Genomic DNA, 54,056 nt, shown 5'->3' with positions numbered 1-54,056 from the left:
TCAAAACGAATGAATCAATTTTGGTAAGATTTCAAATCTGAAAACCAATTTGAAATCGAACTGAACTATTTTAAAATAATATATTAAAAATGATATATATATGTACGTTATATTTTGAAATACATTGTTTCAAATCATAGAAATTTAGAAAATATGAAAAGGCATATTTTTTTTTCTTTTAAAACAAGCAAAATCATGAAATTGGTCTAAACCATGGGGTTTGATTTCTAGTACTTGATTATTTGATTCTCTCGATTGAATACATTTATCCACTTGATTTAAAGAAGCGAAATGCATGATGTTCTTGCAGTTAAAGTGTTGGAAGGATGTTTGATCTTCAAAGAAAAGTAGTCTTCCAGTGTGATCAACTTTAGGAGTTTGGGAGCACTACAAGAAGTAGGGGCTCTGCTGACGCATGTATGCATTGACAAAAATCACAAAACGTGTAAGGAATGTATATGCCGACGTAGAAATCCACATCGGCGAGCGTGTCATGAATACTGTGTTGTGATAGGAAAAATCAATGAGCAAACCAAAAGACATCGACAAAGGATTTTGCCTGAAGCATGCTTCGCTGACTTGTCCAACACATCAACAATAGGGTAATACTGACATTTGGTCAAAGTGTCGACAATAAGGTATTGCAAACGTCATCGTGTACAGTGGCTTAAATGAATGACCAATGTGACATTGACATATCTTAGACTGACATTGCGTCAAAAGAGGTGTTCATGCTTGATGCGTTTTGTGCGTCAGAAAAGTCTTTTTATAATATTATTTATTTATCTATTTGCTATTGGGATCGAATTTGATTTAAATATAACCAAATTCTAAAAATATTTAATGTAAATTTAATAAACTATCAAATCAAATTTATATTAAAATTAATTCAAATATTAAAAAAGTACACGTTTCTAGTTTGGAAAGTACATGAGTAATGAAAACTAAAAACTAAAAACTAAAAACATATATCTAAGCGTTGCGAATGCCAGTTATCCCATGCCCTCATACCTATAATGACACGAGATTAAGTCTAAATATATATTGCCAATAAGAAATTAAAGAACGTAAAAGTTGAAAATTACGTACCTCAATGAAATCAAGGTCCTCTCATTGTCCGAGTGAGTTCTTCAATCTGCTTCCTCGTTTCTTCCATCTGTCGAGCACGTTTTCGTGCTTTCGATTACTTTCTTCTACTACTTCCTAAAGATGAGCTTTTATTTCCATAATGTTTCTAGCGTGCATCTTTCGCTCCTGTGATGTAGATGAATAACTACCAACAACATATTGGGACTTTAGCTTCGGACCCTAACCAAGAACATTTGAGTAGCTTGGTCGTCTACCCAAGACAGTCTCACATATCTCGTCCCCAGAGAGTGGTTGGAGAACCCTCTATCGTGGGCTAGGACTAATGTTCCAACATTTGATTCTGCAATAAAAAATTTGTTAATTAAGTAAAACGTGTAAATTAAAATGTACGTACAAAATAAGACAACTATCACACAAACTTACATGGGCACCCACAACCGCCAGGAAAACATTCTGACTAGCCTGAGCGTGTGCTTCTTTGAACAATTCCACATGGTCGACTAAATGACCATGTTTAGAGAGCTCGTGTAGTTGTTGTTGAAATGACTTGGAACCTCTACTATAGTTGTAAGATTGCTTTGCTCCAGCAGCCCTGTTCATCGTTGATTGCTTCTACGTGCAAACAATCAAAATGTTACATACAAAAAACAAAAATAAACTACCGTTTGAGAACATTAAAAGTTTCAAATCACCTGAAACTGTCGAGTAAGGTCGTGGTCGCAAAGGAAGTGCCAATCTTGCACACAATTCTTCAATCTAGGGGGTAGGTTGGCACGTGCCTATTCAGAACCACTGAACTTCTTAAAATGACGGTGGTTCTGCCCCTTGAATTCAATACTTGATGCTCAACAAATCAAGTAAGTGTTGGATCTATGAAATCCAACACAAACCATTGCTACAAAAAAAAAAAAAAAAAGTACACACTGATTAGGATTCTATATTAAATTGCTCTTCATAAGCTCGATGTACACTGATGTAACATAAGTCCACTTAAGAAAGTAATAATGTATGGAAATGATCGTTACTATAATCCTTTTTATTAGAATAATGAGGTTAAAATGCATAATGGGTGCTCAGAATGCATAACTTATGTTGTAAAGGCATAAATACTTAGAAATATGGCTTACATAAATGTCCTTCCTATTTTACACGGCTATCATGCTTAAATATAATGCAGGACAAGTAGGAAAGAAAAGAAAGGAGCAGTTCACACATGACATCTTGCGTAAAAACAATGTGATGGATCATGTCTGGTGATTAACAACTCAAAGCGTTAAACTTAAACATCACGCGAGGAGAGCTCGCAAGAAGACAAGAATGGTAGTTGAAATAATGTAACTTCACAGATTGTTGGACCACACTAATGAGATTACAGAGGTAATACATGAACAAAAATATAACTAAATTACAATTTTTAAAAAAATGAAGCAGACTTAACGTCGTTTTTTAAATGCCCTAGTTAAACAAGTATTATTCTTGATGTTTTTCAAATGTCATAATCAAGTATATTCTTGACATGTTTTAAATGTTATAAACAAGTATATTATTGACGTTTTTAAATGTCGTTAACAACAACATACTTTGACTATTTTTACATCTTATGAACATTTGTATACTTGACGTTTATAAACTGTCAACGTTTATTATTCTTGACATTTATTAACTGTCATGAACTTCGACTTTCTTGACGCTAGCTTCAATGATAGTTTTAAAACTATCAAGAGTATAATAGCTCTTAACTCTTAAAAAACGTTAAGAGAGTCCATTTTGTAATTGTGGTAGCTCAATTAATGCTCATGGTCTTAAGCTCGACTTTAGTGTAAGCCCAATCAGAATCTTAGGGTAAAAGAAAAAAGAAAAAAAATTAGCCCACACCCATGTAACGTTCATGGTAAAACTCTATTAATAAAGTTCTTAACCCTTTTTTATTTGATCACGAAGTGGGAAGAATTCAAGACAAAGTGCTAACCCCTCAAAACTTAAGATTTCTTGATTTGCAGTTGTAAAGTTTTCAACACTTTTTGAAGCTTTAACCGATCTTAAGATTACAACTCTTTCAAAACTAAAGACTCGGAAGACTGATACTTCCTTAAATTTAAAAATGGAAAAGTTTTGATCTCAACCTTATGATCACGACATCTTAGAGATTAAGGACTTGGGAGTTTAAACTTCATTCATCCATTCGAAAATAAAAAAAAAAAAGATGGAAATGTTTTGATCTCAACCTCATGATCACAACACATCTTAGAGATTGCGGACTTAGGAGTTTAAACTTCATTCATCCATTCGAAAAAAAATGTATCAAAAGAACGTGTACTAAAAATCACACCTACTATACTTAAATCAATATAAATACAACTTTTTAGTGTATGAATTTAACTCATTGTTTTACAAAAGTTAGATCATAGATTCGTAACAATTTATAGTTTTAGGATTATTCACATAAAAAACTAATTAATTATAAAAGCTCCTATAAAAAGCAAATTAATTCATAAATATTTTTTCAATTTAATTATTCCATGTGACACGAAAAACAGTTTTCAATCTCCTAGACTTGAATTTATTAGAAATCTTAATGAAGTTTGTTATAAAATCAACACTCTAGAATGTCTTTTACCATCACTCTCAACTTTTGTTTGTCATATTTTACTTTGCTTTAACAATTTGATCAACATTCAAATTTGTTTTCTTAGATAAAGTCATTGGTTCTAAACTAGGAATATTTTAAAAAATATAGTGTATTTGAAAAATAATGACAAAAATAGGGTAGTATATGAAGAAATGATAGAAATGAAATAAATGGACAAACTATTGACAAAAATATGATAGTTTCTTGAAATGGAGGAAGTCATGTATCGTACACAACTTCCATTAATCCATATCAAACTATTTTGACCAGTTTAATCTATGTGGAACGTGATTGTATAAGGAAGTCGTGTACTCATTAGAAAAAAAAAAAAGGAAGAATTATGTTTAATTTTTTAAAGATGTAATTAATCAAATATATATAATTAAAAAAACCTTTAACATTGAAGCCCTTATTATGACTATATGGGTCTAATTTCTTAGAAAAAAAACTACCATATTTTTTGAAAACTTACACATTTAATTAATTTAATCTATCAAGCCCTTATTGTCATTATCATGGTTTAATTTATTAAAAAACTTAATTAATCAATCTCTTATTTTTGTCCTAATCCAACCCAAAATTATTATGATTATAATGATAATGTAGGAGGAATTTCAATTTCTATGTTTAAGTGCATTAGAAATTTCTCCACACATTTTTCCTTTTTAATGCAAACATTTAAAATTTCATCTCCACCTATTTAAAGTAATTAAGTGAATTATATGAGATTTGTTATAAATTTTTTAAGTTAAAAAATATTGTATATTTTTAGGTAAGTTTTTGTGGCTTTAAGCTTTTAATTATTTTTTACCTTGAGTTTGTAGTATAACCATAGTTTTAGTGCAAATAAATGCATTTTCATACCATTCTATATTTAAAATTGAAATTTATAAGAATTAAAAATTTGATTTACAAACTAAACATTTTCTTGATTTCCACCTACAATACCATCGCTTTGCCGTCGTCCTCTAGGTTGTCGAATGTGTCTTCGATCTGTGTCGGCAACATTGAACACATATTGTCTTCGATCTGTGTTTGCATAATAATTTGTTCTATATCTTCCAAGGTTTGAACACATATTGAGTTCAACTCCTGTAAATTGTTTTCTATGCAGTAGACATGTACGTTTTGAACAAAATTAGTCTGAACCATTACAAATAATATAATTAAATAAAGGGCATTTGCAAAAATATATAAAAAAAACTATGATAATAGGGTCATGTCACTACATTTTCTAAATTGCAAAAGTAGCAAATTTAAAAGTCGATAGCCTTCTGATATGTTAATTACTTGTCATATTTGTCATATTTGCAATATGCAAAAAAGAGGTGTTATGGGCTATTTGTTAAAAACTTTTTTATCATCTCATGCAATTTTCCATTAAATAATGTGCATCCTTGTATTAAATTTATAAAACAAATCATATTAAAAATTCTACCATGCGATAATAGTAAGTGTCATAAGGTATGATAAAGCATCTAGTAATTGACGAGTACTAGGAAAATAGTTGTATGATACTATTGGCTTGTGTGTTGCTACTTCTTCTACACGAAAATTATTTTGCGATTGTCAAATTGCAATATGCGCTCTACATGAATCCTACACCAATCTTGATTGTGCTTGCCTCTTAAATCAATTTCGTGCAGGGTTGGATCTGTGAAGCTAAATGTTGGTGACATTTGTAGCATACTGAACTGTCGCAACACATGATTTGGCTTATGCTTCTCAACGATATGAAAGGAAATCATTTGACCCACATAAGTCCACACCACTTGACTATTATGATATTTATGACATCGATCAGAAAGGAATGTCATAATGTCAGACGTGCAGTGTTCAATTATTCTGTTAAAAAAAACAAACATAAGTAGACAACAAAATAACATAGCGAGACAACAATCATATAATATTTTTACTACCTAAGAGTCGTTGGTCAAACATCATTTGGTACGTCAACAACATATTTGCTTATTGTTTTGATAAAGGTAGAACACTGTTCCATCTAATGTGTGAAAGAAATTAACAATAAGTTATATATAATATAAATTTTATTTAAAAAACAATATATATATAAAATAATACCGAAAACTCAAAAGCCGACCAACTAGAGTCTATAGTGCTACTTGTATGCCACAATAGGAAATATGTCATATACTCATATTTGTAGCAACATTAATGGGCCAACAATTTCTAAAGGCTGTGCATTATTGGCTCAACATAATTGCCTATACAACCATGCAAGACAAGCAACACCCCAAACATACATACCAACCTAGTCAAAATCGCTTAAAAGTGGAAGAAACATATAGTGGACTAGAGTATTTAATTTGTCAGCAAACAGAAAGCCTCCAATGAGATGCATAATGTATGCACGAGTTTATCTCTAAACGTTCACAACATCAGCATCTGGTGGCAATTTTATGAATTGTTTTGTCAACCATAGAAGACTCAACCATTGACCTTTCATGTCAGGTGGTAAAGCTCCTAAGAAATCTTCATAAACTTGCTTCCAGTTATACGTTAACAATTCTACAACAGGCTCACCATCCACTGATAACCTCAACTACTGGATCACAACATCCTATAATGTAATCGTGCATTCCCCACAAGACAAATGAAATGTGTTGGTCTCTGGTCTCCAATGCTCGACCAAAGAAGTAATCAAGTGCCAATCCAACTACACGAATCCTATATGGAAAACTCCAAAAAGTTCAGCAGCCTCTAAGTATGACACAATACGCTGATTATTGAAGGGGATCGTGCACTGAGACGTTGTCTTTCTCTTTCGAAAACTCAAAACCACTGTCAAAGAGATATCACATACATACAATGAGGGATGAGGGACTATAGACATAGCTGGGTAGATCAACAGGACCAGGTTTCATGATGCAAACTATTATAAAAAATTATTGAAGTTAATAACATACTGATGAATTCAAAATATTACATGTCCACCTTGATAAACAAAATTCAAAAGCATAAAATTAAATAATTATGCAATACAATAGTATGGATTTAAGTCTAATCCTCAAAATTCAAAGTATCTAAAATAAAACATTTTCAAATAACATACCTAAAATCAAATAATTACTTTTAAACTTCCTAAAATCAAAATTCAAATAACTCAATTGAAAGTACCTAAATTAAAACATTTTCAAATAACATACCTAAAAATCAAATAATTACGCTTTAAACTCCCCAAATTATTATTTCCCTAAAATAAAAATTCAAATAACATAGCCAAAATAAAAATTCTCCCTCAATCAAATAATTTTCCTAAAATAAAATAATTTTACCAAATAAAATAAACTAACTAAAATTTTCCTAAAATCAAATAATTTCACAAAAATTAATAAAATCCCTAGGACCAAATGATTTTTCTAAAACCAAATAATTTTTCTAAATTCAAATAACAAACCTAAAATCAAATAATAGGCTTCAAATTAAATAATTTTCCAAGATCAAATAATTTCAAATATCACTCACCAATATAACTAAAGTCAAATAACAAACCTAAATTCAAATACTTTTTACAACAAAGTAAGTAATTTTCATCCTAAAATCAAATAATATAACTCAAATCAACTAACAAATCTAAATTCAAATAATTTTTATAATTAAATCAAGTAAATTTTAGAGAAATTGCATTAGATGACAAAAAAATTTAGAAAAAAACAACTCATAATACATTTTTTTTTTTCATATTGCAAATTTGGTGAATATGACAGTAATCAAACGATAACCTCTGCTTTTAAATTTGCTATTTTTGCAATTTTAAAAATGTAAGTGACATGAGCTCTATTATCATAAACTTTTTTGCTACTTTTGCAAACTTCTCTAATTTTTACCCCTAAAATCAAACAATATGACTAAAATCAAACAACAAACCTGAATAAAAATAATTTTTACAACAAAATTAAATAACATACCTAAATGAAATTATTTTTACAACAAAATTGTGTATCCGGTCTATGACTTAGTTAAATAATAATAAAAAGTAAACATACCTTTTGATGACAAAATCAGAATGCAAAACGAGAGGGAAGGATGACTTTTTTCATGAAGCCCAACTGTGAGAGAGGCTCTTGGTTGTTGATTTTTCGTGAAGGATGAAAAGATTGCTAAACTTTTATAAAGGGTTGAAGATTTTCGTGAAGATCGAAGAAAGAAGGAAAAATGAAAGGCAGAAGGCAAGATGGAAAGAAGAAGCTCAACGACTAGGTTTTGAATTAACGAAGTCGTGCACTCTGTATATGACTTCGTGCATGCCGAATAAGTGTAGCAGTAACACTACAGCCGACAAGTTGACTGCTACAAAGCATACACATGACTGAAGTCGTGTACCGGGTATACGACTCCAGTCACAAGTTGTGGACTGAATCCACAACTCCAATCAGATTTCGGCACGTAGACTGTCAGATTTTTTGCCCTTAATCTCAGTTAATTAATTTTAATTAATTAATTAATATTTTGATGACAACAAATCTATATTTTTGTTGAAAATTTTATTATTTTGAATAGTCCATAATGTAGAGCTTAGAACAATAAATCTGACGCCTCTTGAATCACCCAAATCAAAATTCAAACGAAGAAAATATTGCTAAAAGAAGCTTAACAGAAAAATACCCGAGATGGTGACATGATGGCGAAATAATCAATTTGAACCAATTAGAGAAAATCGCTTGAAAAAATGGAGAAGTAACATATATGACTTTTGCTTTTGTTCTATATTGACTTTTAAAAAGAAAATGAATTTAATATTATTATTTATCTTTGTATTTGACTGACTAGTTTTAAAAAAGAGCGAGGAAAGTTGTTTTATTTGAACTTTTAACAATTTAAATCTCAACCATTAAATTTTCTTTTAGTTATGTCCAATGACCCAAAACGATTTTAAATTTCAATATCATTCCTCTCTTTTTAAATAACTTCATTTTCTCCCTAATTTTTAATAACTTTATTCAACTTTACAATAGTAAAGAAAGTGCAAAAGTCACAATTGTTATTCTCTAAAGCTTTCAATTTTTATTCTTTTCATCTTGTCCTTCAGAAAATTATTATTGTATTGTGATCAGAATTAAATATTGAGAGTTTTAAATTATATACTCACTCTTTTATCTTTTATAGAGTTTTCTTTGGTGTAATTTAAACCCTCAACATATTGTAGCGGTTGGGTTCTAACCCGTGGAAATGATTCAGTTTATTTTTTAACATGAAAAAGGAGCAAGTAGCGATTCGGCTCTAATCCATGGAAAGAGTCCATAAGATTTTCAATCAAAATCTCAAAGAGGTGCTTGAAAAAGTGGATGTAGATCGAGTTTGACCGAATCACTATAAATTAAGTGTGTCTTCTTGTTTAACTCTTTTCTAATTACTTTTGTATTTAATTTTAGTTACATATTCTCGTTGGATAAGTTTGACTCCATATTCTTTTTTTTTTTTTATCAAACTTGTTATTTAACATAATTTAGCTAATGTTTTGTATGTAATTTAAAAGTTATCAAAATAGTTTAATTTAAGCTTATTTGGTAAAAGGTTTAATTAAACCTTATTCACTCACTCTCTCTAGAGTTGTCATATCAATCCAACTAGACATTTACTCAATCTACGATTTAACAAAACCATGTACTCTGTACAGAACTTCGCTACTCTATTTATTACATTAGTTTTTCGTCCACCTCATTTTTTTTCAATACTTTTTAATACATCATTAAAGAAAAAAACTCTAAACTAGTTAAACAAAAGAGAAATTGCATCAATTTTTTTTAGAAAAAAACAGTTCATGACATCTTTTTTTCTTTTTTCATATTGCGACGATGACAAAATTAGTAATATCAGAAAGTAGTCATAGGCCTATTTGAAGGATATCAAACGATAATCGTAGAGTTATCAATTTTTAAATTTGCTACTTTTACAACTTAGAAAGAAAATGGATTGACATGAATCTTATTATCATAAATAAAATTTATATTTTTGCGAGACCCCGTAACAAAACCCATATATTGATCATTGAGGATGATATTTTTGGCCTTTACAAGTTGTTTTACCATATTATAACTTGATGTGGTGGGCTCGGTTAGTTTAGGAAAGAGTTACAATTTTGAAAAAGGTTTTGGCTATTTGTATTAAGATTTTTTTTGGCGGTTGAAGGGGTGTTGACACATGAAATATAAGGTCTTTGTGCACTTTTTGAGCCACAAAATAAAGAAGAGAAAGTGAGACATTCATTTGGGGGTCGTTCAAAGTTTCGAGGTTCAATTCAAGGGGGTTTTGATGTGTTCCATCAACTGGATTTACAATGATTGCAAGTGTTTCCCTTTTCTTCTCTTTACTTTCTTTACTACTTCATGAGTCATGAGTACTAATAAAATGTATTACTTCATGAGTCATGAGTAATATAACAATGTATAAAACTATGTTTGTAAGGTAAGACTAAGTGGCTAATTAACCAAAAGGTATTAATGAACTTCTTTATGGATTATTTAAGTTAATGTTTACTAAATTCTATGGATTACGAATTTGAATGGTTTCTAATATTATTGTACTTATCACATTGATTGGTGTTGGTCATAAATTAAATATTCAAATAGAAAATTGTATGTTTAATTGAATCTATAAAGAAAATATAATATTATATAATTATCAAACCAGTCATGTCATTCACACAATAATTCATATAAATCATTGCATGGTTCAAAGTAAATTAAGAAAATCAAACATATCCTTGAAAACCTTTTATTTGTCACTTGAATTCCATACTACCTTTACTTTTCCCTTCTTTTCTTAATTTTAAAAATGAATTTTGCCTAAAACGTTTTTTCAACTTCGGGACAAAAGGCTAAAGTTTAGGTCTATTGAACCTCTAAACCCTAAACCATAAATTTTAATTTAAGATGTATTTTATTTTGATTCGATAATGATGCCAAAAACTTAATGCCAAAATATTTGAGTAAGCTTGAATGCAAGTGTCAAGTTATTGGATAGTAGAAAAATGAAGTGTATTATTTTTTAGAGATCAAATGCATGCCCACGTTATGATTAACTATTCTAGAAATTGTTTCAATTTTATATAAGATTGAAGACGTAAAAATTTTGGACTTTGCCAACATAAAAAATTGTTAGAAAAGATATATATTGTGCCAAGACATTTTTATTACGTGAACACATTCTCATTTCGGCCAACAAAATATTTATGTAGGCAAAAGATTGTGCGATCTTAATACAAAAGTTTTAGGTTGGTCTGTCGACGTTTATTTTATTTGTTTGTTCCCCTATCGTGTGTGGATAAATAGTTTATAATATTTGTCAACATCCTGGAGGTGACCTCATTTTTTAACTCCACATTTTACTTTTCTCCCCACTTTTATTCTTCATTACTTTTACCCGCACTTTCTAAAACTCATATTCATTATTCCCCAGATTTCTCTCTTGTATTTCCTCTGTGTTCTAAAAAGCCTTCCTTCACTCTATCTCTCCTCTCTCATCACTCCCACTCTCATGAACTCATCTCCTCCGTGGCCGTTCCCATGCCTCTCCCCTCGCCCACTATGCCTTCAACCGCCCCCGCAGCTTCAATCACCATTGTACCTCCGCGGTTTACTCATTCATCTCTTAGTTTGCTCTACACTACTGCAAGCTTTAAGCATCTCTTTTGTCACTCAAACGCAAAATTTTATGTCTTTTGTTTCGTCTTGATTTTGGTTGGATTTTACATTTTGAAAAGAACCAAAATCTTTAAGGTAAAATTTTGCAATTACCAATACTAATATAGGTATCTTATAGGGTTATTATTGTGGAAACTCAATCTATAAAATTGTTTCATTTTTAATTTTGCAATTATTATTGCTTACATCTTTATGTGTAGACGGAAACTCATCGGTGCTTCACAAGTAACCGGAAATTTTCTTTTTAAACACACATGTTATACATATTTTGATGTAAATTTTGATGTAAATTGATAGAGGTCAAACATATATCAACAGTAATTGAGATGTATCACCTCTTTTATTGTCGAGAAGAGTTAAAATCTTTATATTTAAAAATTCATACCATAAATATTATTGATGTTGACCTAAACCATAGATTTTTTTAAAATTTTAAAACTAAAATAAATTTACTTTAATCCTTCAAAATGAAATATTAATAGAATATATTTATATTTGTAAGCAATATAAATATACAAATAAAAGTAAAGCATGCATAAAGTAAGGGCTCCTCTTCCTATCCCTTATTTTTCCACTAAACAAATTCAAAAGCTATAAACCCAGCATTGAAATTAAAATGTTTAAACAATATGGATCAATTTATGGAATTACCATAGCCGGAGCCTCCAGCCAGTCCCCCACCGCGGGTGGTGGAGCTGCCGTAAACATCAGCAGGATCAATGACCGGTGACGAAGTTGAACCGCCATCTCCAAGATGCAAATTCGACATCATCGGAAACCCATCTCTAGCTTCTACTCCATGGTCGTACAAATAACCTTTAAAAACATGGCCGCCGATCTTAACGACGGCTTGATATGCATATTCATTCCCTCCGCCGCTAGTGCCACCCTCCACTGCTGTTACCCGCACGCATTTGAACACCGCAGGCGCTCGGATTTGTTCCGGCAGCTTTTTTGCCTTTTTACTACTCATATCAGCGGCTGCATTGTTGCTTAAAGTTAACACAAAACAACAAAAACAATATATATTTTCCATCCTCTTCTTCTTTAGCATAAATTGAAAGAATAAAAGTTTATTTATAAGTTTGGTTCTGCAAAGTTCTTCCTAATCATTTTATATTAAAAAAAATTACAAAATTTTATGAATGTTTAGATTTTTTTAAAAACAAATTGACTGTTTTAAAATCTAAAATTAAATTCATTAAATATAAAATTCAAAAATATATTTTGTTATGCTTTTTTTTTACTACATATAATAGTGGTGGGAATTGAACATTTCCCCCTCAGACGAAATTCGTCCTAAACTCTAAAACAATATCAAACTGATTATTTACATAATTTGAAAAACAAATATATGAATTAAAATCAAATAGAATATAGCTTAAGTATCATATATTTGTATCTATTATTCTTTTTAAGAAATACTTAAGGTATATGATAAGTTTTAAATATAATAATAAATAGCTAATTAGGTTGTTTTTGTTAGTATTATTTTGCCTCTTAATACTCATCCTATGCTTCACTTGGCAAATCTTGAAGCAATCAAAATATATCATTCATTTGTTGAAAGATAAAAGATAAAAAGTACCAAAAATATGTGTGCTAACCTTTTTTCCTTCTTTTTATGTAAGTTCAAATAACTAAACACTAAGATCAAAATGTAAACTCCATTTATTAACTATTTAAGCTTGAAATAATTTACTTTATTTTTGGAGAAAAAAAAACTAATAAATACCATTTCACATAGAAATTTGCTTACTTTATTATCCGCTATGTATAAAATTTCAAACAAAGTTCTAGTCTTCTACAAACTAAAAAAATACACTAAATCTTTTTAGACAATTTAGCCTATCTACATGTGACTTTATTTCAAATCAGGTGAATTTCATTCATTTTTGTGCTAACTCATTTTTTATTTGTCAATTTTTCTTTTATAAATAACATTTTTTAACTTTATAGATAGTGTAATTGAAGTAAAAAAAATGGATGCAACTCAAAATCCATGGTTCTTTTGGACTATTTTCAAAACAAAATATACCAAAATAATAGCAATTCAAATTATATTAATAACAATAGATATTGATAAACTTGTATCATTTCTTAGATTTTATAATTTATTTGTTAATATTTTAAACATCTTAAATAGTTTTTTTGTTTTTATTTTAGATGAAATATTAAAATAAAATAAGAGGGAAAGAGAGAGAGAGAAAAGAAGAAAATGACCTGAGGAAGCGTCAAAGCTTGGTGTTGGAGTATTTGAAGTGGAAGTATGAGAATTAGTAGTCGTCTGTGAAGCAATCAACCTCGGCTTCTTCCCGCCGGACGTAGACCCCGACGAGGTCCCACCGGCCGCTGCATCCGACGCTGCGCCCATCATCTGACGTTCTCTCCTTCGAGCTGCTGGCACCCACGTGCTTTTCACGTGAGTTGAACAATCAAACCCACGGCTTTTACAGCAGCTTCTGCACCGCCGGTGACTACAATCTTTCTTGGCTTGGTTCCCACAATCATGGCAAGTTCCGACCCCGGAATTCAAACTCGACCCACCTCCCAAAATCCCAAACCCATCTAAATTATTCCCATTGAATTGAATTCCGCCGCCACCGTCGTCGCCGCCACCACCACGGCTGATCATTAAATTAGCTTCTTCAATTCCTACACTTGACGGCGCGAGGCCTGAAAGCAGAGGCAAAACGCTAACGCCAACTCCGAAGCCTGAGGCCATGAGACCCACCATGTCCGGCGTCGGCGCCGGCGTGTGGTTATAACCGATGGTGAGGGGTCTGGATGAGGGCCACATCCGAGGTGGTGGAATGGTGGAGGCGGAATTGAAACCGAGGGAGAGTTCATCGGCGACGATGGCAGAGGGAGGAGCCACCCAGTCGGCGAAGGCACCGGAATCGGAAGGAAGACGGCGTGCGGCAGCCACAGCTGGTGAATCTCCGGCGGAGAGGAACAAAAACCCTAAATTAATTTTTCTATAAAAATAATCTAAATTTGATCTAAGGTTTACTGATGAAGCAACATGGATCTATGAAATGTTATTTATTTGGAAATTTGCAGAGAAGGAGAATTGAGAGAAAGGATGAATTTTGGTTTGTGAATGAATTTCAAGAAACACTAAAAAGTGGTTTTGTAGTTTTCAGAGTATCACCAGCAGCCATTAATGTCATCGCCAACTTTTTCTTTTTCTTTTCTTTCTATTCTTTTTTTATTACCTTTTTCTTTTTCTTTCTAAAAATCTTGTCACAATCTCACTTGTACATAATTGTACTCTTCTATACATTCGTATTATTATTTTTTTAAAAATATTTTTTGGACTCTCTAGTTTAAAATATCTAAGAAATGTTTGAGGTAATCAGATTATAGTCCTAGTAGATTGTTATAGTTGAGTTATAATAGCTTGTATTTAAAGTATAGATCATACTTTAGTTTTGATTATCATCGTATGTGAGTGATATGAATTATTTTAGTTTGAGAATAAAATAGTAAACTATGTAGCAAAGAATACAAAAATTATGAAGACGTGTAGCAAATAGTAAATATTGTAGCAAATGAATGGTTTTGAAATAATGTTTACTATAGCTCTTGAGAACTTTTAAACAATATTAATTGTAGCCAGAGATGATTATTATAATCTTGCATAACCCTCATCCCAAATGGCTCCTAAGTCTTAATATTATTAAAATGTTGATAAAATATGAGTGTTATTTATGAAAATAAGTTATAAAAATAAATTTGTATTAGTAAATAATATTTCATGAATTTTAAATTAAATTCAAATGTATATTATTTATATTCTATAGGAACATTTTGTTGTTTATTTTTTTATGTTTCATGGTTTTCTTCTTCGATATAATGGGTATATCAATTCATTCTTCATGTTGATATCTAGAATACGAAAGTAATACTATACTTTCAATAAATGTTAAATTTAGTTTAAGTGTTCATTTATTGTTGAATTAAAACAATTGGTATTGATTAAAATTTTTATTAAAATTTTTGAAAATATATTCATATATTTTATTTCGATTGCATCAATGTATTATTGTTATTATTTCACCAATTCTTTTTAAAAAAAATGGTGGACTAAATTTATACTTAAGATTTATTAAAAATAGAGAGATTTACATTGTACATACTTCAAAGTATAGATACCTCAAAGTCTGTTGATGATAAATTTTGGAATTTTTGTCACATAACAAAAAAACGAAAGCAAAGTTTATAGTAGAAATTATAAATTGGATGGAGTCGAGTAATTAAAATTTCTCAAGTTTGACCCAATTCCAGTTCACAATGGAATTTTGGGTCAAAGAAGATATGTTGAGTCAATCCCAATCCCAACAAGCAATTGAGTCCACGCGCATTTAAAGTCCATGAGAAACCTCTACAAATAGAGGTTTGACCCCTTCATCAAAGATTTGAAGAATATAATATAGTTCTTCTCAAATCGTGAAGACCGAAACTTTAAAGCCCTCTAAATATCTAAAGAAAGAAGGTTTGAAAGTCTAAAGAATATAACTTGTCTCATGTTTTGAAGATTGAAGGTTTAAAGCTTGGCTCTCGAGTTGTGAAAATTGACGGTCTAAAGTTGATTAGAAGATCAAAACACATACCAAAACTCTGAAGACTTAAGCTCTGATCCCATGGTCCAAATATTGAAACTCCCGCGTCTTGAAAACCAACACGTTGTGTCAGGCTCGTCGGATATTGGTTGAGGAATTTTCAACACTTTTCGAAGCGTCGGTGGAAGCCCAAACGTCACATCCAATTGTTCACCATTTCCCGATGTTGACACAGAGTAGTTGGGAATTGGGTTCGAAATTACTAATGCGTTTAGTGGCACGTCGGGCATTCCCCACAATGCCCGACGTGTACGTATGACGTCGATGGAAGCCCAAACGACACATTTAATTGTGCACCACTCTTCCAACATTGACACAAGGGCGTCGAAAATTCCCCAGGTTTGCCGACGTGCCTATCGACACACTGTGTTCCGACGTGTGCCACTGCGTCGGGAATTCCCAATTTCTTGTAGTGATATAATTTCAACATTAACAAAAAAAATTGAAGATAGATAACAAAAATAATAACATTATTCTAGATATTCTCAAAGTCAAAAGAAACACTTATTTGTTTCATCCGCAGTGCTAATTTTCTCTTTAGAAGTTTCAAATAAATCTATCACATCCAAATTAGTGAGGTTGGATGGATTAAATATATCATTATCTTGATAAGCACGATGAGCCTCTACATTTGAACCTTTATTTTGTGGAGTCTCCTCTTTATGATCATCGTCTGTGTGGCTCTTTTGAATTTTAGATGATTAAAACAACCACCATGAAAACAATTATTATTTCTTTCTCTGCCATGTCCACCTTGACCATAACCACGACCCCAACTATAATCAAAAATTAAAAAATTTGCTTTAGAAAATGAGTATTGAAGTTCCAGTTGGTCAAGATTCATGGTTTTTCATCAACAACTCGTTATTTTGTTCATCAACAAAAAAAGACATTAGATGAGTTCATAATTTTTTTAAAACTTTTCTCTCGATATTACTATTACAGGTGTGAGACCCATTCCTGAATAAAAGGTAATTTGGTTACACAATCGTATAAGAAAGTAAACGATCATGTAAGACAAGCTATATGATCGGATAAAAGATCAAACGATCATGTGGTTGGAGTCTAAATGGTCATACAAGAAAATTTAAGATCGTGTAAAAGGTTAAATGATCGTGTAGAAATCTAAACAATCGTGTAGGAAGGTTGAAGAAGTCCTTGGGGTTATGAATGTCAAATTATGGATTATAATTACTAAATCGGATGGGTGGTTTTCAGATGTCATGGCATGCGAAGGCTTAAAACTTAACTAAGCAGAAGCTGGAAAAATTATAAGAGTTTAAAGAATGACTAATCCAACTTAGGGTTAATATAAGTAAGGGAAGAAGACCAAAGGAGAGGATGATTACAAGATTTTAGAAAGAGAAATGCTAGAGGTTGATAATTGAGAAGAAGATCGAAGAAGAGTTCTGAACAAAGAAGAACTTAGTACTATGAGTGATTTTCCAAAATGTTTACAGATTTTCAAAGTTTTATTCTTTCTTATATTGATTTGTATTGATATTTCATACATGAATGTTCGCAAAGAGATTTTAAATGAAAGCTCATGTTATGTTTTATGTGTTTCAAATGAATGTGAAATTGTGTTCAAACCATTAGTCCTTTTTTCCATCAATGAGCTAGTTGTTATGTGCACATAATGAGTAAAGGCAACCATGGAGAGAAGGCCTGCATAGTGGAATGAGGTGGGACAATGCATAAAAGATGTGTTTTGCGCCAAGAAGCCTAAGCAACGAGGAATGAACCGAAAAGTCTCAATGATGTTGTTGATGAAAAGAACACGACAGTAGTTAATGCATAAGAACGGTTCGTGTCTATAAAAGGAATAAGTGAAAAAATAATGTGTATTTATGATTTAAAATGTGTTGCTGAATTTAGACAGTGAGCCTGTGTTTCAACGTTTATGAACTATATTCTCAAGGTTTTCAAAAGCATTACTCACTAAGTCTTTTGACTTACGTTTTAAGTTTTTCCTCCTCAGGTCGTATGAGGTAAGCGATCATTGAGGTAGTTAAGCGATCGTGTTTGAAAGAGTAAGCAATCAGGGCTAAGTGATCGGTCAAGGAGCTACGCGATCAGACTGGGAACCTAAACAATCGTTAGAGGCTAAAGACTTTGAAGACTTTCAACATTTCTTTGTTTAATTTGTGTTGAGAAAATTCGTATCATGTATTGTTCTGTTGTAAAAATGGTTGGGTTGGAATTAATAAGAGAAATTTACTGACACCAAGATCATATTCAAGATATAAAAAGTAGAAAATGTCTCCTCAATTATATATGCATCAGTATAATTTTGCCTCCACGTAACAACAATTTCGAACTAAATCTAAATAATAATTTAGAATTGTAATCACCTACTAATTTAAAATCTTATAGTTTCAAATGCATCCTTTTTAATTGTGAATCTTCAAGATTCATGGCGTCAAGATGCATCTCAGCATCAAGAATCGACCATGACAAATAATTTCTACTTTTAATGTTAAGAGCCATAAATTCTCTAGTTTTGCAATATTGTAAAAGCTATAGGTTGAATTGAAATCAAACATTAAACTTAAGAACAAGAAGTATAACACATTTTAAAAGCTACCTTAAAATCTAGGCACCTTTTTAAAAATATAACAAAGCAGTAAAATATTTACACGATGTAGAACAATTTCAAGAGTGGAAAAAGCTCAAAGACCCACAATGAAAAATACCAAAAATGCTTCAAGATTAATTGGCATCCAGCATGTGTAATATATTTGGGAAACGATCGTTTAGATAATTTGTTTATTTTTTCATACATAATCGTTTAGATTTGGAGCTAAATTTAAACGATTTTTTAAAAATATTTCCTGGTACACGATTATTTAAATTTGGATAGCCAAATCAAACGATTTTTTTGTACACAATCGTTTATATTTGAAAAACTATAATTTATATTTGGAACACAACGTTTAGATTTGATCGTTTAAATTTGGCTACCCAAATCTTAAATATATTTTACTTCAAGATTTTTTAGTACACGATCATTTATATTTGGAAATTGATCATTTAGATTTGGTACACGATATATCATTTAGAATTGATAGTTTAAACTTGCCTGTCGAAATCTAGATAATTTTTTAAGATTCTTTGTACACAATCGTTTAGATTTAAATATTCAATATTCCAACAATTTTCTTTCCTGGTCTTTTATATTTGAAATAACTAAATAACAGTTTGGAAAAAAGAATAAAAGAAAAGCTACACGAGAAGAGAAAAAGAAGAGAAAAAAAATCACAAGAAGAAAGACGATCAAATTATTTCAGTATAATTTCTCTCTAGTTTTACACTAATATTTACATCCATTAAAAGTTGCATGCAAGTGTGAAAGTTTAGAATTTGAATACAATAGGGTTCCTAAGTTACAAAGCTCTAACATTTTACATTTTGTATCTCTTGAATTGTCATTTATTTTTAAAGTGAATATATGATTAATTTGAATGATAGTTTACATAACCTTTCATTCTAAATATAGTATATTAAAATATAAAAAAAAAAAAGAAAAAAAAAAAGAAAAACTATCACCCTCCTTCCATTAATTACATTCCAACAAAAAAACAATTGTCAAATTGGTCATTGAAGAGTCATATGGGTATGTGGCCTTGCTCTTGTGGCTTCTTTTTAAAATATATTAAATTCCAAACTTATAATTGTTTATTATTACTATTAAAATTATTTGTTATTTATTGGCATCATCTTTCAATAATAATCCTCTCAGTCTCTCTATTCTCTTCCCTAGATTCTCTCTCTTTCATTATCCTTACCTCTACTTCTCTTTCTCTTTCTCTTTTCTACAAATAACCCTTAACTCACCCAAAACCCTTTCCCTCTCATATTATATTTTCCAATCATCAAAACTTTGACACAACTAGTTTTCATCTCATTTATTATCCTTTTTATAATATAATTATTGTAGTAAATAAATCAATATCAATAATAATTACCAAAATTATTTCATTTTTAGTATATTTTGGCAACTGTAAAGTTGGATCATAATTATTTGAAATTATTTACTAAATAAGAGACTACTTAATATGTGTTTTTTACCAATCCCATACTTCAACCCAATTAACTATTTTCACCATATAATTATTCTTTCTACGTTTTAGATTTAATTTTTATTTGATATTGTTATTCTTTTGGTTCATCAAATAAGAGAGTTTGATTTCAATTTAATATTCTTTTATTTTAAATAAATTGAAGTAAAATATATTCTTAAAAAAATTATTTTAAATGATAAAATTGCACAAAATATTTTTAAATATATAATTAAATGTAAAATTTGGTTATATCTGTTTCATTTGTAATATTTAAATACAATTCGAAAATGTAAATTAAATGTGTAATGAAATGGAATGAATCAACCAAAACTTTGATAAACAAATTTTTACTCTCCAAAAAATTCTAATGCTTTTACATCTCAACTATATAATACATTCAAATAATAGAGGTTCCCAAGAACCCTTGAAAAATTTTAAATTATGAATAAAATAAATAAATAATAACACTCCAATATTATTCTCATATACCAAACACACACAATAATTTATAGTCGTATTAATAATTTATAGTTCGGAAAATATTTTAATAATAGTAATAATAAAAAAGACTTTTTGAGACAAAATTTTAACCAATTGATACAAATAACTAATATTTATTATCTATAGTACCAATTATTTGATAAAAAGAAAAGGCAAAGGACACATTTATTTTTGGTTCTTATAAACCAATTGTAAACAAATGGATCTATTTACTTACCTTTTGCTAAATAAATAATAATCTTTTCGAAATTTTATATGCATAGTTCTACATTAAAATAAAGGTGACACACATAGAATAAGATAAACTAATCAATGCTGGTTAATACAATTTGCAATCAAAATATTGATTATATATACTTACGTGGATCTATAAATCAAAACCCTTTCTTAAAATCATGTTTTGATTATAGGAGTCTAGTTCAGATGTGATTGACGTAATCTTCCATCTTTGAAATGAGAAGTTCGATCTCCATATTTCATGATTATTGTAAAGTAGTCGTGTCTCCAAAGTTGAAAGACTCTTGAATCATATAAGTGAAAACATTTTCAAATACTTTTCAAAATCACTATTTATATTTTCTTTAGGGATGTGTCTTCTTGTATAAGACTCAATACACATACTCGTGAACTTGGGAGGTTTTACCAATTATGTTTAAATTTGTGGACTAGTAAATGTATTAACTTAAGCCCTACACCTGTATTAGTGGATCACTTTATACCATCTATTAAATTCTATTTGGATTAACGTAGCGTGAAACGTATAATTTTATCAATTAAACATCTAAAATTTCAAATCCAAATAAGTTTAAACTGTCAAGTAAGATTTTTGAAAATTTTCAATATATCAATTCTAATTTTCTTTTTTATTAATCTAACGTTTGAAAAATTCATACACATGCAACAATTGAATGTAATATTTAGAAGTTTAATTTGAAACAAATATAATATATATTTTTTTTTGGAGGATATACAAACCAAGTCTAAGATATTATTAACTAAAACAATTTGAGAAGAATTTAAATTGGTACAAACATTATTTTATGATTTAAATTGACAGTCTTATAGATTCAATTCTTCTGGACAAGATTGTAATGCTTCGATACCAACCATATAAAAGTAATTAGAGATTGATAAAAAAAGAAACTAATCAAGGCTACATTCACAATTGGGCCACAGTTCTCTCTGCTATATTTAAATGAAACAACAATTGAGAAACCTACTACTCTTATTTATGAAAGAACAATAATGAAACTTTAATTTAAGTATCTGTTTTGGCCAAATATGCTAACAAATAAATTTTCTTTCCGTTTGATAATGGTAATTCATACTATATCAAGTTTGTTAAACTTGAAGTTATTAAATGTAGATTTTGTGTTCTAAGATCAACATCCACTGATTTGAAAACTAGAGAAAAGCATCTAAGATGTTTTGACTCATATAGGTGTGAATATTTAACTATTTACCTATTTACATTTGATGGTTTGGTAATTATTGAAGAGGAATTTATTATTTTATGTAGTAGTATACAATGAGTGGGTATGAATAAAGGTGTGTCAATAATTATCGTTGACTTTCCACCAACATTGATCTATTGCATCCTAAATATGATTGTCAATAATAATCATGGTCATGGAAGAACAATGAGTGATTTTAATTTCTAGGTAGGCAACTTTTTGGTTTATTGATCATTTTAATTATACCAGACACGTGCTTGAAAATTTGTAGAAGAACTTAAACATCTTTAATTTATTTTCTATTACGGTTAAATCATTAATATCATAATAAATTCAAAAGTTTAAGTTGATGAATTATGATAAATTTGATCATATTATACTCAAACACAATGTCCAAATGAAAACAAGGTAATCTTAAAGTTTTAAGTTATGGTGAATGCTAAATAAATTTGTCTGTTGTAAACATATGTTTGCAAATATAATATCAAATTATAATCTTAAAGATTCATGTGTAACAAAGTTGGAAAACCATAACTTACCATTGTCTAGTTTTATTATTGAGAACTTTTTCCTTCTCTGGACTCGATTGATTATGAAAATAGTTTGACCATTTCCTCTTGTTTTGGATATATAAGTAAGTCTATCATGTTGAGTGTGTTGTGGTCGTTTAAGCATTGTCACTTTAGAAAAATAAGTGGTGTGTAGTTTCTTGGGATAAAGTTTGTAGATCTTAGTTTCTTTTTCTTGATCATATTAAAGTATTGGTCTTATTTGAAAAGGAGTCACATTAGATGGAGCCTAAGTATATCAAGTGAAGTGATCTTGATTTGACGTTAGAACGATTGAAGCCATCACTGAAAGAGAGTTTCAAACTCTAAGAAGAGTCCAAGTATTCTTTCACTAAATTAGGTTGTGTGTTTCATTGTAAAAGGTTTATTCTTACAAATAAGTACAACATTATAGACTTACAACTTACCAATTCATTATTGAAAATATCTTTCCTTAGAAATGTCTCCTAAATATATATAGGTAGTAAATATTGCAATACTTAATCAAATTAGGAAACTTTATGTTATGTTCTAACTTTTAATATTAACTGTTCTTGATATTGATAGTAATAATATTACGCGTAACTTGTTAAGTCGTGTCAAGTAACCAATCATTTAAGAAGGAATAATAACCACTAAGTAAGAAAAAAGAATAATCCTAGGTGACTTGATTTTTGACAAATAATGTAAACTCACACTTTCTTTGAATCATTTTCATCTCACATGTATTTTAACTCTTAAATAAATGATTGTGACTTTTGAAAAATGACTTGACAAGACTAATAAATAAGACAATGGGTCATATCAAAATAGAACTACGTGATTGGACAAAGTGTCAAAATTTGTAGTTTAAGCGAGGGGCAACACAATTGCACAAGAAACTTTAGCAACAAGTAAGCATATTTAAACCATACATGAAGGAATCATGGCAACATTACACTTTTATCATAGATTTTAATGAGGAAATGAAGCTTCCTTTATATATATATATTAAGATAGAAATATAAAAATTAAAAAGCTAAAACTTTATAAAATGATGATATGAACCACATAATGTATGAACCAAATTGGTAGAATCCCCATGAGATGGGACTAAGCAAAGATTGAGAAGAGTAAAGATAGAATATAGTCAAATATTGAATCTACATGTCCAACATTTTAAAGGGCTAATAAAGATTGCATGTTCTACCCAATTTAAACCATTCAATTTGATTTGAAGATTCCCTTTAGAATAAAAGGGAAACTCTATTTGAAGATTCAAACTTTGAATTTCTTAACCTAATTTTCTCTTATGCTTTCAATAATACCATGAATATAAGATTCTCTTTTTATTGATTTTTGTAGTCAAAAGCTATTCTATATATACTTTGCATCAATTAATTATTATTCTATTTCATGCTTTACATAGTATTTTTTTTCTATGAATATTTATGTTTAGATTAATTAAATATATAGTTAATAACTGGTTTATATCAAATTAATTAACTCATTCGACTTTCAAAAGCATCTAAGAAATTTCTCAACTTAATTAGGATTTTGTATTTGATATGTTTAATGAAGTTTCAATTTTCTAATAAACTATTTTATTTAGTTAACTTTTCTTTTTTAAAAAAACCACGAACATAATAAACAAAAGTTGAATTGAATTTTTAAAAATAGTAGATTTTACAAAATATTTATAACTTATAGCAAATTCTATCACTGATACATTGATATGTTATAGTGATGAAAGACTATCATTGATAGAATCCAAAATTTTAAATATTTTAATTTATTTTGCTATTTTTAAAAATGCCTCACATTTTAACGACAGATTAGAAAAAAAAAAATTTAATAATCTTTCTATCAAATGTATTATTTTACAAAATAGTGAGAATTTGAGAGGAAGGATCTATTATATATAAATTTCAATTTTAATGGCCTATTTGTTTTTTTAATAAAAGTATAGATTTTTATTTTAAAATTCCGTTAAAATTTCAAATCTTTTACTTATGAAATACGAAAACTTAGAAAAAGTAGACTTAAGACTTTTTTTTTAAAAAAAAAAAATAGACAAGAGAAAACCAAATGGTTTTTTATAGATAATTTTAAAATTTTGATTTTGTTTTTGTTAAAACGTTTGGTAGAAAGGAGACAGATTAATAGAGGTAAAAAATTTATTTTTGAAAACCAAAAACAAAATGTTTTATTAAATGAAAATGGTTGAAAACAAAAAAATTACTTAAAATATTTACAAAATATAGCAAAATATCAAATTTTATCAATGATAGACACCTATAGAAGTTTATCGATGTCTATAATCGATAGAAAATAAAAGTTTGATATATTTTGTAAATATTTTGGTTCATTATATTATATTTAAAAATGTTTCCTTCGTTGAATGAATTAATTTTTTCACTAAAATGTATTACATCTTACACTTAAGTTTTGTTGTCGAGACAAGTGTGAACTCAACATGTCTTTGATATTAAATTGATCAAATCTACTTTTATGCAAACTTTTAGTTTTGTTACATTCGTATTTTTTCTAAATCTTTTAACGTTATTATTTAGGCATTTATACATATAGGAAGTGAATATTAGTTGATATAGTAAAATGTAAATAATAATAATAATAAATAAATAAATAAAATTTAACTTTGAAGTTCAACCGTAAAAATTAGTTTGTTAGCACTAATAGAAGTAAATTAAGTACTTAATTAGTAGTATCCATTCTCATTGTCCTAATTTTTATTAAAATAAATTAGTGACTAAATTAGAATGAAGAAAATTGTTATGGGTCAAGTTCATAAGGCATCAAAAGCTAAAGGTAAAAATTCAACCTTTAATTTTCTCCCAAATAATTATTTATTAAAACAAATATGATCTTCTAAACTTGTGCAAGTTTATATGAATCAATGCTATCACAAATTATCATTTTCATGACATTATAATTTAGTTCATCAGTTTATTTTTCTCTAAGTCGGTCACTTACTTTAACTAGAAGAAATTTAATAATTTTCATAAATGCACTATGACTAATGTCATTTTTCTTTGAAATTATATCAATTTATCTCGTTCCCCCGACTCTCTTGTTTTTCTTGCGGTGAGCCAAATGAATATGAAAGGAAGGTGGATTTCTTTGCTATGGGCTGCAGATTGAAGATTATTCAAAGTGTTGTGTTAGTGCAAATTAATACCATCAGATTATGCTATCGCCGTTGGGTTTATGAAATTGTAACACAATCGGGCACTAACCAAGGGCTTAAAGGATTGTGAGGAAAATTTCCTTACCTTATATTATTACATTTTTCTCCAAATCTATTCTGAAATAGTCCTTGAACAAATCATTTTTTATTGAAATCAAATAGCGAACTTCTAAAGATATTCATCTCTTACCTAAGGAATCTAGAAATAAGGTAATTTTTTTAAAAACTAATAATCAAACTCCCAACGCCATATATACGACGTTAGAAGTTTTAAAAGATCTCATGACATTGTGTAGTATTTAGGCATCGGGAGTTGTACGTGAACGTCCAATGCCTACATACGGGAAACTCCCAATGTTACGTTGTATGACATTGGGAGTTGTATGATCTCCTCGCGTTGCATCTCACGACGTTGAGAAGGCCTCTCCCAATGCATTTTGTCCGACTCAGTCCCAACGGTTTAGGTATCAAAAGATCTCCCGACGGAGTTGTATCAGAAGATCTTTTTCGAAAGGTTTTTTTGTGTATCTCCTAACGATTTTATGCATTAGGAGATCCCCCATTTCTTGTAGTGAATTGTAGATCTTCCGACGCCATTTTCAAACATCGAAAGTTAAGGCAGCGAGAGATATATCAGATATCTTCAATTGTTATAGATGTGATCAAGTCAGGAGATATCTTATCTTCTAAGGTGAAACTAATGTTTTGCCATCTAGGAGGTATCTCTCGATGTCTTGTTGTTATTCGCCAGGCAATATGCAGGAACTGTCAAACGGGTGTCTTATGTCGTTGCAAGTTGCAAGGACGCCCAATGCATAGCGAGCCACGTCGAAAGTTGTGTGGAAGAGAAGGAAGAAGAAGAGACGAAACGAGAAGAAGGGAGACCCCATCACCCATGTCGCTGCCGTTCGTGCCGCCACCGTTGTCGTCTTTCTGTACTAGATTTGATTGTTTTTTTTTTTACTTTTTTCCTCTCTATTTTGGTTTAACTTAAAAGAAAAAAATCAAAGGCCAAAAAGTATATTTTGATTGATTTTGCTTTGACCTAGAGTTAGATGTTTTTTATTGAACGGTGATATAGCTCGATGAATTTGAATCTATAACTTTTGTGTTACAAATTTAGTCAATTAATCGATATCAAAGGGGTAAAAGTAATTGATTGAAAATATTCTATATATGAGCTATATATGACGATTGTGTTCTAAAAGCCATGTGTCTTGCATTATTTTATTTCTTTTTAATTGGCTAGTTTCAACTTTTTGTAACTATTTTGGGTAGTGTGGATTCAAATGATTGTTTTTTGTTTATGGCCTTTTGTAAAAAAAAATTATAAAGTAAAATAAAACCTTTAATTTATTTACACTAACTTCCAATAATCAAATCTATTTATGCTAACTTTCAATAATCAAACCTACTTATGTTTTAGGTATTTAACAAAGAACAATGATTGAATTAAAATTAGAAATAAATTGTCAATTAAGTATAGAGAAGATGTGTCTCAGTTTTTAGAGTGTCTCATTGCTGTTACTAAACTATGTGGATTTTTTCATGACTTATGTGAAAAAACGATATGTATAAGTTACTTGAACCGATTACAATCAAATATCAAAGTCATACTTTGTAAATTGGAGAGAATATTCTCACTTGCCTTTTTTGATGTAATGATGCACCTTGTTTTTCACTTACCATATGAAACCAAAGTTGTTGGTTCTATCAGTTACAGCTGGATGTATTCCATTGAATAAAGTTTATGAACGTTAAAACAATTTGAACGAAATAAAGTACGTCCTAAGAGGTCTAGTTGATAATCATATGTGATTAATGAATTAGTAAATTTTTGTTCTCAATATCTAAGTGGGATTGAACATGATTCAATATGGATGAGCGAAATGATGATAGCATTCCTGATTATGAGGTATTTGGTGAATTTGAAGTGTTGGAGTAGAGAGCACCACCATTAGGGGTGTCAACTATATAAACTTTATCATTGAAAGTTTAGCTAATAAATCTTCTCAAGTGACAATCACAACTTTTCACTTGAACAGTTCCTAAACAATAAGGAAAAATTTAATAACTTATTTAATAAAATTAACAATTGCCTACTATCCCAAAAATTCTCTCAAATGAACTTATCCAAAGTTGAGATTGAAACCGTGGGAAAAATTTCACACATTAAGTCTCCAAATTAGCCAGTTGAACATTTAAGGAAAAATTCCAAGTTAAATCCAAAATAAGTTTATTTTCGAGCAAAAAAATTACATTTGATGGTATGTTTAAAACCCAATAAAAAAACCAATAAAAACTGACCAAAAGTGGCTTAAAGTGGTTGAAAAAGGTTAAAAGTAGCTTAATATCTCGGCTAGAGGAGAGGGAGCGCTTGCTTGTTTGGCTAGGAGAGAAGAAGAATTGGCTTGGATCGTAGGCTTGAATAGAGCAAATTCGGCTAGTTGGCTCGAGAACGGAAGCTTCAACTTAACTCGACTCGAACGAAATAGAGGACTTAGAAGTGGCTCAGCTTCGATGGAAGACATGCGACGTGATACTAAGGGGCTTGCGAGCGGCATTGAGCGAGGCTCAGACGAAGAAAGACTCTTCAGCTTGGGGTGTGGCTTCGTCTGAACGTGGTTGGGGCACGGCTGACAAATAGTGAGGACAAACGGGGACAACAGTGCAACGGCTAGAGTTTCTTTCTTAAGGAGGCAAATGATGAATCTAATTATTCCTTTTTTAATAATAAATCTAATTTTTCTTTTTCCACATTCACTCCCCATCCAATCAACTTCTCTATTCAACCAAAATAATTACTCCTTTTCAAATAAATATACTTTTACCCACAAATATAATTATTTTCATTTTTTCCATATTAACTCTACATATATATGTAAATTCATACAATTAACCAACAATTCTTTAAATCCACACCTTTAACTAAAACCACCTAACATACAACTTAATTTATTTCTCACCTAAAACACCAAAAATCAAAAATCGATCCACTAACTAAATATTTATCCAACCAAATATTTAATTAATTTCAATTTCCACAAAACCAAAATTTTATTCAATTAACTCAAAATAACACTCAATAAATTCAACATAGTTAAATAATTAAACCCAAAATTACCTTAATTTTGAAGGTGTACACAATGAGTTTACACCTAAACAGCATGTACAAAAGCCTAATCCATTTGTTCTTTCCTTTGTACCATTGTTTCGTGCTTGATTTCTCATATCCTACATTTATAAATTTGTCAAGTGTCAAATGTCAACCTCATTCAAAAAATACAGAGCAAACTGGCATAGACATTTTAGAAAATGTGGCAACCCTAAGAAAGCACATGCCAAACCGCCTACCAGAATGAAGAATCATTTGGAAGATTGGAATTTTTGATGCAACTATTATTTAAGTCAAAGGTTTCAGTCAATTTACTTCTTCTAATGTATCACTTCATTTTAAGTAATTAAGTTAATTACTTAATGTTTTTTTTTTTTTTTTTTTTTTTTTTTTTTTTTTTTTGCATGTAGGAACAATAAAAGACTAACAAGATTAATAGAGGAAAATAACCATACAATCATATTAGCGGGTCCAAGTCGTTTGTACAAAGATAATCTGAGCTTAGTGAACAACGAGGTGAACCGGTGGGACACGTGGACCTATTCAAAGAAACACACTCTAATAAGAGTGGCCAGTTCGTGAACCAAGCAGCTGAGGATGCGCATGTAAGGTCACCTTGTTACGGTTTATTTTTAATTTTTTTGAGTGCATAACTTAACTATTTGTGTGCATAATCAAATGCTAGAATTATCCTCGGTACCTCTTCTAGAAGGTTTTCAACCACTATCAAGGGACGAAATAGGCGAGATAGTTTTGAGTTGACGACCTGATTATTCAAAATGTCTTGGTTGGAGCCACAAACCTAACTTAGGGAAGAGTGGTAGCAATTCATTGAGTTTAATGTCTCAAGAAATCCATGATAGGGAGGTGAGGGAGCTAAAAGCCAACTTAACGTTGGTGCAATCGAGGATTAAATAACTTGAAGAAGGGCAAGACATATGATTGAAGAACAAAGAAGAATGTCGGAGATGCATGCCCAACAAATGGAAGAAATGAAAAAAAATTATTGAAGAAATGACACGAGCACAAAGAGGAACTTGAACTTAAGGTACGTATTCTTGAAATTTCTAATTGCTTTTGATTGAGGATAGGTAGATTTATTTCAAATGATTTGTTCTAGCTATCCTACCATTATAGTATCCTTTGGTTTAAACCTAGCTTTTGGATTTGCCAATATTTGTACGGGCTATCCAACTATTATGGTAGCCTTTAGTTTTACTTCGCTTTTGCATTATGAGGATTGGTTTTGGCTATCCTGCAGTTATGGTAGCCTTTAGTTAAGCTTAGGTTTTGCATTTTGAGATGTAGGGTTATTACAAGGTAGGTTCATCATGGAGTGAGTTTGGGGATTAGACGGTGCGGGGTTTTAGGTGAAATGTCACTTTGAAGCTCTCAAAGATATTGTTACATTGGATGGCACACCAATGTGAGATTTTATGTAAGGAGTTAAATTTGAATGATTATTCTACTGTTGTTATATTGAATTATTATTCTACCGTTGTTACATTTGTAAAAAGAAACGTTGAAAGGTTGGGTTGTTATAAGGTAGGTTGATTTAATGAATGAGTTTGACAGTGGGTATGAAATGGTATTTTACTTCATAAAATGAGAGGTTAGGGGAGGGGGGAGGTTATGGAATGTGGTAGGTTGATCATAAAGTTGGTTTCATCATTGTTACTAAAAAAGTTTTGGATTGTGGCATGCATTTTGATTTATTTGAAGTTTAAACAATGTATTTTACTTCATATGATTGTAATTGTGGACTTGTTCGAAGATGACGTCTAGCTATGCGAGATGACGTCTTTTTTATGTATTTATTATTTTAAGCTCACATTGTAAACCAAGCAAACATGTTCAAATTTTCTATGCAATGTAATTATGAATTCATAACGTTTTTTTTATTATCTTATTGGATTTTATATCGTATCGTAAAGGGAATACCACTTGTCACACAAAAAAAGAATCAAAATAATAATTGGTAAAAAAAAAAAAAAGTAACAATTCCCGATGCACGTCGTTGGAAGTTTTGAAGCTCCATATGTCCCACACTTTCACTCATGTGTCAGGCGTTGTGACTCTTTTTGACACACAATTACCGTAGAGCACCATGGTGTAAGGTTAATTTAGAAAAAAGGTTAATAAATATGAAAAGTTTTCTCTATATATTCCAAGGTTATTCAATATCCGGTTACGAAATTCTAAATCCATAAAGTGAGATATGTTGAAAAAGAGATAATAAAGTGTGATTGAGACTTCTTGAAGTCGTTTGAGTTTTTGAAGTGCTACCGAGAGGGTATCGAAGGATTTGAACAATAAAAAAGAACTTCCATAGTAGAGTTTCTTGTTTTTTTCATCTTTTTACTCTTATGTTTGCAAATTTGTACGATAATAGGTATTGATGAATTTATTTATGGATTTGAGTTAATGGATATTGTGAAATGATATGTTTTCAATGTTATTTTGCTTATGTTTTATTGATTGACCATTAGTGCATGTTAGGTTAAATTTATGATTGAACAATGGTTTGTTTAATCGAATCTATAATATTGAATCTTTCTTAATTGATTATGATCAGAATAGTTAAGTTAAGAAAGAAAATTATTGTTAATGTTGCTTAAAGTCATGTTTATTATTTGAATTCAAGATATTAGGTAACCACATCAGTTGCATGAGAAAGAACTCTTGTTGAAAGAAAATATATAATTTGGAACTAAGTTGCTAGACTTAAACCTAATGTTTACATAAAATACCATGAAAACCTAAGTACGACTTAATGATGAAGTAATTAATAAAATCAACACTCTATAACACTTAATTTTTCATACTATTGTTTGACACAAATCTAAAGAGCTAAACAAAACCATATCGTTTGATCCTCGAAAGACGATACTCAGCGTCTTATGCCATTTTAATTTACTATAACTTGACTACGTACATTTGTGTGCTTGCATCACATGCTTAGGAAAAGTCTAAATTTCCTTCATAGAGTTTCACACTTATGAAAAGTCTAACTGATCATTCTCTAAATTTAGTTACTTGAGTGCCATTGTAATTGTCATCTATTTACATAAAAGTATATCAATGTAATTGTTTGTTTTTATATTAGTAAAAATAATTTTTACAAATACATTGCTCCCTTAGACGTAGGTGGTATTGCACCAAATTGAGTTACCTAATTTTGAGTTAGATTTTAACTTTAGTTTTATACGTTTATGTTTGATGGTCTTCATTAGAATTGCTATAACTTCGTGTGGAACCAATTTCACAGTCTATTTAGATAATCTTTGTTTCTATTCATTTCTACTTATTAGTGTCTTATTCTAAAATAAGCAAATGATTCTATGCTTCAATTGCATAATTCATTAAACACATATTCTTGAACGATTATTAACCTAAAAGTTTAAAAGAATAAAAGGTTATTAATTGTTAAAATTGAAATCGACACTAACTAATCCAAAAGGTTCTCGAACCATCTACAATAATAATATATGACATTAATGTTAAATTAGGTTTTCGTAGAACTATTTTGAAGAATTTAAATAATTATCTAAAAAGAAAATATCTAGTAATACTAAAGGTTTTCTTTATGTCCAATAAATTCTAATTTAGATAAGGATAATCCATTCAAATATCTAAAAAAAATTGTAGAATTCTTTAATCTAGAGATATTATTTTAGGAGGTGAATAGAAAAATAGCAAATTTGATACTTTCAATAAATGGAAATTTTTTATTTTAATTTTTAATATGGAAAAATTGAAAAAAAATTTGTTATGAAACTGCCTTGAATGCTTCCAATACATTAGAAAAAACTCACTTTTCAAATAGAATCATTCTCGGAACCTAAAATACCCGTAAGTGAATCACGCATCTCAAATCAAATCGACCTTTTCTGTCATTTTTTTCAAGCAAAACACACTAACTATCATTAATTCCTTTCCCTCAATTTCCAAATTTTCTAGCCAAACTTCATCTTCTTTATCTCCATGTTCGTCTCAAACTTTCCCTCTCAATAAAATATATTGGTAGGACAACAGACTCCTCATAAGACCTACGATCCACGACATCGTTCACAAAACATCTACCAATAGAATAATAACCTACTTCAACTGACCGCACTTCATCATGCTATCCATCGACATATGCTCAATTGTAAAATGGGAGACTCTGAAAGTGAATCCATAATTGATTTTATGGTGCTTTTTGGTAGCACGTAGATGAACTTGTCAATATGAAAGAACATCCACTTGATCGTAAACTTGTAGCAATGAAAATAGTAACATGAATTGGTTGTATCTAGCAAATTTCTCCTCCTTCAAAAAATAGCAACATATACCAAAAAGAATTAAATATCAATAAAATATTTTTAATAAAAAATTCAAATTATTAGAAAACGAAATTACATAAACAAATAACTAAACTCACGATTTAATTAAGAAAAATCTCCACTTTTTAAAAAAACAACAAGCTATTAATATAAATTAACAAAATCTCAACACTATAACCAACCATAACAAATTATTATTAATATATAAAACAGCAAAATTCCAACTTCAAATTAAATATATAAATTATTAGTAAATAAATAATAATTTTCTGATATAAATAAATAATAAATTATGATTTGGTGAAGAAAAATCTCAAATTTAAAAAATACAACAATGTTCAAATCTCAACGACTTGATTAACAAACCATCTTTAAATTTACAATATAATTTTTCATATTTTAAAATAGCAAAAACTTTAATATAATAGATTACATATCACTACATTTTTTAAATTATAAAAAGTAACAAATTTAAAAGTCGATAATCTTATAATTACAGTCTGATAGCCCTTCGATAGCCTTATGATTACCCTCTAATATCACTATAATTTTGTCATATTCGTAATAAGTGTTTTTTCTAAATGTTTTTGTCATTCGATGCAACGTTTCTTTTTTTTTTAAAAAAAAAAAGATGATTTTACTTTATATTTAAAATGCACACAAAAACATAGTCATTTAATGAAGAAAAAGAATCCTCCATCTAATAATTAAATCTAAAACCATCTTGTAAGCATTGGTTTACGTTCTAATATAATTAAATAAATTGAATTTGAAAAATAAATTTCAACATGCAAGATATAGAAAGAAAAACAATGAGTATATTAACAAAAGTGAAACAAATTAAATCATCTTGTAAATTTTTTTACAATTCTAACATATAATTAAATAAATATATAAATACTTTGTATTTTTTGAAATTGAAAAAAAAAAGGCTATATAACAAAAAATTTAGTATATTAACAAAAGTGAAAATTTAAGCATACTTAAAATTTAAAGAATTTAAGAAAAGTTTACTATTCAAAAAATGTAAAATGTTAATACAAAATACATTGTATTTGCTATTTAATTCACTGTCTAAAATCATTAAATATACCAAGTACCGGGTAGTTCAATATTCAAATATGTTTACTTCCAGCATTGATACAGAGTCAACAACCACACAAACAAAACGCATATAGATTGAAGATGGAAAAAAGTTTACCTTGAATACATTATACAAATTCTTGAAATGAAGATGAAAATTGAACATATACCTCGACAACACGATAATTGAGATACCGCGACAAGATTCAATCCATTTGTAATAAAAAATAGTTTTACTACTGTTACCTTCAAATTTGTTACTATATATATCTTCTTTTACTCGATTAAGATGAACTAAGCCATGCAAAGTTAAATATTTTAATATTTTGTGCATTAACTCAATTTGACAGAGTTTTTTTCCATCATCATTATTGGTCAATGGAATAATTTTTAATATTTCATGACATGAAGAACTTAATAAAGTGAAAGTGAATTAGAAATGCTAAAGAAATCTTTAAAAAATGGAGGTACTCTTTTGTCGTGAGTGATTACTTTACAAAAACACCTTTTTTTTAAAGGAAAACAAACATGGCATCCAAAAGCACTTTAAGAAATTTCAGACTACAATATTCTTTTACTATCACAAAATTTTAAAAGTGTTTATTTATTTCTATAATAAATAAAAAGTGTTTCAAAGTATTTTTAAAATGACTTTCCATCATAAAAAATTACTTTTACTAGGGTTTGGCACTTCAAAAATTCAACCAAACCCTACTAGCTTTCCTTTCTTTGAAAAATTATATATTTAGTCCACTCTACAATTAGTTTGAATGACATTATAAACATAATCTTCTAATAATAGTACTCTTGGGTGTCTCCATTCTCATAGTAACCTTTGTTTCATAGACAACTCTTTAAATGTTGTTAAAATTTATGTCGTTCTTACGTGATGCTAACAATCGTAAAATAAATATTGTTTACTATCATATCATATAATTTTTTTTCCAATCACACATTCAAGTCTTAAATTAGTAAAAGATGTTGTCTATATGTTGTAATAACTTAGTATGGTAAATTTATCTATTTGAAAGTAGATGATTCGATATAGCATCTATAACTATTATAAAAAAAATAGATGCTTTGATTTCTTGTTGAATATCGTAAAACACAACAAAAGTGAAAAGAAAAGAGAAAACAAAGTATAATATGGTAAACTATTTAAGTGATGATTCATGATTATGGCAGTAAAGTAGTGTCGGTTGAAGAGGAACACAAATTGCAAAAAGAAAAAGAGGAAGAAGAAGATAAGCCCTAGAGACAATACTTCCAAATTCAAACTCTGCAATTTCTTGCTTTTTGTTCTCCACCAATCTTCACTTTTTCCTTTATTTTTTTTCTTTTTTTCACTTTTTTTTACTCATAGTAAATTGTTCATTCAATAGTTAGTTACTTCAAAATTTTCAAATTTCTATCTGTTTATTATCATAACACAACGATTTAAAATAAACCAACACGATCCGTTTCGACATGTTTAATCTTCATTCACATATTTTTTAGCTATGAAAATTTCCAAGGATCACTCTACATTTCAAACTAAGCATGTCTAGCTATGAAAATCCTATAACACCTAAAAGGAATGTACCGTTGGTATAGGTATAAATATTGTTTTTCTAAGTAGTAACTTTCTATTCTTTCAAGTTTCTTTTAACCATATACTTTTATATCCTCGAATCTTTCTCATATGAATGCGATCTAGGTTTATTCATTTCTTCCTCGTAAACTTCGAAACATTACAAAATTTTAACTACAAATGAATCATTATCGTTAACATTCTCGTTAACACCGTGACATTATATGTGTTGATTTTGCTTGCTTGTTTTTTTTCGAAGTGTAAGTAAATGATGATTGAATTTCAAAGCTTTCAAAATATCTATCATGGTTTGCTAAACTAAAAAGAATAAAAGAAAAATAAAAACGGTTTTAGTTATCATAATGTTTTTCTTCATTGTTTTACGTATTAAAACGACAATAATCGATAAAAAAAATTATTAGGTGATAAGAGAATAACATGGGATCAAAACGGCTATTATGTTGTGTTTTAAAAAACTTTGGAAAGCATTAGCTATTTAACAACTCTAATTTATCAGATTATGAAATATAGTATCAACAGCAAAAGAAGAACAAACACAAGATTTATAGATGTTCGACTATAAAAGTTTACATCTACTTTAACAACTTTTTCAGGACTAGAAAATATTAACGACTAGAAAATATTAACGTGTGTTGCACGTGTAAAGATTATATTGTTGACTTTTTATATTTAAATATTACTAAACAAAATAATGTGTTACTAAGAGTAACTTTTTTTTAGTATAATTGAGTAGGGAGATTCGAACTACAAACTTCGTGCATGGATAATAATACACTTTGATGACACATGAGCTATGTTCTTTTTCACCACCAAGAATCATTTAAAATGAGATTAAATGAAGTTGTGCAGTTTTAATTTAGAAGTAAATATTTGTATATAGAGAGATACATAATTACCTCTTCAACCATAGAAATGGGTCTCAAAGCATCTACGTATTCTTCGTTCTTAGTCTAAATGTGACCTAGAAATAAATTTAATAAAAATGATTTCACAAATTTAATGCAATAGAACAATTCAAATCTTAAAATAAAATATAACAAAAAAGAAAGAGAAAGAAAAAAAATCCAGCTTGAAACTTGAACCGCCCAAAAAATGAAGAAGAAGAAAGAAAGAAAAACCGCCGTTAGTTTTTTTTTCCAACTACGTAGAGATTTTTATTAGATAGGAAAAATTCTATTATAATAAATCATTTGAAAAGTTACATTTTTACTTCTAAAGTTGCATTCTTTTCCTAACGTGGACATAAATGATGTTCATGCTCCAATTTCTGACTTCACTATGAACCAATTATAGAACAAGACAACAATGAAGTCCCCATTGAACTTGAAGTTCAAACTCAACAATCTCAAGAACTGCCACTAAGGAGGTCCACTAGAGAAAAAGAAGTGCAATTTCAAATGACGATATTGTGTTTCTTCAAGAACATCATAATGATATGGGCATAATGGAAGCCAGATGACCCAATCAACTTCCAACAAACTCTACAAAGTTCTAACTCTCAAAAGTGGATAAATGCTATGGGAGAAGAAATAGAATCCATAAAAGACAATGTCATTTGGGAACTTGTCAAATTCCCATCAGGAGTGCAATCCATAGGTTGTAAATGGATATATAAAACCAAAACGGATTTACAAGGAAAAATTGAAAGAAATAAAGCTTGTCTTGTTGCAAAGGGTTTTACTCAAAAGGAAGGCATTGGTTACAAAGAGACTTCCTCTCTTATTTCATCGAAAGACTCTTTCACAGTAATCATGGCAATGATAGCTCACTTTGATTTAGAGTTACACCAGATGGGTATGAAAACTACATTTCTTAATAGAAACATTGTTGACGCGATTTATATAGTACAATCAGAAAACTTTTTATCTGATAATTCAAAATCTATGATTTGCAAATTGAAGAAATTCATTCATGGTTTCAAACAAAGCCTCTTGTCAATGGTATCACAAGTTTCATAAAGTAATTACCTCTTTTGGTTTTGAGGTGAATATAGTGAAATATAGTGTATATCACAAGTTCAGTAGAAGTAAAACATATTTTTTTGGTGTTATATGTTGATGACATACTCAAAGAAAGTAATGATATAGGTTTATAGATTTCTCAAAAGGAATTTTGAGATGAAGGATCTTGGTGATGCTTCTTTTGTATTAGCAATTGAAATATTGTGAGATCGCTCCCAAGGTATTTTGAGATTGTTACAAAAGAACTATATTGAAATCTTTTTTTAGTAGATTTGGAATTGAAATACTATAGTCTTGGAGCATTGACCTAAATGAAATTAAGGAGATGCAAAAGGTTCCATATGCATCGGTTCCTAGAAGCCTAATGTATGCTCAAATTTGCACGCATCCAGATATCGTGTTCATAGTTACAGTGTTAGCCAGATACTTAAGCATTCTAGGGATAGATCATTGGAAAGAAGCCAAACAGGTAATGAGGTATTTACAAAGAACAAAAGATTACATGCTCACTTATAAGAGATTAGAAGTTTTAGAGATCATATTAATTGGGTGTTCTGATGTTAATTTATGTTGGATGCCAAGACACTTTGCAACCCACTTTAGGTTATATCTTCAAGTTAGCTGATGGAGTCGTGTCCTGAAAAAGTGTTAAACAAACTATTATGGATTCTTCTACTATGGCTGCAGAATTCATAGCATGTTATGAGGCGTCCAATCATGGAATTTGGTTACAAAATTTTGTCACTAGGTTGGTTGGCATAGAAAGACCACTAAAAATGTTTTGTGACAATAAGTTAGCAGTAACTTATTCCAATAACAACAGAAGTAATACAAAGTCAAAACATTTAGACGTAAAGTTTCTAGTTGTGAAAGAAAGAGTTCAAAATGGTCAAAGTTTGATAGAACACATGGGAACAAACTATATATGGGCAAACCATTAATTAAAGATTTATTGCCTAATTTTTTTCATGAACATGTTGCTCACATGGGTGTTAGTCAATTTTCTAATTCCATGGTTTAGTGGGAGTTTGTTATCGAGGATGTTCTTTGACTTTAATTTGTTTATTTTCTATGTAGAATAAAGTTTATGGTTTATGTTTGATTATCTGAACTTATTTTTCATGCATGTAGTTTGGTGAATGCGCGGTTTAGCATAAAGTTTTTTAAGAATAATCTCACTAAGAAATTTAGACCACTTGGAAACAAGCATGATCTAGATCATATTGCATATAGTTTCTCATGCTACCTATCAATACTTGATCTATGTCGTTGAATGTATTGAAATTAATAATAAGGAAGGTTTAGTTATAAAGATCTAACTACATCTTGATTTTGTGCTAATATAGGAGATGGATCGGATTGAACTAAAGAGATTTCTATTATTGAAAAAATGTATTTATGCTTAATTAAGGTTTATGTGATTTAATCAGGAATACAAAAATAGCCCAAGTGTGAGAATTCAATTAACTATATAGTGGAAGATTGTTAGACGTACTTAAATAATACGTATTAAAGTGTAAGCTATGTATGTGAATTAATAATTTATCACATTTGAGTTATTTTATTTAATTGAGCCTATTATGTGATCTATTTAATTAAGGCTAAAGATCCCTAATTGAGTATGGACTAAATAGGTACAAGCATATTCCTAGATTGATTAAGATTTAATGGGAACCCTAATTGAAATAGTATATAAAGAGACGTAATGTTATGGTCCCAACATATCAAAATAATAAGCACTCTGTCTTTTTTGTATCCCATCAATAGAAAGATCCCACTAAGGTCATTCAAAGTTTTGGCTGATGTAGACAATAACAATTTTATAGCCATCATTAATTACCCGAAAATGGAATCTGGTATGTCACTTATTCTTAACAATTTTGCATGAATGATCTTAGGTTAATCTATTATATTGATTTAAAGTATTTATGCTAACAATGAAAACTCTTTGTTCCTTTGTCAAATCTCTTCTTACTCTCAATATTCCTCAATCTTAGTATATCCCCGTATGTCATTCACTAAAGTATATCCTCGTATTTCATTCACTGAGCACATTCACCCGTCTTTTATAGAGAGTAATATCACGAAAATCACTATGGTGTATCACACACTACCCTTTGATGATAAATAACATGATTTGTTATTTTGTCATGTGACTTGCAACATATCCTTAGCTCGGTTGATGTCACCTACTTCTAGAAGATAACTCAAAGAATTTAGGGCGTGTTTGGTAGATAATCCAGATTATGTCTTATATTTATTCAATCGATATGTGTTTGGCAGACAATCTGAATTTTGTTTCTTAAAACTGTTTTCAAATTCTGTATCCAACTAGTGCAAATTCTGAATTTTTTTTATATATATTTTCATTGTATCCAAAATTTGAATTTTACTTTTTAAAAAATAAAATTTATATTAAATACATATAAAATATTTAGAAATACAATATCTCATGTCATAATTCAATTCAATGCATTTTTTTTAATATAATATGTACTATGTAATGTTAATACAAAATAATAATTATATAAATTTTTAGGTTAAACTACAAATTTGGTTCCTATGGTTTTAAAAGGATATAATTTAGTTTTTATGAATTTTGAAACTAAAAGTTAGTCCTTTTGGTTTGATAAAATCATAAAAATAGTCTTGTTCATAGGGACTATTTACGAAGATTGTCGGATCACAAGGATTATATATATATATATATATATGAGGTTTCATCCAACTATAAACTAACTCTAACTTTCTCCAAACAAGATGGACTAATTAAAATTACAAATTAACTAATTTTTTCAACCTAAATTATATTCATGAATAAATTAACAATAGCTTAATTATTATCAACTAAATCATAGTGAATAAGTAAGATTAGTTTCATGATTAATAAATATATAGTATGAAACACATTTACACAACTTTTTAAATTAGAATTCAATTTTTGAATCCGCCACGAAACACATGTGAAAACATAAAATACAACTTGCTTTCAAATTTCTTTTATTTATTTTGGAGTTCAAATGGAAATTCATGACAATTATTATTTAAAAAATAAAAGTCATGATTGAAGAGTAATGTGATGTTATATCTAACACATTGAAGTTTAGTTATGATAAGACATTTCAATAATAATAGAGTTCAATCTATAGTTATTAACCATATGTATTTGACGAAAATGACTAAGAAGAATCTCAAACAACCTATAGAGAATTGATTCATTATATTAAAAAAACATCACTCAAATTTCACATTAAATACTCAAATCTCACTGAAAGAGAGATTAAATGTTATGTTTGTGGCCATAAGATATTATTAAAAATGGAATTCAATTCACAAAGATAATTAATTTAGTCACTTATTCAAATTTCAAGCCCACTCACATTACCATGGAAAAACATCTTTTAAAAAGGACAAATCTAATAAAATTAGGTTAAAATATCATTTGAAGAAAAATCAAGTCTAAGCTAATATTTATATCAATATAAATTTACACTTTTTTTAGATTTTATTTTTAGTTCATAAATCAATAATCATTTAGATCTCAATTTAATTGATAGGTTATTTTCAAATAAAATGTAAGGGAGGAAGTAAATTTGAAAAGCTTTAAATACATAGATTTAAATTTAGAGTGTATATTGAAGTAGCAGAAATATAAAGGTAAGAAATATTTAAAAAGTGGAAAAATGAAAAGATTATTGATTATATTAAGCTAATTAAATTTAGAATAGAAAATGTAGAAAAGAAAAAGGGTCAAAGAGAAATGGAGTGGACCCGGGTCAAACCGGCCTATCTTCATTATAATATAGCCCTGCCCATCTACTACTACTACTTCATCATCTACATTTAAAATAATTAATTTTGCTGATTTTTTTATAAGATTTGAAAGAGAAAGGATGTATATATATACATATATATTTCTTGATAGGGGTTAATCTTAAATATTTAATTTGTAATTTCATCCAAATTCATATTCATCCCTAGAGAAAAATTCAAAATAAAATCTTATTAAGGAAATTAAGACCCAAATATTCTTCAATGAAATTTTACATTTAAAAAGAAGAAGAAGAAGAAGATGATGATGTATATGTTGAATAAAACTCCATTAAATGAAACAATTATGGAAATATGTTTGAATAATGCAAAGTTGATGGGTGGGTAAGAGAAATAAGAGGAGATATATATATGTGAAGAAATAATTGCATTTTGTTAAATTATTTGAGAAATAATTGTACTTTTGAGCAAACAAAATATATAGAGTATTGGATTGAAGATAGTAACTACTCTTTCAACAATACTCTCACACTAAAGACAATATTCAAATGTATCTAAAATTATTCTCTACTGCTACTATATATTAATGTCCTTTGCTTTTTTTTTCTTTTTTTCTTTTTTTCTTTCTTTTTCTTTTTCTTTTTTTGGATCTAAGCTATATGAAATGTCACTATTGATGAGTTTCAATTTTGTTTTTAACATTTTTAAAGTTTTCCATCAATTTCTTCACCATCAATCTTTTTAATTTGTTTAAAAGAAAATGGGGATGGATTATAGTTTCTACCTTTTACATTATATTTTAGTCTTAACATTTCTTTAAAAAAAAAACTATTATTTTCATCGTTGATTTTAGGTAGATATTTGCTCCATGATTAATGTATTTAGTTACATGGTAAACTTTAGAGGGTTCTGATTAACTTTTTGTTTTTAAGTTAGAAACATGTTTTAAGTAATTCAAACGTATTGAGATCTTCTATATCTATGTAACAATAATTCGAGATCTTCTATATCTATGTAACAATAATTCAAGATCTTCTATATCTATGTAAGAATAGGTAAGATTGAGCAACCTTAAACCAAACTCAATCTACAAAACAAAAAATCAATTCATTTTGTTTCCTCTAAATATTAGAAAGGTTATAATTATGAAATGCAAATTTTAGCTATTTTTAAATCGGAGACTAAAGTGTATCGTGGGATACACCTATACTTTTGCAACTCGCTCCAACCACGCAGTGCATGCAAATAAATTCAAAGAGCGTTTCACTTGTAGAGTTAAGTTGAATTAAGTTGGTAATTAGTATAGAATGTTGGGAGTAATTGAAAGTTTGTTAACATAAATAACGAGGTAAAAAATGTGAATTAACGTAAATATGAGATATAATAAACCACTTTATTTTTTTGTGAACCAAACGGTAAGTTTGGTTTGTTACCCAACCAACTCAACCCACTTAGGAAACCAAACGCCCCTATATATATCGAAAACGCAAAAACAAAAATGTTACATGACTCAGTTAGATTACAAAACTAGTTTAACCTAAATATTTTTCAAACATAACCAATGAAAACATAGGGTTGAAGATAGGCTAAAATATTCTCTTGTCATGTTTGACTTGTCTACTAAAGAGGTCTAAATCCATAAGATCTATATAGTATCGTAGATAGACATAAGTTTTTCAATTTCAACTTTTTGTGTGCTTCATTTGTGACAAATGCATGTGAGAACTTTAGGTTTGCACCTACCAATCTCACCTATACAACATGTTCTAGTCTCACTTACTACCCTAACATTTCTGTCTACAACTGTTCTTACATGATATGTTAACTTCACTTCTCTTTCTCTTACACTTCTTTTGAACATTTTACATAGTTGGGTTGATTGATTAAAGTATTTCTACTTCTTAGAGATTTCTCCAAAATCTCCACTCCATATTTTCTGTAATCTAATCTTACTTTTATGAGATGGATTTCAACCATAATCCATAATCTCAACGAACACGTACAATCTAAAAACATAAAATAAAATATGAGTTGCATATCAAACCCACACTGGGATTTCTCCAAGCTGCAAAATAGTTGAGCAATTAGCCAAAGGAACAATCCATTTATTAAAATCCAAGTTCTTTTATTTGAGTTTAGATTGTGTTCGATTAGCCTGGCTTTTAAGTGATTGTTTAGGTGACTTTGAATGTCTAAAAAGTATGTTTTTGTTTTATATATATATATTATTGTTAAAAATCCTTTTTTTTTTTCAAGTGATTTGAAATTAGGCTATAAAAAAATACAAATAAAAAATTATATTTAATTAGTGTTTGATCAAATCACTTTAAATTTAACATGATACGTCTTTTAGACATAATAATGCAGCCTAACAAACTTGGATTGAAAAAATTTTATTAGACAAATCAATCATACTCGTATTTTATTTTTGGACTTTTGTAAAAATAGCAAAAAAAATTATGGTAATAGAGTCTCTATCACAATATCTTCTCAATTTGCAAAAATAACAAATTTAAAAGTGATTATCATTTGATAGCCGTATGATTACTATCTGATAGCCCTATGATAACTTATGATTACTGTATGATATCACTAATTTTATCATATTAAAAAAGAAATTGGTGCAATAAGCTTTTTTTTAAAAAAAAATGTTTGTGTTATTTGATGCAATTTTTCTTTATTTTTTTTGTTAAGTATAATAGTTGTTTCAAATTAAAAATATATATATAAGTTAATTTTCTTAGCTTTAAGTTTGTATTTATTTTATAGAATAATTAGTCCAATAATTAAATATTTTTTTAAAGAGTATTGCTATATACTGGAGAGCTTCAACACATAACCTTTTAAATCACCAAATCTCAAGTTCAACACTCTCAAGTTAGTGGGTGAAGACAAATTTACTTATGTATCATTATTTGCAAATTGCAATTGTTCTATTTATTATTAATTAACCTTTAAAATGTGCCTTCCAGTAAATCTACAAATTCAAAAATGTTAGTACATGTCTAATGAAATATTGTACTTTTCACTATGTCTAATAAACTTGTACCTTCTAAAATTTCAAACCTTAAGAAATTAAAATTGTAACTTTGAAAGTTTAAAAATCAAATAGAAAACAGCAAAGTTAAAAAAATCAAACTTATAATTTAACCATTTTCGAGTACAATAGAGGTGACGAAATTCAATCCACATCTTGCTTAGTATAGCTTAACCATTTTCTAGTTAACATGTAGTAAAAGTGTATTCTCCACAAAAAGAAAAACAAAAATAGAAACATTTTAGTAGAAGTATTTTCAAGTAAGATTATTAAAAAAATAGATAGAAAAAAATAATAATAATAATAAAAGTGGTTGGTAACAGTAAAAGGTAAGTAAAAAGTGTGAAACTCACACGCCATTAATCAAATTGCTATATCAACATCAGGGGTGGGGCCTAAGTGTTGTTTCGATCAAATTCCAACAAGCCTATCTTCCCAAAAAAAAAAATGGTCAATAATAGATTTTATCATAAGAAAAAGCAACTCCTGTCTCATTTTGCCAATAAATTCATTGAAAGAAAGAATGGTCTTCTAATCCATGTGAATGATTGTTGGGTTTTGAAAATTGTGTTAGGGGCTAAAGATTTCTATGAAGTTTGTGCTATCACTTTCACTAGTTTAAAAGCTCTATGTGCAATTTTCTATACAACCAAATGAATAAGACAAAGGAAAGTGCACCAGATAAACTACAATATGATCAAATCAACTAGAGCCCTATGTAGCATCATAACAGAAAGAATAATATTTGCAATCAATCATTCTCTGATCATCATCACCTCAGAGTCTTTGAATATTTTATTTTCTATGGCAGCTCATAGCTCATGTTAATCTTAGCTAAAGAGTCATATCGCAACAGAATTTGCAAATAAACTTCTAAAATATCCACAATAAATCCAAAATTAACAGCCAAAATGAGAAGATAAACAAATGTGTATTCTGTAGTCACATGTAGGTTACTAAGAAAAATCCTGAAATTTTGGTACTATGTCTTTGTTGTACATCCAAGAGAAACCAAAAAATAAATAGTGAATGTTTTCTAATTGTAAACTAAAATTCAGGCGAAGGGGGCTGAGAGAGTTGTTAAAGGATTGGAACCGTGGTCTCAAAAACAAAAACCATGTAGCAAAGAGATGACCCTAAGTGAAAAAAAAAAAAATATATTGCCAAAGGTACTCATCCCCATAGCCTACTGATAAAGCCCTTTCTGTCTTTTTTCATTCTATTCTCGAGAGATGGGAAGTCAATGAAGTTGAATGCAATGTCTAGAACAATGGGATTGCGAGGGATCGCCTGAAATGCGGGAGGAAAGGCTTCAATACGTGGAGCAGTCTTTATATTGGAATCGCCAACTGCAGACTCGTAGTTATCGAGGCTCTGAAGGAGGTATTTGGCCGACTGTCACATAATGAGGATGGATTTGGTAGATGTTAGCATCCAAGCAGGATATAAACTAAAATAAGAACATGTGCTCGCGAAAACATGGTTTTCCTTTTGGAGCAAGAAAGAAACATGACTTGGCTAGGAAGAAATATGAATTTGATGTATCCATACAACAGGAAATGGATAGACATGCTCAAAATTGTACTCAGGTCAATTGGTTTATTTAATCGTCTCTCTTGATTTTCATCTACAAGTATTATTGCATCAAGCACAAAGCAATTCAAGTTCATTCAATCTGGTTGCAAGTCAAAAATGAAAAGACAGAAAGAACGAATGTAATCAATACCTTCTTCTCTGCTCCAGTCAATGACATGTTTGAGATCTTCTTCGACAGATTTTCTGGAGCCTTCGCCTCCTCAATAATTCCAGTTGCATGCTCTACACAGCTGTTCACTCTGCATTCCTCAATCAACGTCTTCAACTCTTCGATCAACTTCTGTTGCAAAAAATAAAGCGGAGGTTCTTTCAATATGTACGCTATAGTATCTTGTTTGGGAACTTACTTTTAAAATAGCTTTCCAGAAGAAAAAAATTCTTAATTTGTCTACATTATTGTTTTTGAAAACAATAATCAAGTCAAATTTAATGTTATTGTTCACCTAAAATCATAAAGTTTAAGTTCACAGATTTATACACTGGCAACAATTGTTCTAAAGAAAAAAACTATTGGTGAAAACAAACAAAGAGAAGACGTTTTCTCTAAACTCTTGTTCTCTTCAAAAACAGCCATCTTACAGCTTCCAGACCTCAACAAAGACAAGAAAATATTACTAAAAGAGAAGTGAAGTTTCACCAACAGACTATTGCAATGCAACAAGCTACAGCATAAAAACTACCATAGATATAAGATACAATGGAACAGGGTAATATCCTATGAGACAAGTGGTTGGATGTACTGAATGCTACCAGAGTATTCGACATGATACACATACCGGATCACTGATATTTGCTGTACGGAATTTTTGTATGGCATCTTCAATAAGGGAGCGAGCATGGCAATATAATACATAAGCTTCTGCTCTTTTTCCAGCCAAACTGTACGACTTTGCCAAGTAAAAGCACCTGAAAGTATAGAGGAGGATTCATCATTAGCATCTATTTAGTGCCAGCAAACATCAATTAATCCACACTTCAATGAGAACATTAAACAAGAACAAATGACAAAAATAAGATTAGAAATGTAAAAGATCAGAGAATAAATATCCAAGCACAAAGTTCGTACAGAAGAAAACAATATTACTTTGAAGGTGCAATTAAATCTTATTATCTCAATTAGTTTCATAAGTGCATCGGTCTACTTCAAATGTAAGGACAAAATGTGCAGAGGCCAAGGAAAGACTGTCCAGAAACAGACACCAATTTCTTTTCCAAAACAAGAAATGAGAAATTGTTCTTGAATAAAAATAAAAACAGATACAGGTGTTCAAAATTTACAAAGCTCTACAAAAGAATAAAATGAACTAATAAAGATTACAAAAAATGTATACAACAACCCAAATAATACTCTCGACAAATAACCAAAAATAATAATTTAAACGAAATACTAAAATAGAGGCTAGGGACACTGAGCTCCAAACAAAAGACAGAAGGAAAAAGGAGCTGTGGGAAACACGAGAACTTGGATCTTGGAAACTGACAAGAAAAACCAAATAAACAAGAAGATACTGACCAAACACAGAACCCCATATAAGCATAGTCAAATTCTGAAAAGAAAACCAATTTAAAAACTCCCAACTACACTAAACTCCAAGCCACCAAATAAAAGGCCCTATAAACATCCCCAAAAAAAGGCTTCATTAAACCAACCAGCAACCTTCAAGAATTTCAAACTGAAACTAAAAAGGATCTTCAAAGCAACACAAAAACAACCCCCATAGTGTCTGGAGTACCAAGAAGCACTGCATACTGTTGAACAATCATAAAGGACTAGTAAGACCAAATTAAATCTTAATTTGTTGTCATCGACCATTGACACATGATTTCTTTCATTTGAAGTCCACAAACCTCAATTAAGAAATGTGGGAAGAATTGAAAAATACTTTGATAGTAAGGATGTGCTAGGCAACGATATGAAGCAGAAAAAGAAAAAGACACGAGTGCAAATGGAGATATGATAGAGAGTGGAGTTCAAAATCAATGTGAAGCAACAAATGACAGCAGCAGTCGAATCGGACACAAAAGAACAAAGACTCAAGGGCAGATCATAAGTAAAGAAGAAAAGAGATAATGGTAAAAAAGAATCTAGGTAGGCAAAAGTGGATCGGTGTGCGACGAATGGAAACCAAGTGGATCGGTGTGCGACGAATTGAAACCAAGTGGATCGACGACATACGGTATGGTGGGAGGGAGAGGTGAACAGAGGCATTTGCGACAGTTGTAGGCATCTATGACAGTCAAAGACTGAGCAGTGGAAATTAGAAATGTGAATTAGTTCTTTTTTATTTTTGGGTGGGTGGGATACTAACGGTTATAGATGGGCTTCCCAACTCATACATGCTACATGGTTTCCAAGGGTTTAACAGTTTTTAGTTGCAGTGAGAAATTTGGGAGATCCAACGCTTATAGAAACGATAGAATCTTTGAGGGCTATAGCAACACAGAGATTTGGGAGATTGTGCTGCATTTCGTTTCTCCTTGGTCACCATTACACGGACGTTTTCCTAAGTTTTGTAACTTGTCAGTATTACACAAACAAAGTGCGGGATACATATTTTTTTAGAGAAGTATGAAGAAAAACAATGTAAAAAGTCCATCATTCAAATGGAAAACTGTTTGACAAAGAATCAAACTTACAGATCAAAAGTAGAGAATGGAATCAATTTGTTATATGCTGACAATGGAACAATAGCACCACTTCAATACAGGCGCTCTGTTCCCTCAATGGCAATAAGTGCAGTATACAGATAAAAGCAAGGAGTTATAGGGTCAAGAAAAATGGTGGGGAACCCAACACATTATGAGAAAATTTTTAAGGATTAAAAGAACAAGAGATTTCTATGCTTGAAAAGAGAGAATAATCCAGAATGCAAATTGCTGAATTATCAATGAAAATATGGAGGTTTTTCTAATCAACAATAAAGATCAAGAACACAAGGGCAGAAACCTTTCTCCACGAAAAGCTAGGCTTTTAAGAGAGCACTCTTCAGCAAAAGTCACTTCTTCCTGCCTCCTATCTCTTCCAGAACTGACTAAGTCAGAAAGATCAGCAATATTCTGCAAAAAAATAATGATAAATAAATAAATTATTATTCACAAAATATATTGCTAAACCCTACAGAAAACTTAAATTTTTAGTCTAGCATCTAACAGTTAGATCATTTCAAATACCGAAAAGGATAAAAGAATACATAAAGATGCTTACCTGTAATAAAAGATCATACAAGCGAACAAGTTCCTCTGGCTTGGTAACTTTCTCATTTTTTTCATCATGACGTCTAACAAGCTTGCTTTTTGCAATTTTTACCAATAACTGGTTGCGTTCTATTGTCCTTTGACCCAACACTGCACTAACAGCTTTATCAAGCCCACTCAAATCATCTTTAACACTTTCAGCATTTCCAGCACTGACCTAAACAAACAGAAAATTGGTAACATAACTTTGAAGATCAAATTAGTAGAGACAAAAACTTTTTAAAGAATCCAAAGGAAGGCTAATGTCAAACTTCCACATACCAAGTCAGAGCGAATCGAGCTCCTTGCCTCGTGGTATGCTGCAAAGATCTTATCAAAAATGGACAATCTTTTCTCTGCTGGAAGAGAATCTGCTGAACTTTGCAAGTCCTTCTCTAATTCCCGAGCTGGATAATTTCATGCAGAGATAATTAGGAATTCTGGATAACAGAAGTGCAAAAGACTCACATCGTATTCAAACCCGAGAGAAACACGAAAACTAGAAATGACTTGCACATTGTCCCTGTCCAAGCCTCTAAAAACTCTATTACCTTCTTTCCCACAAGATCCAACACTAACCTACACACTCCAGCAGGCCATAAGAAATGACCGTTCCCCCAAAAGGACAGATGGAGAAGGAATCAATCATATCAACTAGGTCTGTATAACAAGCTAGCTAAAAGCCAGATGTCTCCAAAAGAGTAACTCTACACGAAAAAAAAAGTTATCTGGAATTATTTGGTTATAATTTTGAATGTTGAGACTTAAATTGAGTATTGGAGAAATTTTGTGAATGTTGAGACTTAAATTGAGTTGTGGTGATTAAGGTAATTTAAATTAAATGTTAAGTATTGGAGAAATTTTGGAAATATCAAATTAAATATGAGAGATTTGGTGAAATTGGAATATTGGAGAAAATTTGTGAGATTGGCTTTGGGTCCGTTTGGTAACGTTCCCGTTTCCAGTTTTCTGTTTTTGTTTTCATTTTTTTAAGAAACTGAGGTATTTGGTAACCTTCCCTATTTCTCGTTCTCAAAAAAAGTAGAAACGTTTCTCATTTTATAAGGAATTATTAGGAACAAAAAAAAGTAGTTTATCCCGTTCCCGTTTCTCAATTATTTCTATTGGTTTCTTTTTCCTTTTTCTCAATTATTTCTATTGATTTCCTTTTTCTTTTTCTCAAATTCTTTTTATTGATTTCCTTTTCCTTTTTCTCAATTCTTTTTATTGGTTTCCTTTTTCTTTTTCTCAATTCTTTTTATTGGTTTCCTTTTTCTTCTTTTCAATTCTTTTTCTATTTCATTTTCCTCTCGTGATTTTCTTTTTCTTCCTCTTATTTCCATCTTCTTCCCTAAATAACCACTCTCCACATGGTTTCCTTTTTCTTCCTCTTATCTCCATCTTCTTTTCCAAATAATCATCCTCTTCCTCTTCCTCTCATCGTCTTCATCATCTTCATCGTCTTCACTGTCTTTCTCTTCATCTCTCATCGTCTTCCTCTACACAACACCTTCCTCTTCGCTGGATATGAGTTTCCATCTTCCTCTTTGCGTAAATTGTGTTTTCGCAGTTGATTTTCGCCGAATTTGTGGGTTTTTGTCAAATTTGTGTTTTAGCCGTGAATTTTTGTCTTCCTCTTTGTCGTGGGTTTCAGTCCTCCTCTTCGTCGTCGGTTTTTGTCTTCCTCTAGCCAGCTCTGTCCTTCAGATCCCAATCTTCATCTTCTTCTCCATAAGATTACAAGAAAACTTTCTAATTTAGGTTCGATAATTTTATTTATTTTATGCTTAATGGAGGACATATATTTTTGTTTGATGTTTAATTGAATTAAATGTGAATAAAATAAAAAATAAATCTAAAACAAATCAAGAAACAAGAAACAAAAACAGTTATCAAATACATTTCTGTTTCTTGATCTAAAAAAAGAAGGAACAGGAAACCAGAAACATGGAACAAGAAGGTGTTGTCTGATTTTTGTCAAAGACAATGAGGTGCCTATGAAGCTATTTTGCGATACAATAACAAGACAGCCATTATCATTGTCAATAACCCAATCCAACATGACAAGATTAAACGTGTGGAGATTGACAAACACTTTATCAAAGAGAAGCTTGACGATGGTAGCATCTGCATTCCTTTCATACCCTTGAACCAACAGATTGTTGACATCGTCACAAAGGGGCTCCTCAGACAAAACTTTGATTTGTGTGTTAGCATGTTGGGTCTTTATGACGTTTACGTCCCAACTTGAGGGGAAGTGTTAAAAATAATGGGCTTAGGTCATGTTGAAAGCCTAAGGGTAGTTACGTAATTGGCTTTGCCTCTATTTTTATTCTGTTGATTAGGCTCTTGTTGCCTATAAATATTTTCCATGTGTACCTTTATGATCATTAGAAAATAATAAGATTATCAGCACCATGGTTTTTCTCCACGTAAACTAGGGTTTTCACTTAAAATTGTGTTTGTTCTTCGTCTCTACTTTCAATAGTTAGCATATAAGCTCCTAACCAAGTAAAATCATCGCAAATCTCAGCATTTAAATGATTTAAATTTTAGAGAAGACCGACCTTTTAATATGGAAACTCTGGTTTTTGCATTGGATATTGGAAATCTATGACCAAGCCAATGAAACTCAGTCATGGAAACAGCCTGCTGAGATCTGGCCTCTGACATGACAGCCTACAAGCAAGAAAGTACAGTACTATAAAATAAACTATGGCCTCCAATAGACTAAAAGAGTAAAAGACATTATCAGATCAACCAAACACAAAACAAGAGAAAAATCAATGTCATCATTATGTTATTTTTATTGAAAATCTGAGAACTCAAGTAGTTTTGCAATGGAAAAATATCCGTGAGGTTTATCTTTTGTCTTATGTTCTTTCAATAACAGACACTGCTCTCTGACGGTCTACCTAACAACAAATAACATCAAAAAACCCTACAGCAATAGATAACCTCTGTTACAAATTTGCAATTGAAATAGATTGGCCATTAGACTTCAACTAATGTAGTGAAAGGGTGAGTTACTAAGTTCGAGTAAAATTAGTTTCAAGAAACTGTGTTTCCAAGACAATGATTTTTTTTCTTTTTGGTGCAACAATTTGGGAATGGGGATTTGAACCTCTAGCCTCTCAGTCAAAAGTCTACGTCTCATACTAGTTGAGTTGTGCTCAAATTAACACCAAACCCAATGATGACATATTGACAAAACTGGTTTGAATCTTTACATAAATTATTAAAAAAGATCGGACAAGCAGGTCAGTTCTTCCATAAAGAAGACTAGAAAAGAAATTTCTTTATTCCATAATATAACATTTATTGATTTTTATTAATTTTTAATGTCATTTTGGAGAAGAGACATAAGAAAGAAAAAAAATTGATTGCTTAACTATCGACAGAACTTTGATACATAGCAGATCCCAACTAATAAAACGATGGCCACAAGTAGAGGGTTGGTGGCACCTCTCTACAACTACACACTTGGCTCTCAGATTACAGCAGTGTGCTAAGCTAAACTACTAAAAAACAAAACAAAATGGTGCTAGAATACCGAGATTAAGGTAAAAGATCCTCTTTTCCTTTTAAAACCCAAGCTTCGAAAATGAAAGTATAAGTTATAACAACCAGAGGCCTACCACCAATAACCAGACATTTATGCCCATACTGAGATCAAAAAGAAAGGGAGATAAGAAAAATGTCGTCTAAAAATTAGAAATTGTTCTTAGGTGAAAAGTAATATGTAGAAGTTCAGGGGCCTGTAGATTTGAAAAGCAAACAGACCTCTAATTTTGCTTTAAAAAGGTCTAGAGCAGGGCCTTCCATTTCCCCAATATGTAGAAGTTCAGAGGCCTGTAGATTTGACTTCCCAATCTTGTGCAAGCAGTATCGTATACTAGGTTCTAGCTCCTCTACACGTTCACGACACAAAACTTGATTCTCTAGATCTCCTACTTTCCCAAGTTCCTCATAAACAGCTCTGAAAGGTAAACAAAACATTAGCTAACATGTTAGCTGGCAAATGAAAATGAGATGATAAATGATGCATGGCCTGTAATCATTAATCAAGTATCCTTAACAATATTTGGATTCTTTACACATAGATAACAATAGAAATGGCAGATAAATTACAACTGTCTTCTTTCTATCTTACACTGGTCTTTTTTTTCTCACATTTGTCTTCTTTTTTATCCTACACTTGTAAGAAATAAGAATGCTAATCCCATTTTCCTCAGTTGCAATGCACTTGTACACTGAAGCTTTAATGATCCTTTTAATGTTCGTTCACCCAACCTTCGACGATCACCAAAGCCCTTCATATCCAGCTTTCCTTTTAGGTCAAAATCTTCAAGACAATTCAAGGACTCTTTCACTATGCTTCTAGGGTAATTTTGCGGGAAATTTGGTTAAACAAGGTATAACTTCAGTGAGAGGAGAGGAAGAGGGAAGGAATTTGTGGGAGTTGAAACCTTTAGTAGAGGCACTAAGCCTGATTCAGTCCCAGATATCTTCTAAAGGCCACAATATGTCATAAAAATATATATCTAATCTGAGCCATCCAAGCTTCCCTAAAATGGCAGTG

At 30.1% G+C, this 54,056-nt stretch overlaps 2 protein-coding genes across 3 annotated transcripts in view; both read right to left on the bottom strand.

Moving 5' to 3' along the window:
- Window positions 1-11,843: 11,843 nt before the first annotated feature.
- LOC101217349 (protein LATERAL ROOT PRIMORDIUM 1) lies at window positions 11,844-14,553 on the bottom strand. Its single transcript, XM_011661862.2, has 2 exons — window positions 13,606-14,553; window positions 11,844-12,363 (listed from the first exon to the last, which is right to left on the bottom strand). Exons 1-2 carry the CDS (start codon window positions 14,180-14,182, stop codon window positions 12,017-12,019), a joined length of 924 nt encoding a protein of 307 aa, XP_011660164.1. The 5' UTR covers window positions 14,183-14,553; the 3' UTR covers window positions 11,844-12,016.
- A 30,949-nt stretch (window positions 14,554-45,502) lies between these two features.
- Window positions 45,503-54,056, bottom strand: part of LOC101217111 (signal recognition particle subunit SRP68) — a 10,512-nt gene continuing 1,958 nt past the window's right edge. The window contains exons 7-14 of one of the 2 annotated variants that reach the window (XM_011661861.2): window positions 53,258-53,453; window positions 52,042-52,153; window positions 49,757-49,881; window positions 49,446-49,652; window positions 49,188-49,297; window positions 47,017-47,146; window positions 46,371-46,517; window positions 45,503-46,039 (exon numbers count right to left, since the gene is read on the bottom strand). In XM_011661861.2, coding sequence (XP_011660163.1) covers window positions 45,818-46,039; window positions 46,371-46,517; window positions 47,017-47,146; window positions 49,188-49,297; window positions 49,446-49,652; window positions 49,757-49,881; window positions 52,042-52,153; window positions 53,258-53,453 — 1,249 coding nt within the window. In that variant the 3' untranslated portion in view covers window positions 45,503-45,817. Of the gene's footprint in view, window positions 46,040-46,370; window positions 46,521-47,016; window positions 47,147-49,187; window positions 49,298-49,445; window positions 49,653-49,756; window positions 49,882-52,041; window positions 52,154-53,257; window positions 53,454-54,056 lie in introns of both variants that reach the window. The other variant, XM_011661860.2, reaches the window with a different exon arrangement.

The sequence above is a fragment of the Cucumis sativus genome, chromosome 1, assembly GCF_000004075.3.
Source record: "Cucumis sativus cultivar 9930 chromosome 1, Cucumber_9930_V3, whole genome shotgun sequence".
NCBI classification, from domain to species: domain Eukaryota; kingdom Viridiplantae; phylum Streptophyta; class Magnoliopsida; order Cucurbitales; family Cucurbitaceae; genus Cucumis; species Cucumis sativus.
This window is presented reverse-complemented; position numbering and strand designations above follow the sequence as displayed.

What these genes read in the sequence shown, in the direction of transcription:
- LOC101217349 (XM_011661862.2), bottom strand. Translation starts at nt 14,182, where the DNA reads ATGTGGCCCTCATCCAGACCCCTCACCATCGGTTATAACCACACGCCG. An exon ending in AAGCTTTGACGCTTCCTCAG is followed by an intron (nt 12,364 to 13,605) that starts GTCATTTTCTTC and finishes GCAACAATGCAG; the next exon opens with CCGCTGATATGAGTAGTAAA.